This window comes from Nicotiana tomentosiformis, chromosome 2 (assembly GCF_000390325.3).
Source record: "Nicotiana tomentosiformis chromosome 2, ASM39032v3, whole genome shotgun sequence".
Lineage (NCBI taxonomy): Eukaryota > Viridiplantae > Streptophyta > Magnoliopsida > Solanales > Solanaceae > Nicotiana > Nicotiana tomentosiformis.
The window spans coordinates 185,035,229-185,107,317 of NC_090813.1; the positions used below are offsets into that span (position 1 = coordinate 185,035,229).

Consider the following 72,089-nt stretch of genomic DNA (forward strand, 5'->3'; position numbering starts at 1 on the left):
AACATTAACGGCTTGCCTAGTATCGAGATAGGTGCCATCACGACGGGTGAAATTTTGGATCGTGACAGTTATGGTCATACGCTTTATGTATTTGATGTTGATTTGTGTATGGTTGTTGATTTTGAGCATTGTGGTTTAAGGTATTTCCTACGGACCGGTGTTGGGATAGGTCACGTATTGCAGGTTGAGTCATGCTGGGTTATATTCCTTTGGATATGTTCGTGTATCTTGGTTCTACTATGTGTGATAGATTCATAGCATTGCGTTTGTGGAGGTACTTGTTGATCTTGCGGGACAGTTCTCTCATTTGAGTCATTTTCCATGTTTGAGTACATTTAAATTGTTGCTTGTTGGTATACGAATTGCACGGTTTGTGTATTAAGGTTGTATTTGGTATGGAATGTCAATAGAATAGCTGTGTTTGATGAGATGAGGTCATTGGACCTAGAATGGGTGCTATCAGGATTGAGTAAGGTATGTTTGGAGAGGTGATGATGTCACTAGTCAGCTTAGAATGTGGGCTATGGTTCTTGTTTGGGGAAAGAGCTCCATGACTTGTTGATTTGATGGGTGGTTATGAGTCTCTGTGTGTTTATTTCATCATTGGCAGTGTACGAAGGTCTAGAATAGGGTTTTAATTGATACGAGGTTTGTTACCGGTACCAGGTTTGTTACCGGTACCAGGTTTGTTTTTGAGCAACTACTGTGATCGGAAATTATTGCCACGAGTATGCGAGTTATGTGGTATATCATGCGATTATATCTTGGTTTATGGTTATGGCTTGATACAACTTGTACAGACTTATACAGTGTATAGATGTGAGATCCAGGTCTTGTAAGAAATTCCGGATATTGGAAATTGGGTTCCAAAGTTTATGGGTTAAGGTTGAAGGAAGAGTCTTCGGTTAGTTTGAGTTGAAGAACTTATACGGATTGGGGTGTCGTGGGATCACGCCCGGGTATGTTCATGGTAAGGTTACACAGTGAATTAATGGCTTTGGAACGATTCTTGGCACGTTCAAGGACGAACATATGTTTAAGTGGGGGAGAATGTAACAACCCAACCAGTCATTTTGAGCAATTGTATTCCGTTCAGCTGTTTGAAGTCTTGAGTAGCTTCATATGATGTATTATGCCTTGTGTCTATCGTCGGTTTTTGGTTTTCAGGTGATTCAGAATTTATTTGGAAGAATGATTTTCAACTAGGAAGCTTTAAGTTGGAAGAGTTGACCAAGTTTGACCTTTTTGTATTTGACCCTCGATTGGAGTTTTGATGGTTCGGTTAGGTTCGGATGGTGATTTTAGACCTGGGTGTATGCCCGGATTTGCATTTGGATGTTTCTAGAAGGTTTTTTGCGCTAATTGGCAAAAGTTGGCAATTTGAAGGTTTAGAATGTTCATAAGTTTGACCAGGAGTTGACTTTGATGATATCAGGTTTGGCTTGTGGTTCCGGGAATTGGAATAGCTTCGTTATATTATTTGGGACTTGTGTGCAAAATTTGAGGTCATTCCGAGTTGATTTGATATGGTTCGACACGAGTTTTGGAAGTTGAAAGTTCAAAAGTTCCTTAAGTTCGATTTGAGGTGCGATTCATGGTTTTGATGTTGTTATGCATGATTTGAGGCCTCGAGTAAGTCCGTGTTATGTTATGGGACTTGTTGGTATGTTCAGATGGGGTCCCGAGGGGTTCGGGTGAGTTGCGGATGTGTTTTAGATCATTTTTAATTCATGTGTGATGGCTGGTCTTTGCTGGATCTGGTGTGGTCGCACCTACGGGGTTATTTGCGGTGGTCGCAGATGCGATCACATGGGTGCAGAAGTGAAGCAAGTCTGGATGAGGGAAGACCGCAGGAGCGGAAAGCTGGGCGCTTCTGCACGTCCGCAAGAGCGGGAATATGATCACAGAAGCAGATTGGAGTTTGCGCAGAAGCGAGCTTTAGCCTCGTACCTGCTATTGAGCAGGAGTGGAATAGTGTCCGCATGTGCGAGTGGTCGGCTAGTTAGTGGAGTCTGCAGAAGCGGAACTTGTGTCGCAGAAGCGACGCCGCAGAAGTGGCTAATATTTTTGCAGATGCGAAGGTGCCTAGGCAAAAGCTATATTATCAAGGGCTTGGTTATTTTATTCATATTTTGAGTTGGGGAGCTCGGATTTGGGCGATTTTGGAGGCGATTTTCACCACATGGATTGGGGTAAATGTTTCATATTCGGTTTTCATTATATTTCATGAATCCATCTTTGATTTTGGCATTTGGATTATGAATTTTAAAGAGAAAATTGGGGGGGGGGGGGGGGTGTTGTCTAAACTTTCCTAAAATGAAAATTTGAGGTTTGAACATCAATTCAGAGTCAGATTTGAGTAAAATTAGTATGGTTGCACTCGTAATTGAATGTGTTGTCAAATTTTGTAAGTTTTGTCGAGTTCCGAGGTGCGGGCCTGGGTTTTAATTTTTGGTTGACTTTGAGTAAATGTGTAAAGATTCGAGCTTTATCATTTGGGATTGTTTTATTAGGCATTATTTGATGTATTTGAGTTGCTTTTGGTTAGTTTCGAGCCGTTCAGAAGTTGATATGCACGGGATGGCATTTCTAGAGTATTGTTTGTCTTGCTCGGTATTGAATTTGGCTTGTTCGAGGTAAATAACATATCTAAACATGGGTTTAAGGGTATTTAACCATGAAAACTGTGTTATAAGAGACGTGTTGAGGTGACTCACATGCTAGGTGATGAACGTCTGGGCGTGTACCGGAGAAATCATGATTCTAGTTGACCAGTAGATTATGATCGGATTTGTTTTGATGTTATATCTTATTACATCCATGTTCTCCCTACTTGTTTGATTATATGAGTTGTGAATCATGTTAGAAATCATGTTTAGGGTATGTGCTTATTCGGTTGAGACCTAATGAAGTTATTTCTGTTGTTTTGAGTTATCTGTTCTAGTTTTAATTATATACTTAGTCATGATCCTTCATTTTCATATCATATCTCAGTCTCTATTCATTGCTCATTGTTACATCACATGTTATTATTGTTTGGCTGAGAGGTACGAGATTGTGAGCCTTTGAGACTTGAGAGATTGATGAATGAGGTGGTCCTGAGAGCCATGTTGTGAGTGATATTTATTGTATCGGGCTTCACACTGCAACAATGATATTTATGGGATCGGGCTGCACGCCGAAGTAGTGATATTTATGGGATCGGGATGCACGCTGCAACAGTTATTTATGGGATCGGGCTGCACGCCGCAGCAGTTATTATGTGATTAGGCTGCACGCCGCAACAATTATTTATGGGATCGGGCTGCACGCTACATCAGTTATTATGTGATAGGTCTGCACGTCACAGTAAGCCATACTAGTTTTATATTAGCGCTTGGGCAGGATTCGCCCCTCCGGAATCTGAGTGATTGAGTGTGCTGAGTGATTGAGTATGATGAGTGGGAGTGTGAGACAGTGAGATTGAGTACTCTGAGAGTGTGAGTGAAAGTACAAGATGAGAGGTTTTTAATTGTAGCTGATTTTAAAACTTAGTTGACTAAGAGAGGAATTAGTCAACTAAACTTCACAGTGGGTTCAATCACAGTAGAATTAAATTTCACAGACAGAAAAGTAAAGGAGGTGCAACAGTTTTTATACTAGTTCAGTACCGGTGTGGTACCTACGTCCAGTTCCCTTGGGTCACGAGGGTTCTCTTAGATTTTTAGTAAGTCTTTACAACAATGATGGTTTTAGCATATTCACCACCAACTATATACAGCAACAATGTTTTTTCTAGCATTGAGACAACTCTTGTTTTGTTTTCTAACTCTTCTTATCTTTTGCGACACTTGTAGACTCAAGAATACAATGTTTGTACTAAGAACTAGAAAGGTGTAGAAACATATGTGAAGTTGCATAATTTTCTTTGTCCTTCTACTTCTTCTTTTATAATGCTCGATAAGTCTTCTGATTTCTATTTTCTGGGATCGCACATCAGCAATGATTGAAGGTCTTTATGAGGCATAGATTTTTAAGAGTGATACCCAAGGGCAGCCTCATGAATCTAGCTTGAGAGATGTGGCCAGATTCATTCTTAGTTTGAAAATTTGGTTCCTCCAATTATCCTTGATTAGAGCTTCCGCAGATTTCCCTTTGATTTGCTCTCTATCCTTAATTGGCTCTCTTTCCTTTCGTGTACGCTTGAGAATATTTAGCAAGTCTGATTGATTGACTTTCTTTCCTTGTTCTTTGATTGATTGATTCTCTTTCTATTTGATGTAGAGTTCGAAGAACATAGCCGTTGGCTTCCTCTGATTTCCTCGTAGGATTTTCTTTCCTTTCATTCATCAGTGTTGTTGCGAATCTGCACACAAAGTGAGATGAAATTAGTCAAGGCTCTTTTGATTATTGATCATTATTAAAATTCCAAACCTAACAATCTCCCCCTTTTGATGATGACAATAATCCAAAAGGAGTTCGATTAATTTAGGGGATACTTCCCTTTATGAGTGTACTTCTGCTCCCCCTGGCTTTGTCCTCCTTGTTTGTTTGCATGCTCCCCTGTCTTTGTATTCTTTTTCTTCTCCCCCTTTAACATCAATCAAAAAGAGCAAGAAGAGAATAATAGCTAATAATAATACTAGTTAAGTATGCAAAAATATATTCAACTAGCAGTTATACCAGGCATAGTCGACTACATGCTCATCCATACACAGCCAAAAGAAAAGTTTTAACAACCAACACAAAAAAATAAGGAAAAAGATTGTTTAAACAGCCCAGACACTTAATTCCTTCTGAAATACTTCAAGGTGTTGATCACTTTGGTGCATAAACTATCATAGGAGGCATCAATCTCCTTGGTGACTTTGGTCAGCTTCTCAGTGACATCCTACATAGCCCTGATCTCTTGCCTCTTTGTGGCTTGGAGAGTGATCCTTAAACTGGCCACATCTGTTCCCCTTTCCTTAGTTATTTCCCCGATCTTGTCCACCTATTACTGTATAGAGGTTAGCAGTTCGTTGATACCTACAATATTTTGCTGCATTAGTAGCGACTGATTTGAGGAAGAGGATTTGCTAGCTTCAGATTTAATCCCTCCAATGCCCTATTGAGGAGTGGATTCTGGTGCTTTATCTTTCTTGAACCAGGTTTCTTCAACCAAGGTGTACCCCATCATAGTAAAGGCAGTCTTATCATATGTGCTGGAGATGATTTCAGGGACATAGGGAGACAAATCTACTTTTATAACTTGCAAGATGTGAGAGATCAATATATCATAAGGCAAACTGTTAGCAGAAGATGAGACATCTCTGATGCTTTCAAGCATGTACTGATGCACCCAAGCAAACTAATTAATAGTCTTTTCGTTCACAAGACAGTACAGGACAAGCACATCTCTGAGAGACAGGGTGCTAAGTGAACCAGTACAGGGTAGCAAGGTGGTAGCAATAATGTAGGCTAGTACACGATGCTCAAATTTCAAATTTTTGGGACCAATGTCAAGGGGGCTTTCAGACAACACACTTTTTGCTTCCTCAAATGACACTTCAAAATTATCAGGCCAAGAATGTTGCACAAAGAAACTATACCCAATAAACTTTGTTGCAAAGATTTTTTCAAACTGATAAGAGTCAAGAATAATGCGAGTTCCCAAAACCATGGATTCTAGATCATATTTATTATTCACAAACAAATTTGCGTAAAACATATGCACATGCTCTTCATAGACAATGTCACCAACAATAGCAAATAGGGAGACAAGTTTTTGAGTTTCAAACACAGATATAACATCACAGTGAGAGTTTTTTATAGATTTCAAACTTACAGTGCGACCATAAGCAATCAACTTTCCTTTGAAAGCAACAAATTTTGCCTTCTCTTCGGGACCATAGAAATTCATCTTGTCTTCAGGTCCAAACTCTATGCTTTCTGTTTTCCCTCTCTTTTGAGATGATTGTTTGGGGATGTACTACATTGGACGTTTTCCAGCCCTCTTTTGAGCGATTAGAATTTCTTCTTGAGAATCACTGGATTCATCCTCAAACTGTTGATGATCTGTACTTTCTGACGACTCTATATCCACAAGATCATTAATTTGATGGTTTTTCTTAAAGTGATGGCTTCTTCTAGGCATGGAAGAGGATGAAGAGGGTTTGGTTTTGGCCATGAATAAGAGAGAGCATAGAGAGATAATGACTTTCTTTGAGATAATGGGAGATATGAACGAGAGATGAGAGGTTAAAATGGGGGTGAATGAATGCCTCGATTCTATAGAGACATGTGAAAAGCAACTGAAAAGTTGCCTTCTGCAAGCCCACCGTCAGTCAGGTAATAAATGCAAGTACATGGTAATCATATTCTTAGAGATATTTAGGGCAAAAATCACGAAGATCAATTATGAAAATTTTTCTAAAATAGACAAATTCAGAGAAATTAAACGGGAATCAAACAAATACAAATTTTGTCACGAAGGAAAAAAAATCTCTCTTCAAGCAATGGTTTTGTAAAAATAACCTTGATCAACTAATCTAGCTTTATTTCGTACCACTTGTCCATACTTGTTCAGCTTATTTCTGTTTACCCATTTGTTCCAACAATGGATGCATTTGGAGGTTTAGGAATGAGTTCCCATATTTTATTCTTCTCAAATTAATCAAGCTCTTCCTTCATTGCAGTTATCCAACTTTTGTTCCCAAGGTCCGTATCTACCTTTTTGGTTCGAACTGAGATATGAGGGTAATATTTGATGTCTGCTTTTGCAATCTTCTTGTTTTCATGCCTTCCTGAGGATTTCTAATGATGTACTTATGTGGGTATCCAGGCTCACTTTTCCATTAATTTGGAACAACTGATACTGGCTCCTTTTCAATGGGACTTGATTGTTCAATTGTAGGAAGCTCCTGGTTATCTACGTGACTGCCAGTCGACTGATCTTGCTGATCAGCCACCTTATCACGAGTGTTTTCACCTGCATTGTCAGACTTTGGAACTATGGAAATTTCCTCATCTTCAGGAAGTTTTTCATTCCTTGAGCGATAGTTAGTGTCCACAAATACAACATGTATAGATTCTTCAATAGATATAGATTCTTCAATAAAAACTCTATATGCTCTACTGGAGGGAGAGTATCCAAGAAAAATACCTTCATCACTTTTTGGATCAAACTTACCAAGGTTGTCTTTTCCATTGTCGTGGATAAAGCATTTGCAACGAGAAGGATGGAAATAACTGATGTTGGATCTTTTACCTTTCCATAGTTCATATGGAGTCTTTTTGAGAATAGGTCGAATTAAGCATATGTTAATGATGTGACATGATGTGCTTACAGCTCCTGCCCAGAAGTGGTGTGGGAGGGAGTTTTCCACAATCATAGTTCTTACCATATCTTGCAAGGTTCTATTTTTGCGTTCTACCACTCATTTTGTTGAGGTGATCTGGGAAATGAAAAATTATGGGAGATCCCTTGATCATTGCAGAATTTTTCAAATGCTTTGCTTTCAAATTCTCCTACATGGTCACTTCTTATGGCTGATATGTAGTAACCTTTTTCCCGTTGTACCTTTTTGCAGAAGACTTCAAAATTCCTTAATGCTTCATCTTTATGACTCAGAAAAATAACCCAAGTAAATCGAGAAAAATCATCTACTATAATAAAAGTATATTTTCTACCACCCATACTAGTAGTTCTAGTTGGAACAAAAAGGTCCATATGCACAAGTTGAAGAGGTTTTGTAGTAGAAACTATGTTTTTAGCTTTAAAAGGGGACATGGTTTGTTTTCCTAACTGACATGCATCACAGACTTGATATTTTGAGAAATCTAGTTTTGGAAGACCAATGACAAGATCATGTTTGGAATGTTTATGAATAGTGTGCATGCTAGCATGGCCAAGTTTTTATACCAAACCTAGGGATCATCAATTATAGAAGCCAGGCAAATCTGATTTCTAAGACTGTCTATATTACTAAGAGTGTAGACATTCTTATCTCTATTTCCAGAAAGAATAATTTTACCTGATTCGTTTTCAATCAACCAACCATGCTTTTTAAAACGAACCTCATAGTCATTGTCACATAGTTGACTGATACTAAGTAGATTGTAGCCATGTTCATCTACCAGGTATACTTCGTCTATATCACATGATGAGCTGAGAAGGACTCTACCAACTCCAATTACATTTCCTTTTGATTTGTCTCCAAAAGTAACTGATCCACCATCTAGTTTAGTGACAACTGAACAGTTGTTTGTCACCTGTCATATGTCTGGACACGCGCTATCAAGATACTGTTTCCCTTTTTGATTTTTCTTGCGGTGTTCCTGCAAAAAAAAATACTTATTTTTAGGTACCCAATTCTGCTTGGGTCCTAAATGTCTAGTACTCTAAATATTAGCTTGACTAGAGGCCTTGGGTTACCAGACCCATCTTCTGTTATTCTTAAACCTGCAATGGTTAGATGTATGGCCAGGTTTTCCACAATAAAAGCAAGAGGGGTTATTGGAATTTTCAGAGAATTTTTCTCCTCTATTTATAAACCTGCAATGGTTAGAGGTGTGACCATTTTTGCCACAATGAGTGCATGCATAGCAATTTCTTATTCTAGAAGTGAAATTACGAGGAGCTGACTGATTTAATTTGATGAAACTATGACTGGTGGATTTTCGCAATCCATTGAGTTGAAGTTGAAGTTCATTAACTTCATCTTGAATCATGTCTCTTTCAATTTCACAAACTTCTAATTTTAGTGCCCAATCTTTCTTTTCTCTTTGGATCTTCCGAAGCTCATTTAGAACTTTCTCAATGTCTGCAAGAGCAATATCAATAAATTCTTGAAGTTCATTACAGTTAGTATATGTAGGAAGACGTACCTCACTTGTTCCTTCGTCTGCCATGAGACCAAGCTCGCCTGAATCTTCATCACTATCTTCTTTGATGGCCATGAAGCACATGTTGGAAATTTTCACATGATCAGATTCTTCTTCATCACTGCATGCTCCAACAGATTTCTTCTTCTGGAAATTTCTTCTTAGTTTCTTTTTCAGCTCAGGGCATTCAGCTTGAATGTGTCCATGTTTTCCACATTCGTAGCATCTTCCATCATTTTTGTCATTTTCATTATTCATCTTCCTTTTTCTGAAATTTGATTTACCTCTTCTGCTATTTCCGTTTTCCTCATCATGCTTGTTACAACTTTAGAGAGCATGGCTATATTTTCATGTTGTTCTCCCCCTCCTTCTTCTTATTCTTCTTCATTTTCTAATTCAGCTACGGTTTCTTCGAATGCATATGTCTTTTTTTTTCTTGTTGGACTTGTCTGTCAAAATGTATTTTCTCAAACATAATTAGATCACCTCTGAGTTCATCATAGGACATCTTGTCAAGATCCTGACATTCCAGAGCAATAACTTTTGTTGCCAAATAGTGGGGAGACTTAGAATTTTTCTGACTTGTTCTCCACTTCTGATTGGTCTACCAAAGGATTTTAAGTCTCCAAGGATTTTGCTGAACCTGGAGAACATTTCTTCCACTGATTCTCCATCTTTCATTTGAAATAATTCATAATCTCAAACTAGGAGATTAATCCTTATTTCTTTCACTTTGTTTGTTCCTTCATACGTGACTTCTAACTTGTCCCGCATTTCCTTTGCAGTTTCACAGCTAGATATTTTTTCATACTCTTCTCCGCTTATAGAATTGTACAACCAATTTTTTGCCTTGGCGTTCACTTGGATAACAGCTGCTTGTTCTTCAGTGTATTTATCTAAATCAAGAGGATCAGATGATACTATGATTTCACCGTCTTTATCCTTCTTTGGCGGAATTGGAAGATTTCCCCTTTTTATCACACGTCATATCTTAATGTCATATGACAGAGTGTAGGTTTCCATACGCACTTTCCAGTGTGAGAAGTGCTGGCCATTGAAGTAAGGAGGTCGTACTTGAGAAGTTACTTCTTGAAATAGTGCTCCAACGACTGTGTTTGATGCCATGATCTTTTCCTCACTTGTTGTTAAGCAATATTTGTGAGTCCTCTATCTGATATTAATTGAAAGTACAAGAGGGGAGAATGAATTGTAGCTGATTTTAAAACTTAGTTGACTAAGAGAGGAATTAGTTGACTAAACTTCACAGTGGGATCAATCTTAACATAATTAAATTTTGCAGACAGAAAAGTAAAGGAGGCACAACAGTTTTTATACTGGTTTAGTACCGGTGTGGTACCTACGTCCAGTTCCCTTGGGTCACAAGAGTTTTCTTAGATTTTTAGTAAGTCTTTACAACATTGATGGTTTTAGTACGTTCACCACCAATGATATACAAAAACAATATTTTTTCTAGTGTTGACACAACTCTTGTTTTATTTTCTAACTCTTTTTTATCTTTTGCAACACTTGTAGACTCAAGAATACCGTGTTTGTACTAAGAACTACAAAGGTGTAAAAACAAATGTGAAGTTGCATAATCTTCTTTGTCCTTTTACTTCTTCTTTTATATTACTTGATGAGTCTTCTCATTTCACTTTTCTGGGACCGCACAACAGCAATGATTGGAGGTATTTCCTTTTGAGGCATAGATTTCTAAGAGTGTGACCCAAGGATAGCCTCATGAATCTAGCTTGAGAGGTGTGGCCAGATTCATTCTTAGTTTGAAGATTTGGTTTCTCCAATTATGCTTGATTAGAGCTTCCGCAGATTGCCCTTTGATTTGCTCTCTATCCTTGATTGTCTCTCTTTCCTTTCTTGCATGCTTGAGAATCTTTAGCAAGTCTAATTGATTGACTTTCCTTACGTGTTCTTTGATTGATTGATTCTCTTTTCATTTGATGCAGAGTTCGAAGAACATAACCGTTGGCTTCCTCTGATTTTCTCGTGGGATTTTCTTTCCTTTCATTCATCAGCACTATTGCAAAGCTGCATACAAAGTGAGACGACATTAGTCAAGGCTCTTTTGATTATTAATCATTATTAAAATTCAAAACCTAACAATGAGTACATGGGTTTATCACTGTGATGCATTACATTTGACATGCATATTTGACATGTAGACATAAAGATGTGACATTCCTCATGCTAGCTGTACTTGGCATATTCATCAGTGATGAGCTTAAATTGTTGAACTCGAAAAGCATGCCTAAATTTATGTACCGTGTACGAGCTGAATATGAAAATTTTCTCGGAATTATTACTATCATTATCTTGTTACATATGTGTTGTCATTATTTGATTCGGACGGTATCTTTCTGAGCTCGTCACCGCTTTCAACCTAAGGTTAGGTTTGTTACTTATTGAGTACATGGGGTCGGTTGTACTCATACTATACTTTTGTACCTTGGGTGCAGATTTTGGAGCTGATGTTGCTGTGTATGGCGGGAGCTAACATTGAAGACGTACTTGCGTTCCGGTTATAACTGCCTCTTGTTCTTGGTAGCTTTAGATTTATGAATGTGTTTATGTATATTTCAAATAGATGATGTATTTATTTCATACTAACTTTGTAAACTCTAAATTTTAGAAGCTCGTGATTTATATTATTAGTCATTGGGAAGATGTATAGAAGTTTAGTTATTTCATCATTATTTTCTCAGTAATTCTCATTTGAGAAAATGACATTTTCTTCCCAGCAATATCCGATTAATTTTACGAGATTTGGATGACCAAATGTTTTCCAAAAAGTTTACTTCAACCTGCAATCCTTATATTAAGTAATTAATAATTGTCTATAGACTGCAAACTACAACAGAAAAAATATTAACTCGTGGCCAACCAACTTACTTCCCTCAAACCCTCCCCCCATCATTAATTTGGTGTATATGAAAGGAAATTATAAATAACATCTCATAATGCAATTAATATGTATAAAATAAATTCTTAATGTTTCATTAGAGGTATTGGGTATTACATGATACTTTTATTTATTTGTGCGAAAAGTTACGTATTATTTTATGTGAAATAGATTGTGAAATAAGAATCATAACTGTTTCAAATACAATCAAAACCCAAAAGCGCCTATAACTCTATGTACGTGCTACGATAACTGATGGTTCAGCTCGCTCGGAGATGTAGAGAACTAGGTCCCCGTGGTCCCTTGGCAGAAGAGAATGCTCAGTTGAAGGCTGAGAATAAAAGATTGAGAAAACAGGTGGAGGAACTGAGAGAGCAGATGATCATTGATCAGAGGATTGCGAATGAACGAATGGATAAGCTCATCAAGGCCTTAGTCCCTTAATTTTATTCCTACCCTGTGCTTCATGTCTTTCACCCCTTCCAAATTCCCTCAAATTCCTATCTTTTTTTGATCCCTGTGTTTGATGATATTGGTGCTTTCACTATTTAAATTATCATATTCTGTATTGATTGAAACTGTTGTACTTTTGTTATAATTACTCTACTATGGGCAATCACTCTATTTTATGCAGTGATATTCACGTGTTGTTCTTTTACTCTTTTATATTATGTTGCCTAGGTGGCATAAGTTAATGTTGTTGAACTTTTTTTTGCTTGTGCTTCTTCTGTTATTCTTTTCAATGATACTAGAAGGGGGAAGTTACATGGGTGTCAACAGGGAGAGGAACATAATTGAATTGATATGTTGTGTTGTGCATGAAAGATAGGTCTGCTTCATAGGGGGAACATTGTTGTTAACATGTTGATTATAGGTTTGATCCGTAGGGGGAATATGTGAGGATCTGGTTCTCAGGGGGGATATCAAATTTGGGTTTGTCATCATCAAAATGGAGGAAATTGATAGGTTATGCTATTTTTTATTTTGATGATTTGCCAAACAGTCTCGTGGAACCAGTTGTGATCAATTCATTTGGTCTGGTTCTCAGGATGAATATAAATTCTGGGTTCGCCATCATCAAAAAGGCAAAAATTAATAAGTTATGCTAGTTTGTGTTTTGATAATTTGACAAAATTCATGAGAGAACCAGATAAGGAACATGATACAATTAGTTCCTTTGTGTTCAGAGTAACTAGTCAACTCTACAATTGTTAAAATTGTTGCACTGTACTCGCAATAGTACAACAACATTGTTGAAGCGTGCAGCGTACCGGACACTCCCTTGCATCATCTTTCATGACCTCACACATATATTATCAACATGATGCAAGGGGTTTCACTTAACACCTGCAAATCTAAAAATTATATTCTCTCAAGTGCTAGCCACCACAACCTTCAAGGTCTCTTAAGAACAAAGCTGCTACAACCTCAAGGATCAGATCTAGAGATTGGAGATATCTCAAGTCCTTAGGTTTGTTGAATCTTTATTATTTTGTTCTTCATTTGTAATTCTACACTACATTCAAGAAGTGTCTTTGTAGGATAGATTTTAACCATTATTTGGTTTGGTTTCTTGACTAAAGTTAGTTAAGGTTTGTTGCTTTGTAATAGAGTTATTACAAAGGGCTTACAATAGAATTATTATAAAGGGTGGGGAATTAAGTGTTTAATTCCTATATTGCAATAGGTTGTAATATGAAGTTTGCTCAGTTTAGTGGAGTTGAAATCCTACTAGGGTAGGTCGTGACTTTTAATCCCTTGAGCAAGGAGTTTTTCACGTAAATATTACGTATTCTTTATTTACTGCCTATTTACTGTGGGAACAGATAGAGAACCTGGTTCCCTGTACTGTTTGGTTTTACTTTCCATTTGTTGACTGTGGGAACATATAGAGAACCTGGTTCTCTATACTGTTTGGTGGACTCTTATTTTCTATCAGATAACAAGATCACTACTTATAAAAATAAAGTTGCCCACTACTATTTGGGACCATGCTATCTTGCATGCAGCATCACTTGTTGGTCTCATACCAGCACATTATAATAAATATTCTCCGTCACAATTAGTTTTTCGTCATCAACCAAATATTACTCATCTACCAATTTTTGGATATATGTACCAGTAGCACTATCACAACGCAGTAAGATGTGCCCCCAGAGAAGGTTAAGAATATATGTTGGGTTTGAATCATCCTCTATCATTCGCTATCTTGAACCATTGGATGAAGATTTATTTACTGCTCGATTTGCAGATTATCGGTTTGATGAAATAAGTTTCCCATAATTAGGGGGAGAGCCAAAGGAGATCAAAAGAGAAATTATGTGGAAAGTTTTATCATTATCTTATTTTGATCCACATGCTCCTGTATGTGAATATGAGGTCCACTTTTTAGAGTGTATACATGGGAATATATGTGTATCTATTAACCCACCAAATGAGTTATTTAGATATTTTATGGTTCTAATAGATGCGTCTTCAATATGGTCTCGTGTATGGCTACTATCATCTCGCAACTTGTCGATTGCAAAACTACTAGCACAAATAATTTGATTAAGGGCACAATTCTCATATTATCCTATAAAAGTTATTCGCCTTGATAATGCTGCAGAATTCTCATATCAAATTTTTGATGATTATTGTCTATCAGTTGACATAAAAGTTCAACATACTGTAACTCATGTTCATACTCAAAATGGCCTTGCATAGTCATTTATTAAATGCCTGCAATTGATAGCAAGACCACAACTTATGAAAATAATGTTGCCCACTACTGTTTAGGGCCATGCTATCTTGCATGCAACATCACTTGTTCGTCTCATACCGATACATTATAATAAATATTCTCCATCACAATTAGTTTTTAGTCATGAACCAAATATTGTCCATCTACAAATTTTTGGATGTACTGTATATGTACCAATAGTACCACTACAATGCAGTAAGATGGGCCCTCAGAGAAGGTTAGGAATATATATTTGGTTTGAATCACCCTCTATTATTCATTATTTTGAATCATTAACGGGAAATTTATTCACTTCTCGATTTGCAGATTGTCAGTTTGATAAAACAAGTTTTTCACAAATAAGGGAGAGCCAAAGGAGATCTAAAGAGAAATTGTGTGGAAAGTTCCATCATTATCACATTCTGATCCACGTGCTCTTGTATGTGAATATGAGTTCCAGAAGATCATTCACTTACAGAAAATAGCAAATTAAGTATCTGGTGCATTTACTGATTTGAAAAGGATAACTAAGTCACATATCCCTGCAGAGAATGTTCCAATCCAAATTGATATCCCAGCAGGACCATCTACTAGCGTGAGAGCTAGTGAATCTAAAGCACGCCTGAAGCGTGGTAGACTTTTGGGTTCTAAGGACCAAAATCCTAGGAAAATATCGACAAATGATCAAAATAATACTATGAAAGGATCTCCGGAAGAGATCCAAGATCTGATTAGTTCTAAGATTCCTGAAGAAATCAATAAACCCGAGACTCAAGTGAGCGGGAAACTTTTAAAAAGTTTTACTGTTGATGGGATTAATTTAAATCAATCTGAAATGGTTGTGGATAATGTTTTTTCATATAATGTTGTACGTAACATTATGCAAGATAGCGATTGAACCCCGTTCTGTCGAAAAAAAAGATCTGATTGGCCAAAATGGCAAGAGGTAATTCAATCAAAATTAAACTCACTTGTTAAAAAGGGAGGTCTTTGGACCAGTAGTCCAAACACCTGCCGATATAAAATCAGTTGGTCATAAATGGGTTTATGTGCGAAAAAGAATGATAAATGAAATTGAAAGATACAAGAACCGCCTTGTTGTATAAGGATTCTCTTAGCGACCTAGAGTCGATTATGAAGAAATATATTCACCCGTTATGGATGCCATAACATTTCGATATCTCATCAGTTTAACCCTACATGAAAGGCTTGAAATACGTCTAATGGATGCAGTTACTTCTTATCTGTACGGTTCATTTGATAATAAAATTTATATGAAAGTCCTTGAAGGATTTAAAATGCCTGAATCATATTCAAAATCTTGGAAAATATATTCAATCAGATTGCAAAGATCTTTGTATGGTTTAAAGCAATCTGGGCACATGTGGTATAATCGCCTCAGTGAATATTTGCTGAAATAAGATTACATAAATGATGTAATTTGTCCATATATTTTTACAAATAAAATAACATCAAAATTTGTTATACTTGTTGTTTATGTTGATAACATAAATCTTGTTGGAACTCCAGAAGAGCTCCAAAAGGCAATTGAATATCTTAAGAAAGAATTTCAGATGAAAGATGTTGGAAAGAGAAATTTTTTGTTTTGGTCTGCAAACTGAACATTTAGCTGATGTGATCTTTATCCATCAATCTGCCTATACATAAAAGGTCTTAAAACACTCTTATATAGACAAAGTGCACCCATTGAGTACCCCAATAGTTGTTCGATCACTTGAAGCGAATGAGGATCCGTTCCGACCTCCAGAAGAGGATGAGGAACTACTTGGTCCTGAAATACCCTATCTCAATGCAATTGGTGCACTTATGTATCTTGCTAATGCTACAAGGCCTAACATAACATTTTCTGTCAATTTACTAGCAAGATATAGCTCTTCTCCTACACGGAGATATGAGAACAGGATTAAGCCTATATTGCGATAATTAAAGGGAAGTCTTGATATGCGTTTGTTTTATGCTAACAAAGGTAGTGCAGATCTTGTTGGTTATGCAGATGTCGGTTATTTATCTGATTCCTATAAAGCTCAATCTCAAACCGGCTACGTATTTACATGTGGAGGTACTGCCATATCATGGCGTTTCACAAAGCAATCTATTATTGCTACTTCTCCAAATCATGCTGAGATAATAGTTATTCATGAAGCAAGTAGGGAATGCGTATGGTTGAAATCAGTGATTCATTTCATTCCAAAATAATATGGTCTGGAATGTGATAAAAGACCCACAATTTTATACGAAGACAATGTTGCATGCATAACTCAATTGAAGGGAGGATTTATAAAAGGAGATAGAACGAAGCACAATTCACCAAAATTATTCTACACACACGATCTTCAGAAAAATGATGACATTGATGTGCAACAAATTTGTTCAAGTAAGAATCAGGCAAATTTGTTCACCAAGTCTTTGCCTACTGCAATCTTCGAGAATATGGTATACAAGATTGAAATGTGAAGGCTTGGGTATTTGAAACAATTAGGGAGAGTAAAGTATGCATTGTACTCTTTTTCTCTTGCCAAAGTTTTTTCCCACTAATTTTTCCTAGTAAGGTTTTTAATGAAGCAACTTGCAATGTATATTGCTCCTATTACATAAGTGTACTCTTTTCCCTTGACTAGGATTTTTTCCCATTGGATTTCTTTCTAGTAAAATTTTAACGAGGTACATTAAGTGTTATAAAAATATTATATTGTGGGTGTCCATTTGGTACTCCGCTGTAAATAAGCTTCGTGAAGAAGCTTATCTATATTGGACCCCATCATAAATAAGTTTATCTAGTTAGTACTCCATTGAAAATAAGTCTCCCGAAAAAGCTTATTATTTCGGTACTTCATTATGGACAAATATTAACCCTATGGAAAATTATCTATAGCTTACACAATAGTTTCCTTTTATACGGTATAAATTCAGTTCATTATATATCAATGTGAAGTTGAATAACATATCAATCTACTCTCTATACTTGTCTTTAGTTTATTTATTTTATAATCTTTATTTTATAACAAACAATTGTTGCATTTTCAAATAATACATGAGTATTCTTTTAAAAAAAATATTTTCAGTTTTTAAAAAATTTTAAAAAAATTGTCAAACCCACTCATCTACTGTAGATCAAAACCACACTCGTCAATTAGTCATCATCTATTACGTGTTTCTCTTCCCCTCTTCCATTCTATACATTTCCTCTTCATTTTAGATCATCCCCTAATCTGTATCGAGAGGTACGTTCTTGGATCTTTTCTTTTTTGTTTTTAAGCACCTTTTTATCTTCTCAAATTGGATAAGCTTCTTGGGATTTTGTTATGGTGAATGATAAATTTCATCGGTATATGAATTAGTAAGATTTAAAGAACTTGTATTTTTATAGACCCCATATTTGGCAGATGTTGCAAATCTTTATTTTTCGTAGTTGATTACGAAAAGGGTATCATAATACCAAACTCTTAGTTGAGGATTTAACAACTCCAGAACAATTGTCAATGTGCTGGATTTTATGTGGTCTATTTGAATTGTTACGTGAAGAACAAATGCAAGCTGTAGGACTACTTTTGTATATATTTAATTCAAATTATCTGAATCTGACCTCTTCAAAATTGTTTTCTTGAGCCGAGGGTCTTTGGAAACATACGTCTCTACCCCACAAGTAGAGGTAAGGTCTGCATACATTTTACCCTCCCAGACCCTACTCTGTGCGATTATGCTGGGTATGTTGTTGTTGTTGTCAATTGTCTGAATCTGCAATGTGATACAAGGATTCACGGACGATTCGAGCTTGGTTAAATCTTTCTATTGGAATATGTATTACCCAAGATAGTGACTTATTGTAGTGAGGGGGACCTCAAAGCTACCTGTAGTTTACGAAAATTTCCTTAGAATAGGTATAAAGGTAATCTGCTAGGGCTGTTATTTGCCGTTCTTGTAAGTTGAGCTTACTTCAAATTTGATTTCATCCGTCAGCTATATTATTAGGATTCATGATGAATTGGCTAGTTTTACACTTGTTGTCAGCCTATTTCAACCCCTCCTCCTTTATCCAGGCTTGAGACCGGCAATGTGAGTAAGGTCACACTAATGGAGTTCTACACATATTGTGTGCATGTATCACACTCTTCTTTGATTCTCCACCCGATATAGTGAAACCCTTCAAAATATGATCCACACATATTCTTATCCTTGAAGGTATTGCATACATGAGTTAGGAATTTAACTCCTCATCCTACCTTTGAGGATGCACCTTCTATACAAGCTATCAGCAAGTGTGTCTGCAGGATAGTTAGTGCTTTTGAAGCTCGTTCGCCAAGATACGTTGTACTTCTCTCCTAGTTGAGGCATTGTTTGTGACACAATTATGTGTGCTGATATGTGTGGCTATGTATCCCAAGAGTACATTTCAAGACTTCACAAAATGTGGGATCCTTTTTCCATATCCAAATAGTCAAGGGGCGAGATAGTTAAGCATGCACATCAGTATTGTAAATATTCTTTATCCTCACTAAGATGTGCATGGTATTATTTTGAGATAATAGCTCCTGATGCTTTTGTTGTCTAGCTATCCCTTGGTATGCATGGAGGACAATTAGGTAACTTTCCTTAACGGCTTTTAAGCTCGATTACTTTTGCACTTTCTTGGATCTTTTGAGGTAGGTCGGTATAATCTATCAATCTTATGGGTTTTCCAATTACATTTACTAGTACTGCAGAATTTTGAGATTATGCATTCATATTGAAGTGGATATATGCGCGCATGATGCATCTTAAAATTATATTGACATGCTTACAATTTACCTTTGTTAATTTCTTAAAGCTTCAAAACATTTCAATATAAACAAGAGAGAAGATATCTCATGTGTGGTATGCTTAGTGATGTAACTGCTGTATAATGTCAGCTGATATGCGATTTTTCTTATTCTTTTGCAGTGGTGGTTTGTGTAGCTAACCTCTCAAGTTAACTTCCTCCAATCATTTCGCTTTTGGTATTGGTTCCGAATACGGTAGAAGGTATAGATAAAACCAACAATGGCGTCTGTTGACATTTTACTCAGGTTGACGAGTAACTACCTTCCTACTTCTGGGGTACCTTGTCGTTCAAAAATCAGACTTTTTTGCCATAAGTTAGAAACCTCTTCCTTTTAACTAGCCTGTCTTGATAAGATTGTTGTGAAGTTTCAAGCTTCACATCTTCACTGGAGTGTTAGCTTGGTAGAAATGGATAGTCCATCAGATGACTTCTCTGCACCCGTCATGCAGCTTCCAGACGATTGTTTACTCTGTATTTTTCAACACCTTGATTGCGGACCTGACCGTGAGTCATTTGGCTTAACATGTCGTCGTTGGCTTCAAATTCAAAATCTGAATAGAAGATCTTTACAGTTCCAATGCTCTTTAACTATGCTTAATATTTCCTCGTTATCTCAAAATAACACCCAAATCAGTACATTCCAGTTATATAGGCTTCTGAACCGTTTCCAGCAACTAGAATCATTGTCCCTCTCTGGATGCACCGAGCTTCCAGATTCGGGTTTGGCTTTGTTGCCACCTCATGGATCAAAGCTGCAAAGTCTTAATTTAGACTGTTGTTTTAGGATAACTGATAATGGTCTTTCTTTTGTGGCTTCTGGCTGTTCTTCGTTGGTAATACTAAGTCTTTACCGGTGTAATGTTACAGATTATGGGTTAGAGGCCTTATCTAATTCTTGTGTAGCTTTAGAAGATCTGAATCTTTCATATTGCCCTCGAATCTCTGATTATGGCATAAGAACTATTTCACAAAAGTGCCGTCATCTTAGAGCTATCAGGATATCCTATTGTAGAAACCTAACCGGTGCTGGCTTTCAAGGATGTTCTCAGACTCTGACTTATTTGGAAGCCGATTCATGTAGGCTCGAGCCTAATGGAATACGGAGTATCCTAAGTGGAGGTGGACTTGAATATTTGAGTGTGTGTAACTTGACCTGGTGTATTCATGTCGATGGTTTAGTAGCTATTAGTGTCGGATTTGCTGCAAAGTTGAGAGTGTTAAATTTCCGGTTCAGCAGAACGATTGGCGATAATTGTATCATGGCAATAGCAAAGGGTTGTCCATTGCTTCAGGAATGGAACTTAGCATTATGTCATGGGGTCATGATAGGAGGGTGGGAATCTATTGCATCACATTGTCATAACTTGAAGACGCTACACGTTAATCGGTGTAGAAATCTCTGTGACCGCGGATTGCAAGCGTTGAGAACCGGCTGCAAATGCCTCTCCATCCTTTACATTACCAGATGTTCTCAGATCAGTGCTGTAGCATTGGAGATTTTTAAACTTGCCAGAGGAAATGTAGAGGTCAAAGAAGAAGAAATAATGTGTATTTGCCCTCAAGGAGCCTTTCGGTTTTAAATAGGTGGCAACAATCTTCAAGATTCTTGTGTATAATTTCTTATGTTTTTTTTGTGTGCCTCATAAGCAAAAGATGATTTGAATAATGCATGTATACAATTACAATAAATATTGCTCTACAAATTGCAGAAACATTGTTCATTCCCCATCCTCTAAGGGTATGGATTCATACTTTATATTCAACGCAGAACAGTTGTTTGTTGCTGAATACTAAAATTTAGACGCCGTGAGTTCTGAGTTGAGAGATTGGATGCTGAAAAGTATATATATATATAACTCTATCTATACTTGCTTTTTTGCACAGTATTTGGTCCCAAAACGCTGGTTCGGCCGAACATGTGAACCTATGGTTAAATCCACTACTATCCACCTTTGTTCCCTAGGTTAAATGTGTTCGGCCATGTCACTTGTATACTGTGATTGAATGATCTTAGATTCTATACCACAAAAAAAAAAAAAAAAAAAAAAGTACAAAAGGGAAAAAGTAAAAGCATGATGCTTGATGTTCTGTTAAGTGCATGGAAAGTATCCTTAAAAGATCTTTTTTCATTCTTTTTCAATGTAAGTATGAAAGAAATTACGATGCATTATCAACAAGTTACAAGAATCATGTAAGTATGCAAAATACATTTTGAATGCCTTAAATCTATTTCTATTTCTATTTCCTATACGATAAGTGGGAATAACCAGGCAGCTCATGGTCAACATTTCTGCCCGGCATAAGGGTATTTTTAGAATTTATGGTTCAGTTGTATTGCACCTTCTGCTTCAGCGACTTGACCTTTTGCTGTGTTGACTGAAAAACCAACATTATTTCCTCTAAATCCCATGGCACTCTTATACAAATTCACATGAAAGTGCCATGCTCATAAATTCTCGTGTGTCCATCTTTATCTTTTGGCACGCTTTCAAATGTTTTCTTCTTCAACGTGAACTTTATAAAAGTAGTACTTCTACAAAAAAAAACTCATTGTTTGTAAACTTGATCATTCTTTTCTTCATTGTAAATTAAATTTTTTCCAACTTTAGCATATTTGTTTGTAAAATCTTATAAATAAATAATAGTAGGTCCCTTTTTTGCGTAAACAAAATAAGCTCATTTTGTAAATTAAAATTAAATCTTTTATTTTCATCATTGTAAACTAAAATCGATCTAACTTTAGCATACTCAACTCTAAATTCTTACGAAAATAATAGTAAAAACAATTTGGGTAAAATTTTTTGGCTAGAGTAATAGAGTCAATCTAAGGTAATAAAGAAAAACAAGCACTATCCATTACTATGAAAAATGAATAAATAAAGAAACAACTATATAGTATTTTACTAAGCTTTTCAATTACTATAAAAAAAATAAGGGGTCCTAACTAAATTGTGTTAATTATTATTATGATAGAAGAAGTATTTAACAAAGGATTATATACTATCACTATATTTTTCACTTACCACTAGAAGAAGAATAGGTTGCAAATAAATTCTATTAATTCACAAATGAAGAAATATAAATGCAAATGTATATGGCCATTCTTCTTTTCAATCATTGGGAATGAATATGTTTGTTAAATAACTTGTGTTCATTGTTAGTAGGACAATTGGAGAACCAAATAGCTAAAGTGAATTGTTCAATAAAACTTGTAAACTTATGTGATTGAGTCTTCGTTCTTGGAGAGTACATATCTTGTACCTGAAAGGGGATTGAATTTTTTATATATTAGAATCATAATTTAGCTCTAAAATATGAGAAAAGGAAGCTTAATAAGAGTTTGACAAAAATCTCAAAATAAATTTCTTGCCTAAATGTGTCGCCAAATCTTTTATGCTATGGATAAAAGAAATATTTATCTTGAAAATATATTAAAATTGCTCTAAATGAATTTTGTATTTAAGGTGGTAACAAATATTTTATGTTATAAAAAGGAATCTTTAGTACCAAGATTAGCACAATATGAACATCAAGCAAGCTCTTTTTAAAATTTATTTTTTAGCTGATTTAAGATTAACTTTAGGATTCTTCGAAGACGAACTCTTAACCAAAAAAAAAAAAAAACAAGACCGCGTATGTATAATTCATATATATATTATATGTATAATCATGTATCATTAGTATATAATTTATATATGCCAACTAAAGGAAATAAATAATGAATCCGACCGTTTATTTATATGAAGATCCCAAAAATTATAATTTAATATTGGAATTTTTTCATTCCTATACACTATTTGAAACCTTATTACGAAAAATGTCCATGTTTTGGTATTTACCCGACCTAAACATATTTTAGTTACAAAATATATACAATCCACCTTAAAAGGCTCTCAATCTATTATTTATGCCTTCAATAAAGAGATTTAGTTACACCCTTTTCTTTTTTTCTCTCCTCTCTCTCCTCTTACAACAAACAAGATCAGTGAGCACGACTGAGGCATTTAAACTCTTCTGAACATGAAGAACATAAACATCAACAACCAAGAGTAAAAAAATCTTAATTAAATACTGACAGGAGACCATGCTTAAACCCAACAAAGAAAATCTTTAACGGAAAATGGCTCAGTTTTCATGCTTAAAATCACAATGTTAATTCTGAAACCTATCTTTTGATGAAGAAAAGCATCTCTCCAGATTGAACTTATATTTGGGAATTTAGAGAATCTAATCCCTCAGATCTCGAGTACCGTCACCCTCTCTTTCTCCCTCATGGCAAAATATAGAAATCACCACTCTTACTACTTCATGGCAAAATATACATTCCCAAAATCAACCAGCCTTTGACAGGAGAACTGCTAACTGATATAGAGAAGAGATATGAAAACAACAATAAACCTTTTATCTCACACCCAACGTGCCAGATAAGGATTAAGATAAAGAATTTAGGGGGCATTGCTCCAGCATGTGCTACTCCTTTGGGCTAGAGGCGGAAAATGGTTAAAACAGTAACAAACATGCACGGTATAAATGGGTATGGGTGAAGATTTATACAACTCATATATAATCCATTTACCCACTTCGTCACCTATACATCCACCGAAGGCAAGAGGAAACTTTATCTGGGCAATCGTAATTTGGATATAAGCATATACTTAATTAGACTAGCACGTACAAACAGAACAAGATATACCTATTAGTACAATTTTATAAAGCAATTGTGAGACAAGTAAATTTCTTTTGTATATTTTATTTTTGATTTAAACATAATAATTATATATTATATAACTTATCTACACTTTCATACACTATTTCTACCCATTTAAATACAACTACAATATCATACAACTTAAATACAATTTTTATACAAATTTTATATAATATGTCTTTTGTATATTTTGTATCTAATTTTTACATAGTAAAAACAAATTTCATACATAATAATTATATATTATACAACTTATCTACAACTACAATATCATACCACTTAACTACAATTTTTATACAAACTTTATACAATATGTCTTTTGTATATTTTGTATCTGATTTATACATAGTAAAAATAAATTTCATACAACTAATTATATATTATACAACTTATCTACAACTTATCAACAACTTTCATACATTATTTTTACCCAGTTATATACAACTACAATATCATACAACTAAAATATAATTTTTATACAATATTGTTCAACTTTCATACAATGTTTAAATAAAAAATATATATATAAACAACAGAATAAAATTTTTCTACAATTTTACTACAACTTTACTACAATTTCGTAAGTATAATGTACATCATGTCTTCTTCTTCTTCTTCTTCTTCTTCTTCTTCTTCTTCTTCTTCTTCTTCTTCGAGTTTCAATCTGAAATTCAGCCAAAATCAAGTCTAATCTTCACCAAAACACCCTCAAAATTGAGATATAAACTCCAAACAATATTCCCAATTGCTTGCAACAACACCCAATCCAAACAAATAATGATTTTTGAAAACTCAAATTCGAATTCAAAGCTTCAAAGCTTTTTAATGGTTGTCAATGGTGAACACCAATTGTGCAACACCTTCATCTCTATATTACTGGAATTTCAATAAGCATGGAATTGCTGATCTCTTTCCCTTTACTCTATATTACTGGAATTAGGGATTGAGAAATAGAGAGAGACATAGAGACCCTTTGCTCTACATTACTGGAATTAGGGATTGAGAAATAGAGAGAGACATAGAGAGAGAGAGCGCAAGAGAGAGAGAAAGACGGAGGGAGAGAGAATAAGGATGTGAAATAATTGATTCATAATATAAAAGGATACTCATTTAATTCCTAAAGTGTATATGATTGGTAAATTTATATATGTGATGTAATTAAATTGAAACTTGAGTAGGGAGAGTAATAAAATTTCAAATAGTGTATAGGAATGTAAAAATTCCTTTTAATATTTAATATATGCTTATTGGGCCCGTGCTGCTCCTTTACTAGTATGTAAATAAATGAGGTTAAGAGCATGTATAACAAAGAAGATAGCCGTTAAGTCATTGAAGACTTTGCAATTGGTGGATTTACATAAATCTTGCTCAATGAAGCATTTATCACCAATCAATAGAAATCACACACCATATCTATAAAACTATCGGATCATCCCCAAACTTAGGGTGCACATTGATCAATAGACTACAATCCCCCACAATTTGGCAGTCCCTACGAAATTATGAGAGAGAGATTTTTCTCATTTAAATGCAGCAGGCCAATCTCTCACGGTAGATCGGGTTTACATACGAGTACACCAGCATAGCTCTTATCAATACTTTAACTTTCATACAGATTGCAGCCAGTTATCATTTGCTTCTGATGGTAGGTGACAACTCAAAGTTAACTACTAAGGATCATTGTGCATTATCCCCCCACACATTGTCCCAGCCAGTACTTGGAGCAGCCTTAGGCCCCTCGATAAAGTTCTGATTGCCATGAGGATGGTGCGGACCAGGAAGTGCACCAGGGCCCGGGGGATGAACTTTGTTAGGCTTTGTTTTGACACCAAGCAATCTCAGCACAAATCTAGCCAACTCTCCATATAACATTCCTGAGCGATCAAACAGCTGCAAAAGACATTTTAGTGAAATCTCATGTCATATATCCTGAGTGCTTTTCCACAAATTATTAGGACAGTAGAAATACATTTCTAAAGGACAATGAAATGAAGCACTAGTTACTTAAAAACTGTTGGGATGCAAGGGCAGTTGTAAGTGAAGATATACCTGAAGCAGTGCCGACATGAACATGTGAAATGCCTGGGTATTCTGGTCTATCAACATTGCGACGCGGCCAAAGAAAGTTACAACACCTTGCATCTACATTATTACAATTACAGGAAGTCAAACAATTAGTTATCAAGGCCAAAAGACATACATGATGTCTATAAAGTAAAGACTAATACCCTATGTTACTAGTACTTTCAATAGCACCAGGTACCAAAGAACAATCCTCTCCTCACACCAGAACCCAAAATACAATACGTAAAAGAACTCTTAATTTCATTTAAATCTCCTTGAACTTTTTGATAATTCAAAGGGGGCCTCAAGTTCTTAGTCATAGGTATTGACAAACCTACTAACTGCAGGCAAGAAAATCACAAATGTCATATAAGAGAGATTACACAATTTATAAAGCTTAGCCTGTATCTTATTATCAAAAACATTAAGGGATCTAACTAAATTTTTTTGGGATAAACTGGGGTCTAACTAAAAGTATCTCATTACAGAAACCCAGGACTTGCAAGAAGCCATTGAGATTTCACAAGCCTTGTTAAATTTCTATCCTTCCCTATGTGATTCCATCTCTTTATTTTGGAGGCCTTGCTCCGTTACCCATTCACATGCACCTAATATTAGTCTATTATGCAATCCAAAAACAAAAATTCAACAAGAAGGCCAATATAGGCTTTACTTGAAATGCAGGTCAAACGAGGGACTTATGCAAATCAAAGTCATTTTAGGCGCCCCAAAACAAACTTAAAGAACAGAAATAGATTATTTGGTACTGTTAGAGCTTACCACGTGCATGAAGGAAACCCAGAAACCCGGTGGGGAAGATGGAGCACCAAAGGGATTATTTGGATCTTGGTCCCCAAAGCCGCCCATGCCACCCATGCCACCCATGCCGCCCATGCCCATGCCCATGCCATAACCCCCCATTGAGCCACCAAACCCACTATTATACATTCCTCCACCACCGTACATGCCACCACCTGCAAGTCCACCATAACCTCCTCTATACATACTGTTTCCATACAAACCACTTCCGTATGTGCTTCCATAGCCACCGCCATAAGAAGAACCATACATTCCAGTTCCATATCCAGAATTATAATTCATCCCTGTATTATAACCTGCATTATGATCAAATCAAGCAAATAATCAGATCAATACTCTTTATAAAAGGCCTCAGCTCCTCTTACTTCAATTTCAATTACTAACTTCAATTACTAGATCAAAACCTTCAACAATCAAGAAAGTCCTCTTCAGTGTAAGGGGAAACGAAAAAGAGTATGTCCATAACAACATTTAGATTTGGCTAGGTAAACACACAGATGCTATTTGTACTTCCAGGAATACAGAGTATAAAGAAGAGTAGGACTTGGGTTGCATACATCTTATTGCCAATGAATCAAAGTCAAGTAGGCACTTCATCCCCGAGAATAGATACGTAAGATAGAAAGTAATACTAGCAGAATGGATGCCAGTTCCATGGAATATTCAATCAGAGGTTAAGGCAATTTAACAGGAGCAATGACTAAGATGAGTACCAAAAAAAGGATAAGTGGGGCAGTTTGAGTTCAGACTTCGATAACATTATAATGCTTTTTTTAAACAAGGCAATCTTATAATGCATGCAATAGAATTACACAGTAAGTCAAATCAGAATATATAAAGGAAGAACTTGCCTAGTTAATGATGGCGTGCGTAATAATAAATCACTTATTGCGTTATGATAATGAAAAATCACATGCATGCTTCTAAAGCCGAGATCATAATACACATCACTAAATAAGCAGTCTTTGATGCAAGGGGGACAGCATTTGTGATATCAAGAGTGGACCTTAAGGATGTAAAGGACACTAAAAAACCATAAAACAGCTGTCCTAGCATGAAAGACATACAATAGTGTCTTTGAGGATTAAAAATGACATGTTTGAAATCATAGATTTCTGGATGGTCAACCCGCTAACTGGAAACACGAAACACACACACAGAAGAGCGAGAGGGAGAATGAACTAATAAACATCTTATACCTCCGCTACCGTAAGTTTGCTGTTGCTCCCAAGGTCGAGGAGGTACAGGCCTTGCAAGTGTGCTATTATTAACAGTTGTATTCCTATTAGCAGTTGAAACAATCTCACCAGGCCTGGCTGTTCCGGATGCCTCTACTACGTCACTCGTGTTACCAGAAGAGGGGGGCTTAAAAGGTGTAGGGCCCGAAGAGGACCCAGCTCGTTCCCAAGGTTTCGGAGGTGGGCTATTACCTGCCGTGGAAAACAAATATTAACTCAATAATACTCGAAAGTAAAAAGTGGAAAAATGAGTTAGTCGAGAGTAGATTGCCTCCGTGGAATCTAATCAAATACAACAAAAGTACTTACTAGGAATGCCTAAAATTTCTTTAAGCCTTGCTCTTATAATAAATAGACAAATCTACTGTGAGAAACCAGTAACATTAGATAGCCTTTAAATGTGGCAATCTATTTAACCTGACCAAAATAAATACATAGCAACTACTATTGTAAGAAACTAAGACCAAACTTTAGAAGAATATGAAATTCCGTATGCTTTCTCCCTAATTATTAATTCTATAAAGAAGTTGGTTTTAAGATTGCAAAGTATCAGCTGCTAGAAGTAGCTACGGTATGTGTAATGAAGTTGCTTTAATTTAGTTTTACTACTTCTAATGATTAATGATCAAATTGTAGGGCACACAATTATCTTATCACATGCAAAAATATGACCCCGTAAATACATTTTAAATGGCTAACGAATGGCTTTAATGGTATTTCATACCAACATTTCCTCTTTGAAACAACTCAAAATTTTTGCCACGAACCCTGAGAGCAGCTCAAATGCAAAAGTGTCCTATCAATTAATCAACTATGACTTAATCCTAAGCTAGTTGTAGTCAGTTATATAATCCCCAATATCTGTTCTGCTCCAGTATGATCAATTACATTCCAATGCTCAATAATTTGACCTTTTACACTCCTAGAAGATTGAGATTTCCTAGGAGGAAAGTTAGAGGCTTTATCAGAACCACATTATATATATGTACGGTAGACAACACCAATCTTAACAACTAAATCTAAGACACTAGAAAATACAAAAGGTGCAAAAAAATCTGTCTCAAGTGGGTAAAGGCGTTAGATTGAAAGCAAACCTAAGCCCCAATCTCTGAACTAATTTCCAGTATGCAAGAGCTCCAGCACAATTCCCATTCAAATTCATCTTGATCGGAACGAAAAAGGACACATGAATTCGATACAATCGAAAAACTTGATCCCAAATTAGTCAGTCTCATATCCGCTCTATTCTGGTCTAAATTATTCCAATACCAAATAGTGATGTGACTTAGCAGCTAGAATGGACCATAGGAAACCAGAGTTCAAATCAACACCAACAACTACTATACATTAGTCCCAAACAAGTTGGAATCGGCTATATCAGAGTTCAAAAAACTCAACAAAGGCAAACATAAATAAATAAATAAAAATCGTAATTCTTTCCACCTGTTCCATACATGTGCTGGTGACACATAACAAGTATCCAGTAAATTATCAAGGTGCACACAAGTTAACCTGAACACAAAATTAAGAAGAAAACAAAAACTAGGTAATTCTTTGCGAACAGAGTTATCCGATACATGTGCCGGTAATAAATAACAAGTATCCAGTAAATTAATCAACGTGCACACAAGTTAACCCGAACATAAAATTTAAAAAAGAAATCACTTCACAAACACAAAATTAAATCCACCAAAAAAAATCGCGATACAGAAAAATATATTAACCTGACGGCTGAGGTGGTCCGTTATCCATCAAATGGATAGATCAGAAGAGGAAGAAGAGTCGCCGGACGACGACCGATGCGACGGAGAGAGAAAGTAGAGAGAGAGAGAGAGGAGAAATAATTGATAAGGGAAAATTTTGAAGCTAGAATTAATATAAATTTGATTTTATCTGTAATTTGTTATTGCGAGGACCAAGAAAATTCGTGTGACGTTTCTTTTTGGTTGTTATGGGATTTTCGAATTGACTATTTTGCCCTTTCAACCAATAATGACGCGGTGCTGTGGTCGGTGTGGGCTAATCTTTTTACGGATTTGGGCCGAAGTCAGTTGGGCTATACTTGGGATTGGAGACTGTCGAAGGGGAAGTACGTAAAAGTAATAAAAAGAAAATGACACTGTATTGTAGCTCTCAAAATAATAGTTATATATATGTATATATTTTTGGCTACCGAATATAAATAGTTTTTGATATGGGTTAAAAGTGACAATACCCCTAAAATTTTCATGTGGCACCCAATTTTGCACTACCCGTTAAATTTGCACCCACTTTTAAAAACAAAATTAATTGATACTCAATTTTTGGATAACTTGAGACACAAAATTTTCTCTTCTTCTTTACTATTGTTTTCTTCTTCTTCTTCTTTGTGCTTAGAGTTTCTTCTTTTATTTCTTAGTTTTAAAATGTGCTTGTTAGACTTGTTGTTGTTTTGACAATATAATGATTGAGATTTGTTCTTTATGAAATTTGAAAGTTATATTTTAGTTTTGAGCTTATTTGGGGTAAATTTCGACATTAAATCGTATAATGGATTGTTTAAATTCGAAGAACAAGTTTATGTTTCATAACTTAAGATTCGAAATCTGAAGTTGCATTCAATAGATTGAACTACTTAATATTCGAATTTCTGAAGTTGCATTTGGAAGATAGAAAAACTTTAGATTTGATTTCTGAAGTTGCATTGAAGAGATTGAGTTACTTAAGATTCGAATTTCTAAAGTTGCATTTGAAAGATAGAAGAACTTTAGATTTGATTTCTGAGGTTACATTGAAGAGATTGAACTACTTCAAATCCGAGCAGATACGATTTGCAAAATATTATGTAATACGAGTATAGCTTCAAGGGTGGGTCCAAAAGTGGGTACATATGAAAATTCACAAACAACTATTCTTAGGGTTGTTATTTAGGAATTAACCTGTACTTATTTTGTCCTGAAATTTAAACTAAATTTTTTTAATCTTAGGACAATTCATGATATTTATGTCCTGAAAAACTATAATTCAAGATACATTGGTTAATTTCTAAATAACAGCCCTTTAAAGTGGCTACCTGGTGTCATCTATACTGTCTAAACAGAGTGCTGCTCCAATTTGTTTGTATTTTGGATCAAATTCACAAATAATTACTTTTTAGTTCCTCATGAAGTTTTACATTTTAGAGGTAAAATTCCAAGATATTGACATGAAATTGTGTCTATGAAATTTAAAACCCCATGATAGTGGATACCTTTCAAGTATAAGGCTGAAAGGTGGTTAGCCAGCACTGTTACTATGATTTGGCGTTATTTTTAGATAAAATGGACAAATAGGGACTTTTTAACTACTAATAAAACATTAGCTACCATCTCAAAATTATTGAGCCAAGGTGATGAATTAGCTCATATAGAAGGTTGATGGACCAAAGTGTAAATAGTAAAAGTTAACAATTGCTTTTAAGTTAGTTGATTTTATTAACGGAAGTAGTTACTCTTCTTTATGTAAGAGACATTATTTTCTAATCTCCTCTCTGATTGAGCAATGTAGAAAATTTCTTCCTCTGTAAGCTTACTTCTCAGTCCCTTCATTTCACCGTTTCTTCAATATAGAAAGTTAATATGGTATCAGAGCCATCGATTTGGCGGCGCATGTTGTTGATTCACATATGTTGATTTGTGTTTACTCTTTTGTTTTTCTGATTTTGAGTCCAATTACAGATTGTTCATTGATTCCAAAAGCTAGGATTTTATTGATTTAGAGCTGAGATGGCGATTGAGGATGGAACGAGGGAACGAATGATGAAACTGTGCTAACTCACACACACATCCGCTATATTTGCGACCTTCTGATATGCCAGGGGTGATCGAATTCAAGCTAATAGGAACTAAAAATTACAATATGTGGTCTCGATCTATGAGAATTGGGCTTTTAACGAAGAATAAGATTGGATTTATCGAAGGAACTTGTAAGAAGGAAGATTTTAGCTACATGGTCAGTATTCAGTGGGAGAGATGCAATGCGTTTGTATTATCATGGATAATGAATGATGTGACGAAGAAACTCTATAGTAGTATAGTATATGCATCGTTTGCGTACAATGTGTGGAAGGATTTTAAGGAGAGATTTGACAAAAGGAACATTTCTAAGGTCTACAATCTGCATCATGAGATTATAGCACTGAAACAAGGTCTAGCACCTATTTCCACTTATTATTCAAAGCTGAAGGATCTGTGGGACGAATATGATGCTATGATTCCCACTTCTTCATGTCCTTGTCATGAATCAAGAGTATTTTCGGAACACATTCAGCAACAGCGCTTGGTGTAGTTTTTAAGTGGTCTGAATGAGTCCTTCGCACAGGTAAAAGGGCAAATAATGCTGATGATTCCAACTCCAACCATTAATGAAGCCTATGAAATGGTGGTGCAGGATGAGAGTCAAAGAACCAGAGTTGTTGGACCTGGTACCTTAGATATAAGAGCTCAAGCAATGGCCAACAACACAGGACATGAAGCCAATGCCATGGTCGATAATAGTGGACAAGGATTCATTGGAGGTTACAAGCCAAAGAACCAACTATACTGTGATTACTGTAGAATGAAGGGTCACATTAGAGATGGATGTTACAAACTCATTGGGTATCCTGCAGATTTCAAATCCAAAAGGAAGCCATTTGGAAAGAATACAACTGTAGCACACAATGTACAAGTGGACAGACCACAAGAGGTGCAAGAGCAAAAGGGCAATACAAGCATCACATTTGCAGGACACTTCTTCACAGAAGAACAGTATCACCAGCTTCTTCAGATGTTGAACAAGACCAATAGTACCTATATTGATGAAACATCACATGATAAGGTCATAGGTATACCTTTGTCACTACTCAACATGGTCAAGGAAAATAGATGGATAATATACTCAGGGGCAATCAATCATATGGTAGCTAGTCTGCATGTTTATATTAACTACTAGATATGAGCAGCCCGTGCTATGCACGGGCCCAACCACAGCCTAATCAATATATTTTTTTTCATTATCAGTTTGTTCTTGCCATTCTTTTTTACGTACTATTTGCAATACATTTCATAAATATAAAGAATTCTTAAAAAAAAAATACAATGGAAGGGAACAAAACAATGCATTTCACAAATATACTCCACAGTGATCAATCTAACCATCCTGCTTGCAAAATATTTTTTTTATCCTCTTAGCAGATAAATTCAGAAGGATTACATAATGTTCATGGGCACTTTGAACTACTCCTAATTCAATAGCTATACTTAATTCGTTTGTGAAATTGGTAGGTAACTTCACATACTTTTGTCCATAAAAATTAAAAATAAAGGAGTACAAAAACAGAGTTTCAAAAAAAAGGTCCAACAATGCATTGCGAAGTTAAAGGTAATGAATTCCAGTAGGGCTTCAAACTGTGGTAAGCTGCACCAAATTTTCGCTCTTGCAAAAAAAGAAAATCAAATGTTTTAGGTGCTTTACTGCATATGCAAAACAAAATGGTATACGAATGATACTGAAGCAACAAACAAAAATGCGAGAAGATCACCAATTTCAAGTCCCAAAATAAATTAAAAACTTATGCCAAACGTAAACATTACTCTTTATCAGATCCCAGAGCAAAACATATTTTGGGTAGTGTATCAACACAAGTAGCAACAATCAATTATATACAGAGTATGTACCTTCAATGTTTTCATGTCTTCCTAACATCCTCCTCAATGGAGTTGCATATAATTTATAACTCTTTCTAGCCCACTTATATCTGGTGTATGATATAAGCTTCTATATTGGGCAATGCATAGCAAAAGTTCCAAAAGTTATCGTAATTTAACATCTTATGGCCTATTCTCGTAATTCAATGCACTCATGAGATTTCTCAAATTTCACAACCTTTTATTCACATGTAATAGTTTTAAATCACTGTAAATCTAATATTGATGTGTAACACATCATAGTTTATTTCTTGCCTAGACAATGATACTACTACTCTATAATAATTTGATGATTAGAGTTGAGCAATCCACAATTCGAAAGCTGAACTTAGATTTCTGTTCACATCACATTTCAAAACACCTAGTTGCCAAGCACATGTTTTGCCAAATAGAACATAACTGTAAGTCAAGGCAGTTTCAGCTAAAAAAGTAAATAATATCACATTACTTTTCAACAAGGGAATTGTAAGAATTTTTTCTAGCTGACCAGGTATGAAAGTTCATTTCTTTACCTTTTAACATAAACAATATATCTCCTTCAGGGTGTCAACATTATCATAGGAAATGCGACCTACAAAGAAACACCAATTAAAAAATTATTATTAAAAAAAAGAGACCTAATTCTTTATTCAATAGAGTAAAATAGAGAGACAAAAATTGGACTAAGATTTGGAATATATAGTAAAAAAATATAGAACTACGTGTAGAAGATTTGCAATAATTACTTCATCTTCATTATTACTTTATGCATACATTAGAAAAAATTCATACAAGCAGAAACTGATGTATCTTATAAGTTTCTTCCTGGTATTAGGTGAAGTGCCTACACTAAGGTAAAGGAACAGTTTCATATCTTAGATTTAGGTACTCAAAATATTATAGTCAGTAAACAAAAGTTGTCGTAATAGATGGATTTAACACTAATAGTTCACACGCAGAAGAATAGTCAATTACTGGTCATTCATAAATTATTACACACGATACTAAAAATTTTAGGCTAACCAATCAATTAGCAGTCATCAATATCCAAGTTCTTCCGAAAGAAACAACACAGAAATTTATGAAGCAATCAAAGTAGGTATTGCATTCACACTTTTGAACTTCAAACATTGCTATTGCAAATATTGGGGTAACCAAGCTCCTATTTCATTAACGGAAAAATTCTTTCACGAACAAAGGCATAAATATAGTATTGGACTTTTAAAATCAATAATCAAATGAAGAAAAGGATAAATTCTTGTCTAACTAAATATGCGGAGCAACCTAACAAATTGGATTTTTCCTCGTAAAATCGGAAGAAATTCGCTGTCCGAGTAGCCTGCGGATTGGTGCCCGGTGACACAGTAAAGGTTGAACCATCAACTAAGTGTTTGAATTTTGAACTCATCATGAATAATGTCATAAATACACATAGCAGAGAGCAAAGATTCTCCATAATTTGATCATACTACGAAAATCAATATCCTAAACCAGTAACCTTGAATTAGAGGGAATTACCTCAAACAAAAGATATTGAACTACATGTTAGTGTTCGAAACACCTCCCTCCTATGTTCCTCTTCGCCTCTATGTCTGTGAGCACAATAGAGAAATGAAGTACTATAGATTATAGAAACCCACATATTGCAAAAATCTAATATCGGCTTAGCATATTCAGGAACTCAAAGGAAAAAGTGCAATTACCTAAATTGAATTTTCAATACCATCTGCAGACTCGGTTTCAAGAGAGTCCATAACAAAACTCATAAAAAGTTCTTTACAAGGATATGTGACAATTCGAACTCAATGCAGTTCTCTTAAAATAATTCTTATACTATAACTTAGATCCAAAGAGAAGTAAGTCAGTAACTATGACTATCTAAGGAGTACAAATGATAACTTGACATATTTCACCTTCAACGTTTCTCTCTCCCTCTAGATCTGTGGTGAGATTCTTCTTTGATTAAGCTTGTGAGTGTGACACCAACTCACAGAGGGCTAAAGTGAACAGAGAAACTAAAATAGTGTCGTGATAAAAAAATAGCTCAATAGAGAATAAGAGCAAGAAACTACAGTTTTGACCAAAATAAATAAATAAAAGAGGCAAACTTACAGCAACTTCCACAAGAGCAACAAGAAACTTGCCCAATACATTATTACATCACCTAAAAAATATTTTATGTTAAACCACAAAATCTACTCTCTCTTTTTTTTGTGGCTCTTACCTGCAATGCTCCGTAAGGCAGAAAACAGTTATTTATATTCAAATAGTAGAAAATGATAATACATGAAGATAACACTGAAAATGATATTCCTAGACTTATAATGTGTACATGTAAGGGAAACTCACATCATTTATTAAACAAATAGAGCAGTAATATCTGATTTCCAATATAAAGAAGAGTGGAAAACAATAAAAAATATCAAAATTGATGTACCTCGTCAAATAGGCCTGCCTGGAAAGCTCAAGCAACGTTCTAATTGCCTTTATTCAGCTTCTGCAATTGCATTGGAATTGGATGACATACCTTTGCCGGGATAAACGGAAGCTGTATCATAGTGATACTAAAAGCGAATAAAACAAGCAAAATAAATATTCACTTCTTATCTTCCAAGTGAAGCTCTGGTATCATGTCAAGGACGGACGGATTCTCCCTTATAACGTTAATCAATAACTCAGTTGTAGTTGCATCAAATGAGAAGCCCCTTCCAGCCATTTCCTTCATAAGAATTGCCATTTCACTAATTCTATTGCACCTGAGAAATCCTTGAACAATAATATTGTAAGTGATACCATTTGGCAAACAACCGTTGTGCTCCATTTTTCTTAGCATATCTGTAGCTTCATCTAACAACCCTTCTAGACAAAATTCACTTATCATTGTAGTGTATGTTCTCACATTCGGAAGTAGTCCAATTAAAGAAAGCGCCTCAAAAATAGCATGAGCTTTGTCAAGTTTACCATTTTTGCACAATCCATTAATGACAACATTGTAAAACTCAATATCAGCATTTTCTGTCTTTCTTTCCAACTCATTAAAGAGTGACAAAGCTTCTTCAACAAGTCCATACTTAAAATAACCCTTGAGTAAAGTGCAATGAGTGTATAAATCAGGTACATGCCCCGTAGATAGCATCTCAGCAAAGAACTTTCTTGCATTGCCAATTCTTCCAACTTCAAACAGACCTTGCAAAATAGTAGTGTAGATAATAATATTAGGTTTTGATCCCTTTTGAGAAATTTCATGAAACAATTGCATAGCCTCGGCCAACTTCTTTTTCTTGCAGTATCCATTTATTAGTGTGCTATAGCTAATAATATTAGGCTCAATGCACTTATCTATCATGATATCGAAAACAATTCTCGCTCTATCCACTTGACCACACAAACAATATCCATCTATTATTGCATTGTAGGTGATCACATTAGGCTCCACACCTTTTCCGGTCATGTGTCTCATTACTTCCTCGGCATCTTCGACTTTCCCTTCTTTACACAGTCCATCAATAACCATGTTGAAGGTGTAGACATCTGGATAAATATTAAGGTTTAACATCTCAGAGAACAAAGTCCTAACCTTTTCCCACTGACCAAACTTACACAAACCATCAATCAATGAATTAAATGTGAATATGTCCGGAAGAATGCCTTTCTTATTCATCTCGTTCAAAAGGCTGATAGCAGCATCTAAGTTTCTATCTTTGCAAAGGGAATCTATGACAATGTTGTAGTTAAATATGTTCGGCTTAGTGTTCCCTTGTTCCATTAAGCGGAGCAAACTTAGGGTTTTTTGAGAATGACCCCATTTGCTGAGCCCATTCATGACGGTTGCATACATGACTTCATTAGGCTCACAAATCTTCTCTCTCACCAACCTTTTGAACAAGTTAACTGCATCTTTAACCTTATTTTCAGCAAAGATTCCCCTAATTAGGGTGGTAAAGGTGACAACATCAAATGGAATGCCATTCTTCAAGTAAATGGGTAACACCGAAAATCCACAATCAACACGATGCATCAGGCAATAACTGTTAATCACGATATTCAAGATGAAATCATTAATTGGGATACCCAATTTCTGCATTTCTCGAAAAAGAGAAACAACAGCAGAGTAATGCTTCATATTTAGCATCGTCTTAAATAATTTAGAGAAATCGAAAACAGAAGGAAGAGGCTGCTTTCTGACCATTTGACGGAAGAGAGTCACAGCGTCATCTAAACACTTGACATTCTCAAGCTTGCTATTTACCCCAAATTTACCCTTTGCCGAAATGGACATATTACTATGACTTGAAGAATAAACTCTAACAGTAATTGCCGAAGAAGAACGGGAAATAGCAGAGAAAGAGAGAAAGGGAATACCATTGCGAGAAATTCTCCTCATCTTCAGCTAAGGAATATCTCTCACTGAATGCCCTAATTTTGCTGAGTGCCTCCATTGTAAATTTTCATTTCTTTTCAAAGTTTTAGCTTAAATACTCCCAAATTAACATTTTAGAGCTCGCTTGGCTTATTTTGAAAAGTGGTACTTGTAGGGAGTAGCAGTTTGTATTTGGCAACAAAACTAGTTTTGAGCGTCAAATTACTAAAAATAATAATAAATGTATTTATTGTAATTCAATTAATTTTTTTATTTTTATTTAATTAGAATATAAAATATAAATAAAACTATATATTAAAGATTTTAATCAATATAATATAATTATCTAAAATAATAATATTAGGTATCCAGTATTACTTATTGTTTACAGCTTGTTTGGATGGTTGTTACCTATTGTATTGTATCGTATTGTTACTTTAAATACAATGTTTGTTTTGATTGTTACTTAAATTTTATCGTATCGCGTCGTTAAATCCTTCGTTACGTAACGACGAAAAGTGACACTTTATGTAACAACGGATTTGGTGTGGTGGCGTCGTTACCTTCTTCTTTTTTTTCTTTCTCATTTTGCCATTCTTTATTATTAAATAGATATATTTTATCCTTTACCCTACTTTTTTATATAATGATTATATTTCGTATCCTACTTTTTCTTATTAATATTACAGGTTTTATTCTTCATATTTTTGAAACTAATTAGTCAAACACAAACTGCTTCTTACCAAAAACTTTTGAGAAAAGCACTAGTGAGAAAAAATATTTCTCAAAACAAGTTGATTTTTTAAGCTTGGCCAATTTGTAACTTCTTTCCAAACGTAGAAAAATTATTTCTGCTACTATTCAAAAGCACTTTCACATCTTGGCCAAACACATCAAAATTCTAAAACGTTACTTTTTTCGACAAAAAAAGTACTTATGGCTTCCCAAAAGCTTGGCCAAATATGCTCTTAGATGCTTTGACGTAAGATTCGGGTATGTCGTGGTTTCTGTTACACTGTAGTATCTTCTTTTTCTTTCTTTTTTCAAAATTTAATAATATATTTCTTGGTAAAAAAGCATAAAAACAACGCAAGACAAGCGCAATCGATAAACACCTATCACGATTAAAAAAAATCTGATAGATATACCATAAGAAAGTTATTAAATCCAATTTTTGTTGCTTGTGTACTAAAACGATAGAGTAAAGACACATGAAAGATACATTTATTCAACTGAATTATTTGTAAATATTTTACACTATATGATAAAGTATTTTACTCCCTTTTTAACCAGCTTATGACCTATGTTGTGCCAGCTTCAGGCATTTGGGTCTGAAGTTAGGTTTGATAGTTCAAACTTCACACATACGAAGTTGACTGTTAAGTTTAACTTAAGACCTAAATGTCTGAAATTCAAACTACAAAAGCAATATGCCTACCGGTCGAAAATTAAGTTTTGTGAAGATTAACCTAAGACCCATATGTCTAAAGTTCTTTAAACTCCATACTCCATGGGTGAAAATTGATTTTGAAATAACTAAACTTAGAAATATTTATAAACTTCGGCTATTTTTTAAATAAGGGTTGTCCAAGCAATACTTGTGCACTTGCACCTTTAGGAATACATTGAAAAGTAATAGCCATTGAATGATATTCTCAGAATGAGATAAAATTGAATTTGACAGATGTATTAATGAACATGAAAAATAATACATACAATTGAACTAAAGAATCTTAGAAGGTACATCCGAATCACTAAATAAGTCTCCAACAAAAGTAAATTCTCGCATGCAACACCTAATAGTATAACCTAACAATCAATAAAATAGGTGAAAATCGTGAAAAGAGTTCTAATTTCATCCTCGACAGATTTTCTACTTCTTGCAAATATCAACCTTGTTATTATATTCTACATTGTAAGTGCTTTTGTACCCCATCTATTTATATATATATATATATATATATATATATATATATATATAGGGGCAAAAAGTGATTACATGACACATCTCATAGATCATGATTGTTATTTATCTTTTCTCTCCTTTTTTGGATATTTTTCACTCATTTTGTCCGTAAAAGTCTTTTCTTCCTTTCTAGCATTAAACAAGAATTTACGAAACGCTCAAAACGCATTACGAAATGTTATTTACAATAACACAACAAATGACCATCCATTGAAATATCACAACCGTAACACAAAACGTCACATTTGTAAGCTTTGAAATATCATTTTGTATATAAGTACAACATTCCATCACATTCTATATGGATGGCTAAAAACCATATCCTGATTGCGCGGTCCTATTCACATCTCGTCAGAATCGGATCCAAAATTGAAAGCAAATTTTTTGCAGCGACAATGAAAATCACGAATACCAGAGGAATTGGTGATATAGAAGATCCCCGTAATTTTCTTTTTTATTTTCATGATACTAGATCTCCTTTTATTGTTTTGTCCGATCTGAATTCTACTAAAGGAAAACATGGTTGAATGGAAACTGGAAATTACTTTTTTAATTCCTTTAGTTATATTTTATAAGTAGTATAAAACATTGCACTTAGTGTTGTACATGGACATGTTGCGAGAAAGATCAAACAACATTTACAAATTTTATTTGCACCCTTGACAATTGCTACGGTACGGTTAAGCTACTCAATCTTACGTATTTATAACACCATGCATAAAACTTAGATACAAAATGAATATTACCAAAAATTAAACAAAGTTTGGTATTAAGTAGCAAAATAATTGGTATATGAACTTACTGAAACCCTCCGAGCAATACAACATCGTTACATTTGTTTGTATATGTGACATTAATACTAATACTAATAGTTCCAAAATCTGCATTGTTTACCCGAAAAACGGATAGAGTTAAATTTATACGTAGTTCTAAGGACACGTGATATAGCTTGGCACAAATCGGAAAAGTAAGTAGAAATATATATCAAATATTGACCGTAAAAAAGGAATGAAAATATAAACCAAATTGAGTAGAGAATGATTTATAAACAAGCAAGATGAATCAATGTCCAAAGCCCACAAAAAGATAATCTTTGTTGTATCTTTACATGAATATCAATAATCTTTTTCATATGGGAGTGTATAGATGTCTTAATATTCCATTGCCCTCTTACAGAAATGATAACCACTTTTTTATAGTGGAGGGATCCTACTTTGGATATAATAAACAATACATAGTGGGAATCCCATGATAGATTAGGTAATTTAGCTTTTCCTTAATTCCCGCCGAGATTCTCTCCCCAAGTGCGGCTACAACGACTTTTGTCTCTTAGCTCGATCTTGGTCGGACTTGATATTGGTCGATCTCCAGATTTCGAGCTCGATACTGACTCGAGCTCGATATTGACTCGGGCTCGGTATTGACTCGGGCTCGGTATTGACTCAGACTTGGATCTTGAGTTCGATAACGCCACTTCACATCATAGTTCGATTTGGACTCGAGCTCGATAATGACTTCGAGCTTTTGTGGTATATTGTGATGGAGATAAGGTTGAAAAATGATGCTTATATGTTGTTATTGTTATGTTCTTGTTGTTGTTGGTATATATGGTATTAGAGGAGGAGGGCCTAGTTACATGGGAGATGCTGCCCAAATTTACGTAAATGAGCTACTAGTTTAAGTTGAGGACTTAGAGCAAAATACGCAACGTTCATAAATGACTATTCATAGAAATACTAGAGGTGTCTATATTCTTGATTCCCCATGTGAATTATTATTATATCCTCTATTACTCTCATCTCTCAACCTCTGTAATACAATACCCAAGTGTTGTGCATGATCCTCCTAGCAACGTGAGTACACCAGAATATCCTTAATAAATACTACGACAAATAAATTAAGATATGGATAGAACACACTATTCATCAAATGCATAAATGTTGTTGGGGCATTGGTTAGCCCAAAAGACATCACAAGAAATTCGTAGTGGCCATAACGAGTTTAGAATATCCGAATCCCGAATTTTTAACTGGTGATACCCAAATCTCAAATCAATTTTGGAGAATACCCTAGCTCCCTGAAGCTGGTCGAATAAGTCATCAATATGCGGCAATGGATATTTATTCTTGATTGTAACTTTGTTCAACTGCCTATAATCAATACACATTCGCATAGTACCATCTTTCTTTTTCACAAACAGAACCGGTGTACCCCAAGAAAGAATAGCCCTTAGACTTAGTAGTCGAGTGAGGACTTGCTCGAACTCGAAATAAGAATAGCTCGTAGGCTTTATAGTCGAGTGATCGTTTGCTCGAACTCGAAGTAATGTAGCATGTAGGCTTTATGGTCGAGTAAGTGTTTGCTCAAACTCGAGGTAATGTAGCCCTTAGGCTTAATGGTCGAGTGAGTGTTTGCTCGAACTCGAAGTAATGTAGCCCGTAGGCTTTATGGTCGAGTGAGTGTTTGCTCAAACTCGAAGTAATGTAGCCCTTAGGCTTAATGGTCGAGTGAGTGTTTGCTTGAATGCGAAGTAATGTAGCTTGTAGGCTTTATGGTCGAGTGAGTATTTACTCGAACTCGAGGTAATAGTAGCCCTTAGGCTTAATAGTCGAGTGAGTATTTGCTCAAACTCGAAGTATTGTAGCCCGTAGGCTTTATGGTCGAGCGAGTGTTTGCTCGAGCTCGAAGTAAGAGTAGCCCTTAGGCTTAATAGTCAAGTGAGTGTTTGCTCAAACTCTAAGTAATGTAGCCCGTAGGCTTTATGGTCGAGTGAGCGTTTGCTCAAACTCGAGGTAATGTAGCCCTTAGGCTTAATGGTCGAGTGAGTGTTTGCTCGAACTCGAAGTAATGTAGACCGTAGGCTTTATGGTCGAGTGAGTGTTTGCTCGAACTCTAAGTAATGTATCCCTTAGGCTTAATAGTCGAGTGAGTGTTTGCTCGAACTCAAAGTAATGTAGCCCGTAGGCTTTATGGTCGAGAGAGTATTTGCTCAAACTCGAGGTAATAGTAGCCCTTAGGCTTAATAGTCGAGTGAGTATTTGCTCGAACTCGAAGTATTGTAGCCCATAGGCTTTATGGTCGAGCGAGTGTTTGCTCGAGCTCAAAGTAAGAGTATCCCTTAGGCTTAATAGTCGAGTGAGTATTTGCTCGAACTCGAAGTAATGTAGCCCGTAGGCTTTATGGTCGAGTGAGTGTTTGCTCGAATTCGAAGTAATGTGGCCCTTGGGCTTTATGGTCGAGTGAGTGTTTGCTTGAACTCAAGGTAATAGTAGCCCTTAGGCTTAATAGTCGAGTGAGGATTTGCTCGAACTCGAAATAAGAATAGCCCTTAGGCTTAGTGGTTGAGTGAGGACTTGCTCGAACTCGAAATAAGATAGTCCCCGAGTGAGAATGGTTGCTCGAACTCGAGTTAGGGTAGCCCTTAGGCTTTATAGATCCATAGAAATCAGATGCAATAAATTGGGGTCTCTTTTCATTCTTGTGTGAAATAATCTTACATGTGTACATGTTTTATGCTTAAGGCTTGAGCAATCTACGCGGGCACGGTTCATTTGACCGTTTGGCCCGTACAATAATCTTGTATTCTCGAAGACCTTTTAACGTAAATCTTTTTCTTTACTGCAGTTGATATTCGAGGGCGACGCCCCCCTGTATTCGAGGTTGATCGGATAGAGAAACCTCGGATACTATTGACGCAATATTTAACACCGACCCGCTGTTCTAAGTTACCTACAATAGTTAGTTTTGAAGCATCAAAAAAAAAAAGAAATGGACGGGGGTCGTACCTCAATAGTAGTATCACTTTTAGGTGAGTTACTTTCCATTCGTTAGGCCCGATAGCCTCGATTCTTCCTGACGGGCCTGTCTAAGTCGCTTTTGGTCATGACCCCTGATTATTTCGACCTTGGTCATTTCTTCTTTCGTTTCTCACATGGTTCTGACCGTGTCCGATGCTCCTCCGATTTTCGTTATATGGCTGAAATTTATCCTTGCTCGACCTTGGTTCTCGGTCGATGTCCCTTTTAATAACGGACCTAGACCCCAACTGGTCGTCTTCAACTCTGATCTTCGATTGATATCGATTGTGTACATCGGCCCAAGTAATAGCCGAGTACTCGATCAAATTCTGCTTCAACTATCGTGAAGCCATCGAGCTTCACTCATTCAGTCCTTGAGTGAAAGATTGTACAACCCAATCGTCAGTGACCGATGGTAGATCCATTCGTTCCGTTTGGAAACAAGATACGAACTCTCTTAGCATCTCGTTGTCCCTTTGCCTTACCTTGAAAATGTCTCACTTCCTGGTCTCGACCTTTATGGCTCCGGCGTGTGCTTTTACGAAAGAATCTACAAGCATAGCAAACGAATCGATAGTGTTAGACGGTAAATTATGATACCATATCATTGCTCCCTTTGACATGGTTTCACCGAATTTTTTCAATAATACAGATTCGATCTCGTCGTCCTCTAGGTTGTTCCCTTTATTGGCACATGTGTAAAAGGTGACATGTTCGTTGGGGTCGGTCGTTCTATTATATTTAGGAATTTCGGGCATGCAAAATTTCTTTGGGATTGGTTTAGGAGCCGCGCTTGGGGGGAAAGGCATTTGTATGAATTGTTTTGGAATCCAGGCCCTTCAACATCGGTGGTGCCCCCGGGATCTGATCAGCCCTGGAGTTATAAGTTTTTACTTTCTTGTCATTTGCTTCGATCCTCTTTTCTCCTGACTCAATTCATTTTGTCAGTTCTTCTAACACCTTGACAATTTCGGGATCAGTCCCCAATTCTTGTTCATTTGACCTTACTACAACTAGCCTCGTTTCGTGGGTGACTTCTCGCGGTCGACCGGGCTCGGCCCTGCTCGATGCCTGGGTTTGGTTCTACAACTGAGCTATCGCTACCTGCTGAGCCTGTAATATTTTGAAAATTATACGCATGCTGATCCCGTCTTCTCCATCATTTTGGGTATTTCAAACTGTAGATCGAGTTCCACCATGAATGTTGTTTTCGGGGTCAAAACGCTGGTTCGCCTCGATGGCCACATGCGAATTATCGTCAATTGGATCTATGGCCCGAGCTCCACCGAGATCGACTGATGGCCTTTCATCCCCGGTCGTCAGATTGTTGTTCTCATCTTGATGGCCAACTTCGTTGTCGATAGGTAGGGCCATTAATTGAGAGTTCGTCATTTTTAACCTGTAATCAAAGACACTTCCAAGAGCAAGTGTAAAATGGTATGTTTTGCAGAGATTCATACCAAACGACCACTGTTATCCTTAGCCCCACGACGGGCACCAAACTGTTTACTCGAAAAACGGATAGAGTTGAATTTATACGTAGTTCTAAGGACACGTGATATAGCTTGGCACAAATCGAAAAAGTAAGTAGAAATATATATTAAATATTGACTGTAAAAAAGGAATAAAAATATAAATCAAATTGAGTAGAGAATGATTTATAAACAAGCAAGATGAATCAATGTCTAAAGCCCACAAAAGGATAATCTTTGTTGTATCTTTACATGAATATCAATAATCTTTTTCATATGGGAGTGTATAGATGTCTTAATATTCCATTGCCCTCTTACAGAAATGATAACCACTCTTTTATAGTGGAGGGATCCTACTTTGGATATAATAAACAATACATAGTGGAGATCCCATGATAGATTAGTTAATTTAGCTTTTCCTTAATTCCCGCCGAGATTCTCTCCCCAAGTGAGGCTACAACGACTCTTGTCTCTTAGCTCGATCTTGGTCGGACTTGATATTGGTCGATCTCCAGATTTCGAGCTCGATACTGAATCGAGCTCGATATTGATTCGGGCTCGGTATTGACTCGGACTTGGATCTTGAGTTCGATAACGCCACTTCACATCATAGTTCGATTTGGACTCGAGCTCGATAATGACTTCGAGCTTGGTATTGACCGGTCCCTGAATCTTGAGTTTGGTAACCTGACTTCAGATCTCATCTCGGTATTATGAAAACGACCATCGGTCCATCATGTTCTAATCTTGACTAATTACATAAAGGACAAAATCGATTTTGACTGTATACCTGCACGTTGAATCGTTGTTCAGAAAATTGCATTAGCTGCAACAGGGCAATGACATTTTGTTTCATTTAGTTAAAGCAGTTGAATTGGTTTTTAATAATGCGCCTTCTAAATATAACAGAATGCATGAAGGTTACGTTTTTCCTTTTCCAGAAACGTTGAATATAATAGACCTTGAGAATTAAAGAGTGGAACTTGACAAGTTCTTTTTCTTTACTTTACAAATATCGTTTTTGTTTTTCTTCCTCTTTACAAATATTTTGGGATTTCCTTTTTTCTTTACCAATGACATTTGTGACTATTTTGATTTTATTCATTTCAAAAACATAGTATATACCCTTGAAGAGCAAGATTACAGCACAAAAGTTCCAAATTTTATATTGCAAGGGCAAGAGGAGGTTCTCGTCATAATGATTTATTTGTTGCTTATCCAAAAACATCTTTACTTACGTTATGTACATATTTTTTTCTCAACATACACAACTTTATTTATATCTTTTTCTTCGTATAATTAGTAGCTTTAAGATGAAATCTATGTAGTTTTTCATTTTTATTGGAGTATTATATAGTTTAATACTATTTAAATCCTTATTAATTAGATGACACTTGAATAAACTTCATATAATACATAGAGGTATCTGCTCAAAATAAACCAAAATTATAAAATTAACCCAATAGTAATATGCTATATAAGTGTTTTCGCTCTCATAAAATTAAAGAGGGATAATATCTAAATTAGTCATTAGCATAATGGTCTTTTGATTAATTTGTTGGGAGAATAAACCCCCATAGAAATAATATTCACGGTATACGACTATAATAAATGTTGATTACTAAGATACAGTAACCAACGGTAATAATAAGAGAAACATGGACACCGAGATTTTTACGTGAAAACCCCTTTTGAATAAGTGAAAATCACGTCATGAGCGGAGCAACTAATTTCACTATAGCAAGGATTTTATAATTTGTGGTACAGACTAAAATACTCCAATACTACTACACACTCAAAGAAATAATCCTATTTTGATTTTTTCTCCTCACTGCAAATACCGCTCAAACTCTCTATATTTTTCTTTACAGAGTATTTTGCTTCTTACTATGTAAATCACTCTCTTTCTCTCCGTTTGGTATGTCCATCAATTGAAGGAATACTTCCTTATTTATAGAGGTGAAGAACTGTAACGACCTGGCTAGTCGCTTTGAGTATTACAGCCTCGTTCCCCCATTTACTGCTCTGTTTGTGCTTTATAGCTGTTGTATGACTTATCGGGTTAGATAGTTTGGGTCCGGAGAGAATTTAGAGTGAAATGAGACACTTAGTCTCTTAAATGGAAATCTTAAGTTGTAAACGACCTCGGATTTGAATTCTGATATTTTCAGTAGCCCTGTATGATAATTTTGGACTTAGGAGTGTGTCCGAAAAATTATTTGAAGGTCTGTAGTGGAATTAGGCTTGAAATGACAAAAGTTAAATTTTTTAAAGTTTGACCGGGGATTTGACTTTTTGATATCGGGGTCGGAATCCGATTCTAGAAATTGAAATAGGTCTGTTATGTCATTTATGACTTGTGTGCAAAATTTGAGGTCAATCGGACTTGATTCGATAGGTTTCGGCATCGAATGTAGAAGTTGAAATTTCTTAGTTTCATTAAGCTTGAATTGGGGCATGATTCGTGGTTTTAGCGTTGTTTGATGTAATTTGAGGATTCGACTAAGTTCGTATGATGTTTTATGAGTTATTGGTATATTTGGTTGAGGTCCCGAGGGGCTCGGGTGAGTTTCGAACCATTTCTAGGCCACTTTTAATTGATAGTTTTTGTCTACAGAGGTGTGCATCGCGATCGCGAACATTTTGTCGCTTTCGCGAAGAGCAAACAACAGTTTCGGGCCTTGTGAATCGCAATAGCGGAAGCTCTTTCGTGATCGCATAATACAAAATCTCTACTGCACTAACCCGATTCTGGAAGCTTATATCTCGCAATCTATAAGGAATTTAGAGATAATCCAAAAATGAAAGTTGTAGCTCTTGATATCTAGTTTTCAGAAAGTTAAACCATTTATCATTTTGAGTTTTGTACAAAATGTTATGACCATTATACTAGAGGTTGTCTAGAAGAGTTGGAGAGTTTGTTCTTCGCGATCGCAAAGGGCAAATTTTGGGCTAGAAATTTTTGTGCTTCGCGATCGCGAAGAGTAAATGCCTGGACATAAGCTATATTTTGAGGTTTCGGCCATTTTAACACATTTGTAGCTATGAAGCTCGGATTGAAGCGATTTTTAGGCGATTTTCACCATATGGATTGGGGTAAGTGATTCTAACTCGAGTGTGGTTAAATTATAGGAATTTATTGTTGTTTTTATCAACATATTAGTATTTTGGGATGAAAATAGTAGAAAATATCATAGACTTTAATTTGAAGATTTGAGGGTCGAGTTGATGTCGGAATTTGATAAAATTGATATGGTTAGACTCGTGGTTGAATGGGCGTTCATAGTTTGTAACTTTTGTCGGGTTCCGAGACGTGGGCCCCACGGGCAATTTTTGAGTTAATTTCAGATTTTTATTGGAAAATTAGTATTTCCTTATGGGATTAATTACAATAATTGGTATTAACTGAATCGAATTAATTATGGCTAGATTCGAGCCATTCAGAAGTTGATATGTGCAGAATGAGATTTCTGAAGCATTGTTTAGCTTGCTCGACATTGAATTCGTATTGTTCGAGGTAAGTAACTCTTATGATCTTGGAGTTGAGGTTATGAATCCTGAATATACGTATTATATGAATTGTTTGAAGGTGACACACATGCTAGGTGACGGGCGTGTGGGCGTGCACTATAGAAATTATGACGTAATTGGTTCCCTGAAATTTTGTATTCGAATAATCTTGGCATTTTCTATGTAGCTTTATGTGTTGAAGAAATTAAGCCGAGAATCATATTAAAAATTATGTTGAGGCTATGTGCCAGTATTATTGATACCCACATAGGTCATATTGCTATTGGATTATTTGTTTAAAATGAAATTTCATACTCAGTCATGTTCATTCACTTCATATCATCTCTCAGTCTTTGTTGCTATTTAGTGATTCATCATATCATCATTTTGGGCTAGTTTCATGACATTGTGAGCCCGAGAGACTGGAGAGATTGATGACTAAGTGAGGCCGAGGGCCTGATTTTGAGGATAATTATGGGATCGGGCTGCATGCCGCAGTATGCCATATTGGCTTTATATACTTTATTATTATGGGATCGGGCTGCACGCCGCAGCAGGCCAGATTGGCTTATTATAGAACGTGAGTTGTCCGTGCAGCACGTGAGTTGTCCGTACAGATTATAGCGCTTGGGCTGAAGGAGCCCCTTCAGAGTCTGTACACACCCTCAGTTAGCGCATGTACCTACTGAGTGCGAGTGCCGAGCGATTGGGAGGACTGAGTGACTGTGAGGACTGAGTGACTGTGAGGACTGAGTATAGGGAGGACTGAGTGAATTAATACTCTGAGAAGTATGCATATAGTTTTATCACTGAGATACATTGCATTGACATGCACCCATGATATACAAACATAGAGATGTATTTTTCTCACGTTGTACGGTATCACGTCATTCATGACTTCTCACACATATTGGCCTACGGGCATAGTAATGCATTTTTTGCTGGCTATCTGGAAAGAAAATAAAACATCTTATCATTGTTGAAAGGATTTTTGGAAAAAATTACTGTTTTCAAACTTATTCGTATTTTTGGCAACTTCGATAAATGACTTGGGACTTTTACTGATACACTTGAAAGGCAGAACTATTTTGTAAAATCATGATTTAGCTGAGCATGTATTCCCTGGGTTACTTCTTTCATTACTTGCTTTATGTGGTTATGAACTGTTGATTGTTATTGGAGTTGGACTTTGACCTTGGTACAAGCTCGTCATTACTTTCAACCTAAGGTTAGGTTTATTACTTATTGAGTACATGGGGTCGGTTGTACTCATACTACACTTCTGCACCTTGCGTGCAGATGTTGCTGCGTTCGTCGGGAGCTGGATCTGAAGGTGTACCTGCGTTCCGGTTGTAGCTGCCTTTTGTTCATGGTAGCCTTAGATTCATAAAACTCTGTTTATGTACTTTTCAAACAGATGATGTATTTATTTCATACCAGCTTTGTAAACTCTATTCTTAGAAGTTCATGATTTGTATTTCTAGTTCTTGGGGAAATGTATTGGTTTCATATATTTTCTTTTAATTAATTGCCTTATTAAATTCATTGGAATTGGATAGTTGATAATTGGCTTACCTAGCGGGTTGGGTTAGGTGACATCACGACTAGTCGGAATTTTGGTCGTGATAAGGTTGTATCATAGCTATAGGTTCATAGGTTCTACGAGTCATGAGCAAGTGTCTAGTAGAGTCTTGCGGATCGGTATGATGACGTCCATACTTATCTTTGAGAGGCTACATAGCATTTAGGATAATTTCCCATCTTTCTTTCCTTATCGTGCGGAATTGTTTCAGCTTGAAATATAACTCTTTGAATTCCTTCCACGCATTCGTGTGCGCATGTGAGCGCTCGGTATCAGCTGTGTATCACTGGTTTGTGATTTCAGGGATGAGGTGCGAGATGTGTATTCTGTGTTTTGGTGATGGACCAGTCTGGATGACTTGAGGCCATGGTTGAACCGCAGCTTAAGCTCGATAGCTTCACTTATAACTTGTACATTTGGACTCATATGTCGAGTAATGTCCCTACGAGTGTAATTTGTGGCTCGATGATCTGTGAAATAGCTTTGTGATGAGTCTGATGTAACTACGGGATGTGTTAAGACGATGTGAATGTGGCGAGAGGTGTTTCCTTGAAGTGTAAAGGAAGGCCATTGGGTGCTTGATTTTCGTTTTGATGTGACATACAGTCTTGAGTGTGAATGTTTTGAAAGATCTTTCACGTTGTTAAATTTTGGGGCAAATTAAATCCTCGTGTCTGGTTAATGAGTTTGGACTCAGAAAGATTAAGTGATTTTATAGTAATTGTGGTTGCGAAAGGGTATAATAAGATGCCAATTTGAGACTAAGCAGGTGGGTTATCTCCTGCGGAGTAATCTACGTAGGTGTGTTCCTTATGATGTGAATAGAGAGTTTCTTTTCTGCTAGCGGGGCGGATGTGTTGAGACTTGAATTTGAACCTGGTTGATAAAGTTGACTTGAGTGTTAAGAGAATGAATGCGAGATTAGTAGATGATTGAGGTATTTTATGGTTGGTGTTGCATGGGCCTGAGAAGAATTTTCGTTGAACTGACTGCGGTATTAAGGTAGTAATAGAGTATGGGTACTGCGAATTATCGAATGTTTTAATTGATGGATTTGAGCCAAGTGGAGGAGCCTGCTATTGACAATTTAATTCATGGTTATGTGTCAAATTTTTTGTTTTGGTCTGAAGTATACTTGGGAATCAGTGATGACTTGCAAAGGTGGAGTTCGAGAGTGACTCGAGTAAGGAAATTTCTGGATACGGGTTATAATGCGCTTTATGAGTATATGAAAATCGTGGGATGAGTGAGTTGTTGTTTGTGAATGATGTAGTGCGCACAGAATATGAATTTGATAGGTGGTATTAAAGTAGAGTTACTTCTTTGAGTGTTGTTGTGCTAATGGGGAATGCGTCTTTTGGCCCATTTGGGCGGTGTAATGTGGATTTGAACAAAGGGGGTGACTCTCGAGAAAGTTCTAATGGATTCGAGATTAATATGTAACAATTGAGAATTTTTGGCGGATTTGTTTATGGCTAAAAGTTGAGATTTAAGTTGGATGGTGTCGGGACTTGTTTCATTTTTGTATATCATTATGAATTTTATATTTCGGTATCAGGAAGGTGAATGAAATATCCTTAGACTCAAATAAGGTATTTTCAGAGTGAGTGTTTCGGTTGTGGTATTTATAGGGGTAATTATGATGTGGTGAGACTCTACAGATGTTTTTGTGGAAATATTCTTGGGTTTTGGTGACCTACGTGGTTTGGTCGAGTTAGAAGAATTTAGTTATAATAGCTTTGTTATGTGCAGATGGATTTCAAAGTGTTCTTGATGGTTTCTACCATGGTTTGAACCGGATATTTTCTACTGGTGTGAAAAACGTGTTGTGTATTGTGATTTCCTCTTGGAAGGAAGCAAGAGAAAGGTCTCTAACTAACCGGGTATGTAATTTGCTGGTGACTCAGAGTTGATAATGGGATTCTTGTGCTTGTCACATGATGGCATAATAGATGTGGTGTGTTGTGCGGGATTAAGATTTACATGTACAAGGTGACAGTTCAGTCTTGAAGAGAAGGTAATGAATGTTGGACATCATGGTCAGTTTTAGATATTTCGATGAATATTATAACTGCTCGGTAATTCCTGAGAAGGGTGCGCATTTCAGAAGGCGCATTATATTTTGACTTACGGATGTTCATCGGTATTGCAGTACTCACCTGGTTGATAGACTGTTGATATTCAAATTATTGCTATGTGGCACAGAAGAATTATGAAAGTATTCCTCATGGGATTATCGTGAATGGAAGATGTGTTAGTCATTTTAGTGCTGGAGTTGGGATCCATTACGGTGATTCATGTGTTTGATGAATTTGGAAACTGGGAGTTCTCAGAAGTATATTATTTCGGGTTGTGGCCTATTTGAGGTGAGTATTTTATTTTAACTTAGTGGAGGCACTAGTTGCGTTAATTATTTATGATAGCTACGCGCTATAAGTGTGCATATATGTGAGGTTTGAGCCAATGTGCGGGCATTGGGGCAGGTATTTATACTCGAAAGAATGCTTAGGCTATGATATGCCTAGAGTTGACTGTTAAGCGTAAAGTTATAATGTTTCTCGTGTTCTTACCTTTGTTGAGAACTATTTGGACTACACTTGAGGTTATAAATAGGCTAATTCCCTGAATAAACGGGGTAGTTACTATTTTGCGTTAAATTGCCGATTTGAAGTGTGATAGCAGACTTTGCACATGCTTACACTATGACGTGTTAATTATACCAGTCCAGGAGCATGAGAATATTATTTCATTATCATATACAAGTGTACTTGTTTAATTGCTCCTGTATGATATGCTGGGACTGGAGGCATGTGACCATGCCGGGTGATTCATATTATTGGCACGTGAGTTGTCTATGTCGTGTGTGGGAATTTTATTTCTATGATAATTTATCTAATTCATTAATTTATATTGATGTGGCATGTCTGTGGGATAGTTGTGTTTAATAATATAAGGTCATTGGACCTAGAATGTGTACTATCAGATTTGATTATGGTATATTCGGGAGTATAATATTGAAAGTCGGCTTAAGAAGTGATTATGGTTATAGTTGGGGCGAGAGAGCTCCATGACTTGTTGATCTGATAAGGAGTCATGAGGTTTCCGTGTGTTTCTTTCATTATCAGCAGTGTACGAAGGTTTTGGAATGAGGTTTTGTTTGATATGGGGTTTAATATCAGTACCGGGTTGTTTTGGAGTAGTTACTGTGATCGGGAATAGTGCTACGACCATGCAAGTGGTTTAGTATGTTATGTGATTGTATCCGTGGTTATGGTTATGGCTCGATGCAGCTTGTTCAGACTTATACAGTGTGTAAATGTGAGACTCGGGTCTTATAAGAAATTCAGAATGTTGGGAATTGAATTCCAAGAGTTTTACGGACTAAGGTTAAAGTAATGATCTTCAATTGTGTTGTGTTGTCAGGGTGGCGTGGGATCACCCCCCGAGTACGTGCGTGGTAAGATGGAATAGGGATTTGATGGCTTGGAAACAACTCTTGGCACGTTCGAGGACGAACGTATGTTTAAGTGGGGGAGAATGTAACGACCCGGCTGGTCGTTTTGAGTATTACAGCCCCGTTCCCCTATTTACTGCTCCGTTTGTGCTTTATAACTGTTGTATGACTTATCGGGTTAGTTAGTTCGGGCCAGGAGAGAATTTAGAGTGAAATGAGACTTAGTCTCATAAATGGAAAGCTTAAGTTAGAAAAGTCGACTGAATGTTGATCTATGTATAAATGACCTCGAATTTAAATTCTGATGTTTCTAGTAGCTCCGTATGGTGATTTTGGACTTAGGAGCGTGTCCGAAAAATTATTTAGAGATTTGTAGTGGAATTAGGCTTGAAATGGTGAAAGTTAAATTTTTGGAAGTTTGACCCGGGGTTTGACTTTTTGATATCGGGGTCGGAATCCAATTCTGAAAATTGGAATAGGTCCGTTATGTCATTTATGACTTGTGTGCAAAATTTGAGGTCAATCGGACTTGATTCGATAGGTTTAGGCACCGAATGTAGAAGTTGAAATTTCTTAGTTTCATTAAGCTTGAATTGGGGCATGATTCGTAGTTTTAGCGTTGTTTGATGTGATTTGAGGATTCGACTAAGTTCGGATGATGTTTTAGGACTTGTTGGTATATTTGTTTGAAGTCCCGAGGGGCTCGGGTGAATTTCAGGGTAGTTTCGGACCATTTCTAGGCCATTTTTAATTGATGGTTTTTGTCTACAGAGGTGTGCATTGCGATCGCGAACATTTGGTCGCGTTCGCGAAGAGAAAACAACAGTTTGGGGCTTTGTGAATCGCGATCGCGGAAGCTCTTTCGCGATCGCGTAATACAAAATCTCTGCTGTACTAACCCAACTTTGGAAGCTTATATCTCGCAATCTATAATGAATTTGGAGATGATCCAAAAATAAAAGTTGTAGCCCTTGATATCTAGTTTTCAGAAAGTCAAACTATTTTTTATTTGGAGTTTTGTACAAAACGTTATGACTATTAGACTAGAGGCTGTCTGGAAGAGTTGGGGAGTTTGTTCTTCGCAATCGCGAAGGGCAAATTTTGGGCTGGAAATTTTTGTGCTTCGCGATCGCGAAGAGTAAGTGCCTGGACAGAAGCTATATTTTGAGATTTTGGCCATTTTAACATATTTGGAGCTATGAAGCTCGGATTGAAGTGATTTTGAGGCGATTGTTTACCATATGGATTGGGGTAAGTGATTCTAACTCGGTTTTGGTTAAATTATACGAATCTATTGTTGTTTTTATCAACATATTAGTGTCTTGGGTTGAAAATAGTAGAAAATATCATAGACTTTAATTTGAAGATTTGAGGGTCGAGTTGATGTCGGAATTTGATAAAATTGGTATGGTTGGACTCGTCGTTGAATGGGCGCTCATAATTTGTAACTTTTATTGGGTTCCGAGACGTGGACCCCATGTGTGATTTTTGAGTTAATTTTGGATTTTTATTTGAAAATTAGTATTTTTTTATGAAATTAATTACAATAATTAATATTGACTGAATCGAATTAATTGTGGCTAGATTCGAGTCGTTCAGAAGTTGATATGTGCAGAATGGGATTTATGGAGCATTGTTTAGCTTGCTCGATATTGGATTCGTCTTGTTCGAGGTAAGTAACTCTTCTAATCTTGGAGCTGAGGCTATGAATCCTGAATCTACGTGTTGTGTGAATTGTTTGGAGGTGACACACATGCTAGGTGACGGGCGTGTGGGCGTGCACTATAGAAATTATGACGTAATTGGTTCCCTGAAATTTTGTTGTCAAATAATCTTGGCATTTTCTATGTAGCTTTATGTGTTGAAGAAATTAAGCTGAGAATCATATTAAAAATCATGTTGAGGCTATGTGCCAGTATTAATAAGACCCACATAGGTCATATTACTGTTGAATTATTTGTTTAAAATAAAATTTCATACTCAGTCATGTTCATTCACTTCATATCATCTCTCAGTCTTTGTTGCTATTTATTGATTCATCATATCATCGTTTTGGGCTAGTTTTATGACATTGTGAGCACGAGAGACTGGAGAGATTGATGACTAAGTGAGGCTGAGGGCCTGATTGTGAGAATAATTATGGGATCGGGCTGCACGCCGCAGCAGGCCATATTGGCTTATTATAGTACGTGAGTTGTCCATGCAGCACGTGAGTTGTCCATACAGATTATAGCGCTTGGGCTGAAGGAGCCCTTTTGGAGTCTGTACACACCCTCAGTGAGTGCAGGTACCTACTGAGTGCGAGTGCCGAGCGATTGGGAGGATTGAGTGACTATGAGGACTGAGTGACTGTGAGGACTGAGTATGGGGAGGACTGAGTGAATTGATACTCTGAGAAGTATGCATATAGTTTTATCAGTGAGATACATTGCATTGACATGCACCCATGACATACAGACATAGAGATGTATTTTCCTCACGTTGTACGGTATAACATCATTCATGACTTCTCACACATATTGGCCTAAGGGCATAGTGATGCATTTTTCCACTGGCTATCTTGAAAGAAAATAAAACATCTTATCATTGTTGAAAGGATTTTTGGGAAAAAATACTGTTTTCAAACTTATTCGTATTTTTGGAAACTTCGGTAAACGACTTGGGACTTTCACTAATACACTTGAAAGACAGAACTATTTTTGAAAATCATGATTTAGCTGAGCGTTTATTCCCTGTGATACTTTTTTCATTACTTGCTTTATGTGGTTATGAACTGTTGATTGTTATTGGATTTGGACACTGACCTTGGTACAAGCTCGTCACTACTTTTAACCTAAGGTTATGTTTGTTACTTATTGAGTACATGGGGTCGGTTGTACTCATACTACACTTCTGCACCTTGCGTGCAGATGTTGCTGCGTTCGTCGGGAGCTGGATCTGAAGGTGTACCTGCGTTTCGGTTGTAATTGCTTTTTGTTTATGGTAGCCTTAGATTCATAAAACTCTGTTTATGTACTTTTCAAATAGATGATGTATTTATTTCATACCAGCTTTGTAAACTCTATTCTTAGAAGCTCATGATTTATATTACCAGTTCTTGGGGAAATGTGTTGGTTTCATATATTTTCTTTTAATTAATCGCCTTATTAAATTCATTGGAATTAGATAGTTGATAATTGGCTTACCTAGCGGGTTGGGTTAGGTTCCATCATGACTAATCAGATTTTTGGTCGTGACAAGAACCTCTCAAAGATGTTAGAGGTGACATCAATAATAGTAAACCAAACTTGTCTTCATTCCCTTTTTTGACTTTCCTTGCCAACCAAATATTTAATTGACAAGCTTGGATTTAGACGGTGCAGCCTTTGCCAAAGGAAGTTGTCTTCCTTTCACATGAGATGGACCCATCTAATCTCCCTCTCCAGTCCCATGCACCTGAAGGAGGTATCTCCAGTTTTTCATATAGAATTCATGCCAACAAGTTCTTTGCATAGCTCTAACTTGTCTCTTGGTATCACCTTAGTCAGCTTATCCGCGGGATTTTCACTCGTGTGAATCTTTTTGACCTGCAAAGATTCGTTCGCCACTTGCTAACGAATCCAATGATATCTCACACTGATATGTTTTGTTCTTGCATAGTACATAGAGTTATTGCTCAAGTCTATTGCACTCTGACTGTCACAATAGACAACATACTCCTTTTGATGCAATTCGAGCTCTTGAAGAAATTGCTTGAGCCATACCATCTCATTGCCAGCTTCTATAGCGGCAATGTACTCTGCTTCAGTAGTTGAAAGTGCAATACACTTCTGCAATTTAGACTGCCATGATATAGCTCCCCCTGAAAAAGTAAATAGATATCTGGTAGTAGATTTTCTATTATCAGTATTACTGGCAATATCAGCATCTATATAGCCCTTCAAGACTGGATCTGATCTCCCAAAACACAAATATTCATCTGAGGTTCCTTTTAGTTACATGAGTATCCACTTCACAACTTCCCAATGTTCTTTTTTGGGATTGTCAAGAAACCTGCTAACAATATCGACATCATGAGCAATATCAGGTCTGGTACATACTATTGCATACATCAAGCTCCCGATGGCAGAGGAATATGGAACTTTAGCCATACTTTATTTATCTTCCTTTGTTGTAGGACACATTGTCTTGTGCAACTTCATATGACCAGCAAGAGGAGTGCTAACTGGTTTAGCACTCATCATGTTGAAGCGTTTAAGTACATGTTCATTATACTTCTGTTGTGACAGTAACAACTTACTATTTGTCCTATCTCGGACAATCTCCATTCCTAGAATTTGTCGTGCTGGACCCAAGTCCTTCATGTCAAATGACTTGGACAAATCTTCCTTCAACTTGGCAATCAACTTCTTGTCTTGTCCTACAATCAGCATGTCATCCACATATAACAACAAGATAATAAAGTTATTGTTAGAGAATTTCTTATAGTATACACATGGATCTGAAAAAGTCTTTGTGTATGCTTGACTTCTCATGAATGAGTCAAACTTCTTATACCACTGCCTTGGCACTTGTTTCAGCCCATAAGGACTCTTTTTCAACTTTCACACCATGTGTTTCTTCGTCTTTACTTCAAAACATTCTAGCTGCTCCATATTGATCTCTTCTTCCAAATCTCCATGCAGAAATGCAGTTTTCAGGTCCAACTTCTCCACTTCAAGATTTAGGCTAGCTGTCAAGCTCAAGGTTATTCGAATATAAGTCATTTTGACAACAGGTGAGAAAATTTTATCAAAATCAATACCTTTCTTCTATTCAAAACCTTTTACCACCAATCGAGCTTTGTATCTGACCAGCTTGCCGTTTCCATTTTTCTTAACCTTAAAGACCCACTTGCACTTGAGCGATCTTTTGCCTTTTGGAAGTTCAACCAGTTCGTACATGCCATTATTCTGTAGAGAATTCATCCCTTCTTACATGGCTGCCATCCACTAAATTTGTTCCGGATGAGATAACACCTCCTTGAAATTCTCTTGCTCCCCCTAATCAGTGACTGGGATATATTCTAAAGAAGGATACCTCGTGGACTCTACCTTCTCTCTTTAAGATCTGGACTCTACCTTCTCTCTTTAAGATCTTCTCAAAGGTTGTTGTCCTTCATCTTCTTCCTGTTGCTCTTTTTCTTCCTCTTATGGACTGGGGTGCTCCCCTTGCTCAGCAACCTCTTCATTTACGCCTTCCATATGCCATTCTTCACCTTTGGAAGAATTACGTACAGGTACAGTGGGAGCAGTAACAAAGTTAGTAACTGTGCCGTCAGCATTTTTAGTCTTTGTTGATTGATCACTATCAATCTCGACCACCTCTTCTCTGAAGATCACATCTCTGCTTCTGATGATCTTTTTCCTTTCTGGGTCCAACAATCTGTAGATGAACTCTTCATCTCCATAACCGATGAAGATGCAGGGAATAACTTTGTCATCCAACTTCGTTCTCTGCTCCTTCGGCACATGTGTAAAAGCTTTACATCCAAACACTTTCAGATGGGAGTATGACACCTTTTTGTTGGTTCAGACTTTCTCTGGAATGTCAAACTCCAATGGAACTGATGGGCTTCTGTTAATCAAGTAACATGTTGTGCGAGCTGCTTCACCTCAAAATGACTTAGGTAGTTTTGCCATTTTAAGCAAACTTCTCACTTTTTCGACAATGGTGCGATTCATCCTTTCAGCTACACCATTATATTGTGGAGTTCCAAGAACTGTCTTCTCATATCTGATTCCATGACTTGAGCAGTAGTCTTCAAACTCCTTTGAAGTATACTCACCTCCATTGTATGTCCTGAGGCGCTTTAATTTTTGACATGTCTCCCTTTCCACTAGAGCATGGAATTTCTGAAAAACTAGAAATACCTGGTCTTTTGTTCTCAAGAAATAACCCACAATTTTCGTGAAGCATCATCAATAAATATGAGAAAATATTTGTTAGCTCCCATTGATTTTACATCCATTGGACCACAAACATCAAAATATACTAAATCAAGTATATTCAATTTTCTTCCATGAGTTGCTTGAAATGATACCCAATGTTATTTTCCAAATAAATAATAATCACAGGAATTCACAGTTGTACCTTTTGCAAAGGAGATGAGTAACTTCTTCGATAGGATCTGCAGTCCCTTCTCACTCATATGGCCCAATCTCTGGTGCCATAAATCTGTAGGCGTATCATTTACTGCCGCATGTAATCCACCTTCACATATCTCAGCGATTGTCTTGTACAACGTGTAGGGAGAAACTCCTTTAGCAGTCACCAATGATCTCTTGGTGAGTCTCCAATTCCTATCGGCGAAGTGATTCTCGTACCCGTCTCGATCTAGAGCGACCCCTGAAATCAAATTCATTCGCAGATCTGGTACGTGCCACATATCTTTTAGAACTAATGTGCATCCGACATTTGTCTTGATACAAATGTCGCCAATCCCCACAATCTTTGAGTGACTGGTATTTCTTATCTTTATCATTCCAAAGTCTCATGCTTTGTACCTATAGATGAATTCTCTTACTGGTGTAGCATGGTAGGATGTTGCTATATCAACCGCCCATTCTGACTCTTGGCTTGCTAAGTGCATGCATTCTTCCTCCTCGTGAACGAAGAGAACTACTGAATCATTGTTGTGCACTACAGCAGTTGTGTTGTCATCATTCTTCTGGCCACTACTCTCGCCTTGACCTTTCTTTGGACACTCTCTTTTGAAGTGACTGGGTTGACCACAACTGTAGCAATTCCTACTATTTTATCGGTTTCTGGACTTTCCACGAGCTTTGGATTTATCACGGCTACTCGATGCTCTATAAAAACTTCTTCCTCTTTTTTCTATGATAAGAGCCTGCCCCTGATTTTCGGGCTTCATCCTCATCTTATCATTGAGTAGGATGGCTGGTGTGACCTCCTTTAAATCGATAGTATCTTTACCATGCATGATGGTTATTGCCAAATTATCATAGGAAGATGGCAACGAGTTTAGAGGCATGATAGCCTTATCTACTTCAGTGAGTTTCTCCAAGGTTTTCCAATTGCGTGATTAATCCATTGAACATATTTAAATAGGACAAGAAATTTGTACCTTCACTCATATGGATGACATAAAGCTATTTTCTCAAAAAAAATAACTTGTTTGTTAAGGATTTGGACATGTTTTGACTTTCTAGTCTTTTCCAAATACCACATGCACTATTTTCATCCCCGACATTATTGAGTACTTCATCGGACAAGTGCAGTCTGATTGCACTAGCCGCCTTCTTATCGATGTCTGCCCAATCCTTGACTGTCATGGTTTTCGGCTTTGCCTCTTTGCCATCTAGTGCAATGCCTAACCCTTGTTGGATGAGTAGGTCCTTCATTCTTCTTTGCCATATTGAGAAACCGTCATTACCATTGAATCTTGTTACTTCATATTTTACTCCTGACATTTTTTTTGTCAAATAGTAAAATTGACCATAAATAATATTTCTGTGAATGAGCAGAACCTGTCATTTGATACCAGTTATTGAAAAAATAAACCCTCACAGAAATAATATTCATGGTATACGACTATAATAAATGCTGATTACTAAAATACAGTAACCAACGGTAATAATAAGAGAAATAAAGACACCGAGATTTTTATGTGAAAAATCCTTCTGGATAAGGGGAAAAATGGTTCGAGAGGAGCAACCGATTTCACTATAGAAATTATTTTATAATTTGTGCTACATAGTAAAATACTCCAATACTACTACACACTCAAAAGAAATAACCCTCTTTTAAATTTTTTACCTCAATACAAATACCTCTCAAACTCTCTATATTTTTTCTTACAAAGTATTTTGATTTTTACTCTTTAAATTACTCTCTTTATCTCCGTTTGGTGTGTCCAACAATTGAAGAAATACTTCCTTATTTATAGAGGTGAAGAACCTCTCAAAGATGTCAGTGGTGACATCAATAATAGTAAACAAAATTTGTCTTCCTTCCCTTTTTGACTTTTCCTTGCCAATCAAATATTTATTTGACAAGCTTAGCTTTGGACGGTGCAGCCTTTGCCAAAGGAAGTTGGCTTTCTTTCACATAGGATGGACCCATCAGAATTATGTATGTTTTTAAAGCACAATAAAATTTACTAGTTAGAGAATAAATGAAGTAAGCCATAGGAAGACAATTGTTGAGAAAATTTAATATGGGAAAAGAGTGAAGTCTTCATACTAAGACGAAAAATGAGTTGCAATTGCCTATGTCCCGGGCATGAAAAACTTTAGCCATTGAACAAGACTATAAAATTGTTGCCCTGTCCACCTTAGTAATAATAGCTACTACCCTTAATAACACATGTAATAACAATTAATGGTAGTTTGTATGCTATTTGGTAACAAGTAATGCACTTCCTTTGTCAAATACTAAAAATTGAAAGATAGTACCAAAACACTTCAAGGGGATTTTGAAAGACATATATAGGCAACCCAATTATTTTTGCTCAAAAAGGAAAACTTACTAGTTAATATAACTAGGAACCTTAACCAGATCATTTCAGACTATGTTCTGTCTTATAAGATCTTTCAAAGTAAAAAGAACAACAAAATGCTCTTGAGTATATGTTAATATTAATCTATCTATCTATATATATACTACATTAAAAGCACGAACACCCTTAGCAAAATGTCGTTCGAATTTTTTTATCCTCCGTAAATGCACTTTATAATGGATAAAATTGTAAACACAAACAAATGATTTTAAAAAAAGAAGGAAAAATTAAGAAGAAAAGAAGAAGTAGGAAAGTCAAACTTTTAGGTAAACTTTTCGTAGGTTAGAAAGGGAAAAAGAATAAGACAATAAGTAGGAGATCCATTATTTAATATATTTAACTGACTCTAATATACTCCCCAAGGACTGGTAGTATAAATCATGAACTTTTAAGATTAGAATTTACAAAGATGGTTGTGAAATAAAAATATGTCATCTCTTTGAAATATACATGAACAGATTTAAAGTTCTAAAGCTACCTATAACAAAATGCAGTTGTGACTGAAACACAGGTACATCTCCAGATCCAGCTCCCGCCGTACGTAGCAATATCAGCATCAGAAATCTACACGCAAGGTGAAAAAGTATAGTATGAGTACAACCGACCCCATGTACTCAAAAAGTAACAAACCTAACCTTATGTTGAAAGCAGTGACGAGCTTGTACCATGGTCAGAGTCCACACCAATAACCAATAACATCTCATAGCAATACAATTTAAAGCAGCACTAGTAATAACTCAATAATAACATGCTCACCTCGTATACAGTTCTGGACAATAAACATATCCACGGAAGATCCATTCCTCAATAAAAAATCAACTGCGCTCACTGTGGGGGGTGCAGACTCCAAAGGGGCTCCTTCAACCCAAGCGCTATAATAGCCAGATTCAGGCATAAATAAATAAAATATGTTGCTGCGTGCAGCCCGATCCCATAAATATCACTCACAATAAGGCCATCGGCCTCACTCAGCCATCAATTTCTCCAGTCTCTCGGGCTCAGAATGTCATGAAACTAGCCAAAATGATGATAAGACGTATCTATAAATAGCAAGAGAGACTGAGATATGATATGCAATGAATGAACATGTCTGAGTACGAAATTTCAATTTAAACATATAATTTAACAGCAGAAATGACCTCAGTGGGTCACAATAACACCAACATTTGCCTAAGCATGATTTCTAACATGAGTCACGCCACAATTTCTCTCACACATAAAAATATAATTTAATTGACAATATAGCTCTACGGAATCGACTAAGTCTCAATTTCTATGGTGCACGCTCACACGCCCGTCACCTAGCATTTGTGTCACCTCCAAACAAATCACATAACACGTATAATCAGGGTTTATACCCCCAGCTCCAAGTTTAGAAATGTTACTTACCTCAAAACACGTTAACTCAATCCACTGGTAAGCTTTTTCTGCGATTATCCAACTCCGAATGGCTCGGATCCAGATGAATATTTGCTTGAACATCCCCCGGCAAAAATCGCTACAAACCGAGCTTTCTTGATTCAAATCTTTAGTGATATTAAAACCTCCAACTACTCTTACCACTTCAATCTATATCAACATAATTTAATTGGACCAATATTAGTAAAATTTCCAGGTTTTAGGTCATTTAGGCATTTTATCAAAAACCTAGAGTGCATAAATCTCTACATCTCTTAACCATGGAATTAGTTCATCCAACTACCACTATTTACCAATAATTTGTAACTTCCAATCCTCACATGTGTGACCATTCATCCATATCCAACCAACAAAATTACATCAATTAATCACCTTTTAATCTCTACCATGGTTATATATTTAAATTGGGAATTTATGGCTTCCAATCATCATACCATGAGTTCCAATACTTAATTCATACTCATCTTCCTATAATAAATCTGTACATGTAAGTCTAAGAGTGTATGATTACCTTTTTGGAAGAAATCTTGCAAAACCCTTCTTTGAATTCTTGAAGAAATTTCTTGAAGATCTAAGTATTTTATGTGTAGATTTCATCAATACTAGTATAGAAATGATGGAATTTCATACTAATATAATGAGGATTGCTTACCTTGAAAAAGAGAGGAGTTAGTGGTCTTGAGTGAGTAAAGAAGAGCTCCAAAATCCGTCCAAGTGAAGTGGGGAAAATGAACCCCGAAATTGTATCTATAGGCCCAGATTTCTAGGTTTCGGATGCTGCCCCGGATGCTATGGCAGCACTTCACTGCCAACCCTTCTTTCGGATGCGGCCCCGGATGCTTCTCATCCGTTGTTCACTCCTCTGCCAGCCTTTCGTAATTTAGTCATAACTTCTTGTAGAAATGTCCAAATGACGAACGGTGTGAAGCGTTCGAAACTAGACTAGAAGATCTTTCATTTGGTAGGTTGTCCATCATATAACTTCTTATACATATGTAGATATTCTTCTCCAAAGTTAGGTCTTGTGCCAAAACCTTCTAGAAATATCCAAATGAAATTCTAAGCATACGCCCGAGTCCAAAATCACCATCCGGACCTAACAGAACCATCAAAACTTCATTCCAGGTCAAATACTAAAAGTCAAACTTGTTCAATTTTTTTCATTTAAGCTTCCAACATGAAATTTATTCTTCCGGGCTAATCCCGAAATACCTGAAAATCAACACCGATGATTCACACACGCCATAATACATCATATGAAGCTATTCAAAACTTTAAATAGTTGAAATGAGCGTAAATGTTCAAAACGACAAGTCGGGTCGTTACATTCTCCCCTACTTAAACATACGTTCGTCCTCGAATGTGCCAAGAGGTATTCCTAAGCCTTCAAATCACTATGCCATCTTACCACGCACGTACCCGGGGGTGATCCCACATCACCATATTCCATATAGGCCTGACAACACAACATAATTGAAGATCATTACTTAAATCTTAGTCCGTAAACCTTGGAATTCAATTTCCAACATCCAGAATTTCTTACAAGACCCAAATCTTACATCTACACACTGTATAAGTCTGAACAAGCTATATCAAGCCACAACCATAACCCCAGACATAATCACATAACATACTACACAACTCGCATACTCGTAGCACCATTTCCGATCACAGTAACTACTCAAAACCAACCTGGTACTAGTATTAAACCCCATATCAAACAAAACCTCATTCCAAAAACTTTGTGCACTGCCAATGATGAAAGAAACACTCAAAACTCATAACCACTCATAAGATAAACTAGTCATGGAGCTCTCTCGCCTCAACTAGAACCATAATCACTTTCTAAATCGACTTTCGATATTATCCTCCCAATTATACCGTAATCAAATCCAATAGTACCCCTTCTAGATCCAATGAACTTATTTTATCAAACACAACTATTCCATAGATATGCCACACCAATATAACTCAAGCCACAAACTACGCAATCCATGCACCCAAAAATAGGAAATGTCTCAAAGAAGAGAACCGTTTCGCAAGTTCAACAAGCAACACTACAATCGCAATGCTATGAGCTCATCATACATAGTAGAGCCAAGACACATGAATCTAATAACAGTAACCAGCTCTTCTAGAGCTCATATTAACATCAACCACACATAGAACTCACGTGCTATAGTATCGATATCTAGACCCGCACGGACAACTCACGTACCAAAAATATAAATGTCTAGATCCGTACGGATAACTCAGGTGCTAATAATATCAATCGCCTGACATGGTCATAGGACTCCAGTCCAAGCATATCACACAGGAGCAATCAAACAAGTATACATGTAAATGTAATTGAAATAAGACTCTTATGCTCATGGGCTGGTATAAATAACACTCCATAGAGTAGGGATGTGCAAAGTGTGCTATCATAACTCAAATCGTCAATTTATCGCAGAATTAGTAACCACCAAGTTTATTCAGGAAATTAGCCTTTTTGTAACCTCAAGTATGGCTCATATAGTTCTCAACAAAGGTACAAATGCGAGAACGTTATAACTTTATGCTTAACCGTCAACTCTAGGCATATCATAGCCTAAGCATCCCAACATGGACTCAAACCTCACATATATACACACTCGTAGCGCGTAGCTCTCACAAAGAATTAACGCAACTAGTGCCTCCACTGAGTTTAAATAAAATACTCACCTCAAACAGGTCGCAACCCTAAAACAATATGCTTCTGAGAACTCCAGTCTCCAAATTCATAGGGCACATGAATCACCATAACTGATCCCCACTCTAGCATTCGAATGACTAACACATCTTTCATGCACGATCATCTCACGAGGAATACTTCCATAATTCTTTCGTGCCACATAGCAATAATTTAAATGTCAACAGTTTATCACCAGGTGAGTACCGCAATACTGATGAACATCCGTAAGTCAAAACACAATGCGCCTTCTGAAATGCGCACCCTTCTCAGGAATTACCGACCAATTATAACATTCATCTAAATATCTGAAACTGACCATTCTGTCCAGAATTCGTGACCTTCCCTTCAAGAATGAACTGCCACCTTGTACATGTAAATCTTAATCCTGCACAACACGTCACATCTATCATTTCATCATGTGGCAAGCACAAGAATCTTATTATCAACTCTGGGTAACTAACAAATTACATACCCGGTCAGTTAGAAACCTTCATCTTGCTTCCTTCCAGGAGAAAATCACCATACATAATACGTTTCCCACACCGGTAGAAAATATCCGGCTCAAACCATGTAGAAACCATCAAGAACACTTTGAAATCCATTTGCACATAAGCAAGCTATCAGAACTGAATCCCTCTAACTCGACCAAGTCACACAAGTCACCAAACCCAAGAATATTGCCACCAAAACATCTGTTAAGTCTCACCACATCATAATTATCCCCATAAATACCACAATCGAAACACCCACTCTGAAAATACCTTATGTGAATTTAAAATTGTTCCTATGTCCTTTCTTACACTGAAATATATAATCCATAGTCATACAGAATTATCGCAAGTCCCGACACTATCCAATGTAAATAACAGATTCTAACAATATACGAATTCAAAAAAAATTCAATCGCCACATATACATTTTGAATCCATTAGAACCCTCTCGAGAATCATCCACTCTGCCCAAATCTAAATTGTACCGCCCAACGGGCCGAAAGACACGTGCCCCATTAGCACAACAACACTCAAAGAAGTAACCCTGCTTTAACACCACCAATCAAATTCATACTCCTTGCGCACTACATCCTTCAAATAACAACTTAATCATTCCATGATTTTCATATTTTCATAAAGTGCAATATAACCCGTATCCAGGAATTTCCTTACTCGAGTCATCCTCGTTATCAACCTCTGCAAGTCATAACTAATCCACAAGTATGCCTAAGACCAAAACTAATATTTAACATATAACTATAAAATTGAATTGTCAATAGCAGGCTCCCCCACTTGGCTCAAAGCCATAGAACAAAACATTCCATAACTCGTAATACCCATACTCTATTACTTCCATAATACCGCAGTCAGTACAACAAAAATTCTTTTCAAGCTCATGCAACACCAACCATAAAATACCTCAATCATCCGCTAAGCTTGCATTTATTCTCTTGACAGTCAAGTTAACTTTCTCAATCAAATTCAAATTTAAATCTCAATACATACACCCCGCTAGTAGAAAAGAAACTCTCTACTCAACATTATAAGGAGCACACCTCCGTAGATTATCCCACATGAGATAACCCACGTGCTTAGCCAAAACTTGGCATCTTGATATACCCTTTCGTAACCACAATCACTGCGCGATCACTTAATCTTCTTGAGTTTGATCTCATCAACACGACATGAAAATATACTTCGCTCCACAATTAAATTGCATGACAGATCCTTCAACACACTCACAACTCGAGACCGTACGTCTCATCAAAACGGATATCAAGCACCCAATGGCCCTTTTTTTTACATCTTAAGGAAATACTTCTCGTCACATTCAAACCATCTTAACACATCCAGCAGTCACATCATACTTATCATATAGACATTCAACCACTCATCGAGCCATAAATTCCACTCATAGGGACACTACCAAATATATGAGTCCAAATGTACAAGTTCACACAACTAAAGCTGCCGAGTCTATGCTGTGGTTTAAACCTGGCGTCAAGTCCTCCAGGCTGGCCTATCACCAAAATACAGAATACACATTTTGAACCTCGTTCATGGAATCACAAGCTGACGATGCACAACTGATACCGAGCGCTCACATGCGCACACGAATGCGTGGAAGGAATTCAAAGAATTGTGTTTCAAGCTGAATCAATTCTGCACGATAAGGAAAGAAAGATGAGAGATTATCCTAAATGCCCTGTAGCCTCTTGAAGATAAGTATGGATGTCATCATACCAATCCGCAAGACTCTACTAGACACTTGCTCATGACTTGTAGAACCTATGAACCTAGAGCTCTGATACCAAGTTGTCACGACCCAAAATCCAACTAGCTGTGATGGCACCTAACCTCAACTGTTAGGTAAGCCAAATAATAATAATCCGATTCAATTAATACTTAACTGACTCTAATACACTCCCCAAGGACTGGTAGTACAAATCATGAGCTTTTAAGATTAGAATTTACAAAGCTGGTTGTGAAATAAAAATATGTCATCTGTTTGAAATATACATGAACAAATTTAAAGTTCTAAAGCTACCTAGAACAAAAGGCAGTTGTGACTGAAATGCAGGTACATCTCCAGATCAAACTCCAGCAGTACGCATCAACATCAGCATCAGAAATTTGCACACAAGGTGCAGAAGTGTAGTATGAGTACAACCGACCACATGTACTTAATAAGTAACAAACCTAACCTTAGGTTGAAAGTAGTGACGATCTTGTACCAAGGTCGGAGTCCACACCAATAACCAATAACATCTCATAACAATACAATTTAAAGCAGCACTTGTAATACCTCAATAATAACATGCTCAGCTCGTATATAGTTCTGGAAAATAATTTTCTTTTCAAGTATAACAGTAAAACTCAAATATTTTGCCGAAAGTCACCGAAAATAAGAGTAAGTCTGAAATATGTGATTTTTCTCAAAAACTGTAACGGCAGGTAAGAAGTCTCATTATCAGATGGCATGAGGAAAAATACTTCTCTATGCCCACATATCAAATATACATGTCTAATGCAATGCAACACAATGATGAACTCATGTACCTCATGTACTCACACTCTCAGAGTACTCAATCTCACTATCTCGCATTTCCACTCCAGTCACTCAGTACTGTATATGGACAATCCAGCCCAGGGGTATAAATGATACAAACAAGATCCATGTCCAGGGAAGATCCATCTTCCATCCCTCAATATGAATGATTCGGGCAAGATCCATGACAGGGGAAGATCCATCCCCAAATATAAATGATTCGGATAAGATCCATGTACAGGGAAGATCCATCCCTCAATATGAATGATTCGGGCAAGATCCATGCCCATGGGAAGATCCATCCCTAAATATAAATGATTCGGACAAGATCCATGTCCAGGAAAGATCCATCCCTTAATATAAAATCAACCGCGCTCACTATGGGGGGTGCAGACTCCGGAGGGGCTCCTTCAGCCCAAGCGCTATAATAGCCAGATCCAGGCATAAATAAATAAAATATGTTGCGGCATGCATCCCGATCCCATAAATATCACTCACAATCAGGCCCTTGGCCTCACTCAGTCATCAATCTCTCCAGTCTCTCGAGCTCAGAATGTCATGAAACTAGCCCAAAATGATGATATGACGTATCTATAAATAACAACAAAGACTGAGATATGATATGCAATGAATGAACATGATTGAGTACGAAATTTCAATTTAAACATATAATTCGACATCAGCTCAGTGGGTCACAATAACACCAACATTTGCCTAAGCATGATTTCTAACATGAGTCACGCCTCAATTTCTCTAACACATAAAAATACAAGTTAATTGACTATACAGCTCTACGGAATCGACTGATTCTCAATTTCTACGGTGCACGCTCACACGCCCGTCACCTAGCATGTGCGTCACCTCCAAACAAATCACATAACACGTATAATCAGGGTTTATACCCCCAGCTCCAAGTTTAAAAATGTTACTTACCTCAAAACACGTTAACTCAATCCACTGGTAAGCCTTTTCTGCGATTATCCAACTCCGAATGGCTCGGATCCAGATGAATATTTGTTTGAACATCCCCCGGCAAAAATCGCTACAAACCGAGCTTTCTTGATTCAGATCTTGAGTGATATTAAAACCTCCAACTACTCTTACCACTTCAATCTACATCAACATAATTTAATTTTACCAATATTAGTAAAATTTCCAGGTTTTAGGTCATTTAGGCATTTTATCAAAAATCTAGAGTGCATAAATCTCTACATCTCTTAACCATGGAATTAGTTCATCCAACTACCACTATTTACCAACAATTTGTAACTTCCAATCCTCACATGTGTGACCATTCATCCATATCCAACCAACAAAATTACATCAATTAATCACCTTTCAATCTCTACCATAGTTATGTATTTAAATTGGAAATTTATGGCCTCCAATCACCATACCATGAGTTCCAATACTCAATTCATACTCATCTTCCTATAATAAATATGTACATGTAAGTCTAAGGGTGTATGATTACCTTTTTGGAAGAAATCTTGCAAAACCCTCCTTTGAATTCTTGAAGAAATTTCTTGAAGATCTAAGTATTTTATGTGTAGATTTCATCAATACTAGTGTAAAAATGATGGAATTTCATACTAAGATAATGGGGATTGCTTACCTTGAAGAAAAGAGGAGTTGGTAGTCTTGAGTGAGTGGAGAAGAGCTCCAAAATCCGTCCAAGTGAAGTGGGGAAAATGAACCCCGAAATTGTATCTATAGGCCTAGATTTCTAGGTTTCGGATGCTGCCCCGGATGCTATGGCAGCACTTCACTGCCAGCCCTTCTTTCGGACGCGGCCCCGGATGCTTCGCATCCGCAGTTCACTCCTCCGCGAGCCTTTGGAAATTTGGTCATAACTTCTTGTAGAAATGTCCAAATGACGAACGGTTTGAAGCGTTAGATACTAGACTCGAAGATCTTTCATTTGATACGTTGTCCATCACATAACTCCTTATAAATATGTAGATATTCTTGTCCAAAATTAGGTCTTATGCCGAAACCTTCTAGAAATATCCAAATGAAATCCGGGCATACGCCTGAGTCCAAAATCACCATCCGGACTTAATGGAACCCTCAAAACTTCGTTCCGAGGTCAAATACTAAAAGTCAAACTTGGTCAACCATTTTTCATTTAAGCTTCCAACATGAAATTCATTCTTCCGAACTAATCTCAAAACACCTGAAAATCAACACCGACAATTCACACACGTCATAATACATCATATGGAGCTATTTAAGACTTCAAATAGTTGAAAGGAGCGTAAATGTTCAAAACGACAAGTTGAGTCGTTACATGAGGTAAATCTTCTAACATTTATTTTGTTCTCGGAGTTTTGTGATAATAAACGTCTTTTAAGATTTTTGTAGTGCCAAAAGTTCTTGTGATTTTTACGCAGTGATCAAGCTACCAATTCAAGTCTATAATT

General features: G+C 36.5%; 4 protein-coding genes across 11 annotated transcripts; 2 read left to right on the forward strand and 2 right to left on the reverse strand.

The window, feature by feature from the left end:
* The first annotated feature begins 17,616 nt into the window (after nt 1–17,616).
* On the forward strand, nt 17,617–21,090 carry LOC104108428 (F-box/LRR-repeat protein 12). Of its 2 annotated transcripts, none has more exons than XM_009617449.4 (2): nt 17,617–17,725; nt 19,422–21,090. In XM_009617449.4, exon 2 carries the CDS (start codon nt 19,710–19,712, stop codon nt 20,880–20,882), a length of 1,173 nt encoding a protein of 390 aa, XP_009615744.1. In that variant the 5' UTR covers nt 17,617–17,725; nt 19,422–19,709; the 3' UTR covers nt 20,883–21,090. The 2 variants fall into 2 exon arrangements, with proteins under 2 accessions (XP_009615744.1, XP_009615745.1); XM_009617450.1 differs by lacking the exon at nt 17,617–17,725 and adding an exon at nt 17,732–18,153.
* Nucleotides 21,091–25,313: 4,223 nt separating this feature from the next.
* Nucleotides 25,314–30,044, reverse strand: LOC104108429 (peroxisomal membrane protein 13). 2 transcript variants are annotated; one of them, XM_009617452.4, is made up of 6 exons: nt 29,856–29,990; nt 29,575–29,643; nt 28,093–28,323; nt 26,855–27,189; nt 26,060–26,152; nt 25,314–25,900 (listed from the first exon to the last, which is right to left on the reverse strand). In XM_009617452.4, the coding sequence occupies exons 2-6, from the start codon at nt 29,600–29,602 to the stop codon at nt 25,688–25,690; spliced, it is 900 nt and encodes a 299-aa protein (XP_009615747.1). In that variant the 5' UTR covers nt 29,603–29,643; nt 29,856–29,990; the 3' UTR covers nt 25,314–25,687. The 2 variants fall into 2 exon arrangements, with proteins under 2 accessions (XP_009615747.1, XP_009615746.1); XM_009617451.4 differs by lacking the exon at nt 29,575–29,643 and having other exon boundaries at nt 29,856–30,044.
* Nucleotides 30,045–32,007: 1,963 nt separating this feature from the next.
* Nucleotides 32,008–33,081, forward strand: LOC138906238 (uncharacterized). The gene is made up of 2 exons (XM_070194769.1): nt 32,008–32,397; nt 32,470–33,081. Exons 1-2 carry the CDS (start codon nt 32,008–32,010, stop codon nt 33,079–33,081), a joined length of 1,002 nt encoding a protein of 333 aa, XP_070050870.1.
* LOC104108430 (pentatricopeptide repeat-containing protein At1g62910-like) lies at nt 32,667–38,302 on the reverse strand. 6 transcript variants are annotated; one of them, XM_009617457.4, is made up of 5 exons: nt 36,416–38,302; nt 36,253–36,312; nt 35,334–35,407; nt 34,349–34,407; nt 32,667–32,939 (listed from the first exon to the last, which is right to left on the reverse strand). In XM_009617457.4, the coding sequence occupies exons 1-2, from the start codon at nt 38,197–38,199 to the stop codon at nt 36,306–36,308; spliced, it is 1,791 nt and encodes a 596-aa protein (XP_009615752.2). In that variant the 5' UTR covers nt 38,200–38,302; the 3' UTR covers nt 32,667–32,939; nt 34,349–34,407; nt 35,334–35,407; nt 36,253–36,305.
* Between the last annotated feature and the right edge of the window lie 33,787 nt (nt 38,303–72,089).

Coding starts and splice junctions, on each gene's coding strand:
- LOC104108429 (XM_009617451.4), bottom strand. CDS start 29,883: ATGGATAACGGACCACCTCAGCCGTCAG. Junction 28,324..29,855: donor CGGACCACCTCAGCCGTCAG/GTTAATATATTT, acceptor TTTCCACGGCAG/GTAATAGCCCACCTCCGAAA. Junction 26,153..26,854: donor GGGTTTCCTTCATGCACGTG/GTAAGCTCTAAC, acceptor GTAATAATGTAG/ATGCAAGGTGTTGTAACTTT.
- LOC104108428 (XM_009617449.4), top strand. CDS start 19,710: ATGGATAGTCCATCAGATGACTTCTCTGCACCCGTCATGCAGCTTCCA.
- LOC104108430 (XM_009617457.4), bottom strand. CDS start 38,199: ATGAGGAGAATTTCTCGCAATGGTATTCCCTTTCTCTCTTTCTCTGCT.
- LOC138906238 (XM_070194769.1), top strand. CDS start 32,008: ATGTGGTCTCGATCTATGAGAATTGGGCTTTTAACGAAGAATAAGATT. Junction 32,398..32,469: donor GTCCTTGTCATGAATCAAGA/GTATTTTCGGAA, acceptor TCCTTCGCACAG/GTAAAAGGGCAAATAATGCT.